Here is a 72089-nt window from a genome sequence, read left to right on the forward strand (position 1 = left end):
ACTACTAATCAACTAGAACGAAACAACACAAAGGACAAGATCTTCATCGAGCTCCTCCTGAGCTTGGTTGCGTCACCTGCATGGACTCATCGGCACCTGCAAGCTGGTTTTGGAAGTATCTTTGAGCCACAGGGACTCAGCAATCTCGCACCCTCGCGATCAAGACTATTTAAGCTTATGGGTAAGGTAAAGGTATGAGGTGGAGCTGCAGCAAGCGACTAGCATATATGGTGGCTAATATACGCAAAAGAGAGCGAAGAAGGCAAAGCACGGTCGAGAATCTATGATCAAGAAGTGATCCTAGAACAACCTACGTCAAGCATAACTCCAACACTGTGTTCACTTCCCGGACTCCGCCGGAAAGAGACCATCACGGTAACACACGTTGTTGATTCATTTTAATTAAGTTAAGGTTCAAGTTATCTACAACCGAACATTAACAAATTCCCATCTGCCCATAACTGCGGGAACGGCTTTCGAAAGTTCAAATCCCTGCAGGGGATCCCCAACTTAGCCCATCACAAGCTCTCACGGTCAACGAAGGAATAGACCTCCTCCCGAGACATTCCGGTCAGACTCGGTATCTCGGTACAACAAGACATCCTCGACAATGGTAAAACAAGTCCAGCAAGACCACCCGATGCGCCGACATCCCGATAGGAGCTGCACATATCTCGTTCTCAGGGCAACACCGGATAAGCAATCCGTACAACTAAAACCAGCCCTCGAGTTTCCCTGAGGTGGCGCTGCAAGGGGCTCTAGTTTGGACCAATGCTTAGACAAGCACTGGCCCGGGGGGGTTAAAATAAGATGACCCTCGGGATGCGCGACTCCCAAGGGAAAAGAAAGGCTAGGTGGCGAATGGTAAAACCAAGGTTGGGCCTTGCTGGAGGAGTTTTATTCAAAGCGAACTATCAAGGGGTTCCCATTATAACCCAACCGCGTGAGGAACGCAAAATCCGGGAACATAACACCGATATGACGGAAACTAGGGCGGCAAGAGTGGAACAAAACACCCGGCATAAGGCCGAGCCTTCCACCCTTTACCAAGTATATAGATGCATTAATTAAATAAGATATATTGTGATATCCCAACAAGTAAACATGTTCCAACAAGGAACAACATCTCCATGTTCCAACAAGGAGCAAACTTCAATCTTCACCTGCAACTAACAACGCTATAAGAGGGGCTGAGCAAAGCGGTAACATAGCCAAACAACGGTTTGCTAGGACAAGGTGGGTTAGAGGCTTGGTTTAACAATATGGGGGGCATGATAAGCAAGTGGTAGGTATCGCAGCATAGGCATAGCAAAAGAGCGAGCAACTAGCAAGCAAAGATAGAAGTGATTTCGAGGGTATGGTCATCTTGCCTGAGATCCCGCAAGGAAGAAGAACGAGTCCATGAAGAAGACAAACGGACGCAGTCGAACGGGTCCTCACAAACACGACGTTATCGGAACCAACCCGAAGAAGCAACACCGGAAAGAAGCAAACAACATAGTAAACAACCACCACCTAAGCATGGCATGATGCACAATCAAGTATGATGCATGTCCGGTTTAATGAAGCATGGCATGGCAAAATGCACAAGCAAATTCTACAAATTAAGTGGAGCTCAATATGCAACGAGTTTCATATTGACGGAACACCACATTAATTATTTAGTTCTCTCCCGGTTAGGTACCCAACAATATTAAATGTTGGTTAATATGGCAAGAGGTGAAGTATAACAAAACTATACCATCTAACAATTTAAATGAGGCCGGATATAACCAACAACAAATCCGGTAAATCCCCATATGCATTTATCAATTTGGTGCAACAACAATTTTAAACATAAAGTTGTTAACATGATGCGGATGGCATGTTCAAGTTTATGCAATTTTATTAAAAGTTGACAAGAGCATTAAGAAGCATTTGTCATCGTGGCGGAAACAAAAGGGGTGCCACAGCAACGATAACGAAACGGTGCCACGGCAACGTTCCGGTTCCCGGTAACTCGATTGAGATACCGATGCAAAGGAGAAGTGTGCGGATGCGGGTCATGCGATAAACGGTGGGGTGCTCCCGGTTACCGGATTCCCACAGGTTAGCGGCAAACGAAGAGGACCGAGCAAGTGACAACTCGGACACGGTGCAGACAACGGGTGCATCTCAAACATCGCAAGCATTCGTTCACGGATGTCGTCTCGGGGTTATACCTTCGGAGCGTGCAAAGGGGACGGCTCTCATTCGTAGAGGGAAGTAGGCGTTCTCACGACGGCGGTAGTGGAAGTAGTCATTCTCGCTTCGTAGATGTTCACACTTCGTAGGTGTTCGGGGTCAACAAGGAACTTGACGTCCAAGGGATCTTCGAGGGTCGACGGTAGTGGTACACGTTTGGCGTTTCGTAGTCGTTCGAGTCATCGGTAGAGAAACTTGGTGGTCCATGTAGTCGAACTTGGCGCATCCGAGGGGTACTTGGTGAAATCACGCAGTCATACACGGGTCGTAGAGGTACTTGGCGTCCCTGAGTCGAGGGTAGTGGTTCCATTGATGTTGTAGTCATGCATGGTGATGAGCGTCGGGGTACTTGATGGTCTCGAACTCCAAAGTGATACAAGGAGAGATGCACGGTCGTGGTCATCTTCGGACCTGGGACTCCATGGAGGCGCCGTGGTGGTCTTGCAGCAACAGTAGCAGCAAGGCGTCCGGGAGGAGATGGTCGCGGCAGAGGACGAAGCAGAGGAGCAGCAGTGCGAGGTCGGGCTTGCGGGAGGTGGAGCGACGGGAACAGCGGCATGGTGACGTTGGCGCTCCTGCAGCAGTTCACGTGAAGGCAGAACGACGGGGAGGCATGGGCGAGGAGGTGGACGAGGACCGCATGGTGATGGGGCGACAGCCGGCAGCGGCACCTGTGGCCGGCGGACTTGGAGCAGAGGAAGGGGTCCGGTGAGTCCCGAGGGCGCAGGCGGGACTTGGTGGCGAGGCTTCGGCATCAGGGAGGCGCAGGTGCTAGTCGTGGTCGCCGTCAGCGACCGGACATGGCGGCGGGGCTTGCCATGGCGCACTGGTGGCCGGGGCCAGTCGGCAAGAGGCGGAGCGTCGACGTGGTGCTGGAGCTTGACGGCGGAGGGAGGTGGGTGGCGCCCTGGCTTTGGTCGCCGCCGAGTGGTGAGGTCGAGGGATGGGGATCGGGCTGCGGGTCTCCTCCTCTGGTGCGATGCGAGGAGAGCGAGAGGAGGGACAGATGGAAGATGGGGATCGAGGAGATGGGTCTGGCGGCGGAGGGAGAGGGATTCGTGAGAGATCGGGCCAGGGGATCGAGTGGGAGGCCTCACCTGGCATTAGGGTTAGGATTAGATGGGCCTGGAGGTCGGCCCAGTGGGGAGGGCGCCGGCTGGGCCTTAGAAGGCTGTGGGCCTGCTAGTTTACTCTCCCTCTCTCTCTTTCTCTAAAATCTCTTTTTCCATTTAAAAACAAAACAGAAAAAGAGAAAGAAAAGAAAGAGAAGTTAGGGATGGAATCTGGGCATGGGATAATTTTCCTGGACTCATAAAAATAAGCATGACCACAGAAAAATAGAAGTGGCAAGATTGCAGGAATTAAATTCAAATTCATTTGAATATAATTCAAATGGTTTTGAATTGGGACTAGGTTTGGTGTGGCCAAAAATGTTCAGGTTTTTGGTGGAGCTTGGGAAAAGAACAAAAGAATTATCGACAAAGTTTGAGAGTCGGAAATTGGAAGAAGGAAAGGTCAAAGATTTAACATGCAAGTGGGTTGCGGATAATTCCAAACTAATGGAATATTTATAGTAGGTCCCTAAATACTGGGATGATATGTTATAAAGAGAACTCACCATGTGAATTCCCTCGGTTTAAATGGATCGAAGATCCAGACGGTTTATTTAGTTGAGTTGCAAAAGATTTATGAAATGATGGCATGATGACATGATGCAATGCAAATGATGCAACGAACCAAACAAAACACACGACGAAACCCGGAAACCCTGGAAGGTAACTGAAGCTCCGGTCTTGGGGCGTTACAAAACTACTGTCACTGTAGCAACCCATCATCTACTTATTACTTCCAAATGCCTTCGCCTAGGCCCAAATCATGGTGAAGTGTCATGTAGTCGATGTTCACATAACACCACCTAGAGGAAAGACAACATACATTTCATCAAAATATCGAACGAATACCAAATTCACATGACTACTTATAACAAGACTTCTCCCATGTCCTTGGGAACAAATGTAACTAATCACAAAGAAATGTTCATGTTCAAGATCAGAGGGGTAATAAATATCATTAAGGATCTGAACATATGATCTTCCACCAAATAAACCAACTAGCATCAACTACAAGGAGTAATCAACACTACTAGCAACTCACAGGTACCAATCTGAGGTTTTGAGGCAAAGAATGAATACAAGAGATGAACTTGGGTTTGAGAGGAGATGGTGCTGGTGAAGATGTTGATGAAGATTGACTCTCCCATGATGAGAGGGTCGTTGGTGATGACGATGACTTTGATTTCCCCCTCCTGAAGAGAAGTTTCCCTGGCAGAATAGCTCAGCCGGAGCCCTAGATTGCTTCTGCCCAGGTTCCGCCTCGAGACGGTGGCGCTTCATCCCGAAAGCATCCTTATGATTTTTTTTCTAGGTCAAAACCCTTCATATAGCATAAGATGGACATCAGGGGCTGGCTAGGGGGGCCACAAGCTCGGGAGGCGCGCCATGGGGGGTAGGGTGCGCCCCCTAGGCTTGTAGCCACATGGTGGGTCCCTTTTGTTGTTTCTTCACCCAATATTTTTTTGTATATTCCAAAACAATTCTCAGTAAAGTTTCAGAACATTTGGAGTTGTGTAGAATAGGTATATCAGATTTGCTCCTTTCTGGTCCAGAATTCCAGCTGCCAACATTCTCCCTCTTCATGCAAATCTTGTAAAATAAGTGAGAAAAGACATAAGTATTATACCATAAAGTGAAATAACGGTGCATAATGCAATAAATATCAACATAAAAACATGATGTAAAATGGACGTATCATGCATTTGGGTAGCATTGGAGTTGCCATATGTTGAGATAATAGAACGGCAACTGGTAGCAAAATCTAGTCCGAGGTGAAACCCATAAGATCTTGCAACCAACTCATGGCTCTGGTACATGGATAGCAAGCTTCCACGCACCCCTGTCCATAGCTAGCTCTTTGGTGATACTCCAATCCTGCAGGTCTCTCTTAACGGACTCCTCTCATGTCAAATTCGGTCTACCCCGCTCTCTCTTGACATTCTCCGCACGCTTTAGCCGTCCGCTATGCACTGGAGCTTCTGGAGGCCTGCGCTGAATAGGCCCAAACCATCTCAGACGATGTTGGACAAGCTTCTCTTCAATTGGAACAACACAGAGGCAACTAATTATGATTAGAGCACACACATTTGCCATCAACCTAAGCACAAAACCGCATGTGAATCTAACCATCAGAAACGGAATCTAGGGTTCATGATATGCTCTTGAACTTCTCTGAAATCACATCAAAACGCTCGAAACTAGGGAGGCAATCCCTGCTTCACAACATTTGTAGCACAAAACAACCTCGATCGACCAAGTGCACCATCCACTAGAATTCACAATTCGAAGAAAAACTAACTCGACGCTAGAAAGGGGAGCAAGAATACCGCAGGCGACTGGAGGACCGATCCAACGGCCACTATGCGGAAAACAAAAACCATCTACAGCCCACCGGCGACTCCCCGAAGAGTTCCCACCGACAGGGAACGAAGAACCCCAACACTACGCCGTGGATTCTCCATCGGTTCGAGGCACAAAATTATAGATGGAGAGAAGGGGGGCGAAGATTTCGATGACATTACCTCAGGTGGTGCACTCTCCGACAACGTTGCAACGGCTACTGGAGCACGGTCACCTGCAACAAGACACCAAGAGCGCCACCGCCGTCTCGCCGTGGAATCGCTGATGCGTTGCCGTGATACGTCCATTTTGCATCATGATTTTATATCAATATTTATTTCATTATGGGCTGTTATTACACATTATGTCACAATACTTATGCCTATTCTCTCTTATTTTACAAGGTTTACATGAAGAGGGGGAATGCCGGCAGCTGGAATTCTGGGCTAGAAAAGGAGCAAATATTAGAGACCTATTCTGCACATCTCCAAACGTCCTGAAACTCCATGGGAATTATTTTCAGAATATATAAAAATATTGGACGAAGAAAGTACCAGAGGGGGGCCACCCACCGTCCACGAGGGTGGGGGTGCACCCTACCCCCTGGGCGCGCCCCCTGCCTCGTGGGCCCCCTGGTGGCCCTCTGATGCCCATCTTTGGCTATATGGAGTCCTTCGTCGAGGAAAAAATCATAAGCAAGCTCACGGGAAGAAACTCCGCCGCCATGAGGCGGAACCTTGGCGGAACCAATCTAGGGCTCCGGCGTAGCTGTTCTGCCAAGGAAACTTCCCTCCGGGAGGGGGAAATCATCACCATCGTCATCACCAACGATCCTCTCATCGGGAGGGGGTCAATCTCCATCAACATCTTCACTAGCACCATCTCATCTCAAACCCTAGTTCATCTCTTGTATCCAATCTCTGTATCCAAACCTCAGATTGGTACCTGTGGGTTGCTAGTAGTGTTGATTACTCCTTGTAGTTGATGCTAGTTGGTTTACTTGGTGGAAGATCATATGTTCAGATCCATTATGCATATTAATACCCCTCTGATTATCAACATGAATATGATTTTCCAGTAGTTATGTTTGTTCCTGAGGACATGGGAGAAGTCTTGCTATAAGTAGTCATGTGAATTTGGTATTCGTTTGATATTTTGATGAGATGTATGTTGTCATCCCTCTAGTGGTGTCATGTGAATGTCGACTACATGACACTTCACCATTGTTTGGGAATAGAGGGAGGCATTGGGAAGTCATAAGTAGATGATGGGTTGCTAGAGTGACAGAAGCTTAAACCCTAGTTTATGCGTTGCTTCGTAAGGGGCTGATTTGGATCCATATGTTTCATGCTATGGTTAGGTTTACCTTAATACTTCTGTTGTAGTTGCGGATGCTTGCAATAGGGGCTAATCATAAGTGGGATGCTTGTCCAAGTAAGGGAAGTACCCAAGCACCAGTCCACCCACATATCAAATTATCAAAGTACTGAACGCGAATCATATGAACGTGATGAAAACTAGCTTGACAATAATTCCCATGTGTCCTCGGGAGCACTTTCCTTTATATAAGAGTTTGTCCAGGCTTGTCCTTTGCTACAAAAAGGATTGGTCCATATTTCTGCACCTTATTTACTTTTATTACTTCTTACCCGTTACAAATTACCTTATCACAAAACTATCTGTTACCGATAATTTCAGTGCTTGCAGAGAATACCTTGCTGAAAACCGCTTATCATTTCCTTCTGCTCCTCATTGGGTTCGACACTCTTACTTATCGAAAAGGCTATGATAGATCCCCTACACTTGTGGGTCATCAAGACTCTTTTCTGGTGCCGTTGCCGGGGAGTGAAGCGCCTTTGGTAGGTGGAATTTGGTAAGGAAAAATTTATATAGTGTGCTGAATTTACTGTCACTTGTTACTATGGAACATAATCCTTTGAGGGGCTTGTTCGGGGTATCTTCACCCCAACTAGTAGAGCAAAGAGTTGCTCCTCAACCTACTGAACCTACTGAAAATATTTACTTTGAAATTCCTTCGGGTATGATAGAGAAACTTCTAGCTAATCCTTTCACAGGTGATGGAACATTACATCCCGATTTGCACCTAATCTATGTGGATGAAGTTTGTGGATTATTTAAGCTTGCAGTTTGCCCGAGGATGTTATCAAGAATAAGGTCTTCCCTTTATCTTTGAAGGGAGATGCATTGACATGGTTTAGGCTATGTGATGATATTGGATCATGGAACTACCAACGATTGAAATTGGAATTTCATCAGAAGTTTTATCCTATGCATCTGATTCATCGTGATCGTAATTATATATATAATTTTTGGCCTCGCGAAGGAGAGAGCATCGCTCAAGCTTGGGGGAGGCTTAAGTCAATGTTATATTCATTTCCCAATCATGAGCTCTGAAAAGAAATGATTATTCAAAAAATTTATGCTCGGCTTTCTCTCAGTAATCGCTCCATGCTCGATACTTATTGTACTGGATCTTTTATGATGAAGACTATTGAATTCAAATGGGATTTATTGGAAAGAATTAAATGCAACTCTGAAGATTGGGACTTGGACGAAGGTAAGGAGTCAGGTATAACACCTAAGTTTGATTGTGTTAAATCTTTTATGGATACCGATGCTTTCCGTGAATTTAGCACTAAATATGGACTTGACTCTGAGATAGTAGCTTCTTTCTGTGAATCCTTCGCTACTCATGTTGATCTCCCTAAGGGGAAGTGGTTTAAATATAATCCTCCCATTGAAGTAAAAGTAGTTGCGCCTATTAAAGTTGAAGAAAAGACTATCACTTATAATGATCCTGTTGTTCCTACTGCTTATATTGAGAAACCACCTTTCCCTGTTAGAATAAAGGATCATGCTAAAGCTTCAACTATGGTTAACAAAAGTAATATTAAGACACCTAAACCCCCCTAAGAAAATTAAAGTTGAACCTAGTGTTTCTATGGTTAAAGATCTCTTGGTCGATAACATTGATGGGCATGTTATTTACTTCTGCAATGAATCTGCTAGAATTGCTAGACCTGATACTAAAAATAAACATAGACCTGTTGTAGGCATGCCTGTTATTTCTGTTAAAACAGGGGATCATTGCTATCATGGCTCATGTGATATGGGTGCTAGTGCAAGTGCAATACCTCATTCCTTATACAAAGAAATTATGCATGATATTGCACCTGCTGAGATAGAAGAGATAGATGTTACTATTAAGCTTGCCAATAGAGATACTATTTCACCAGTTGGGATTGTTAGAGATGTTGAAGTCTTGTGTGGGAAAGTTAAATATCCTGCAGATTTTCTTGTTCTTGGTTCCCCACAAGATAACTTTTGTCCCGTTATATTTGGTAGACCCTTCTTGAATACTGTTAATGCTAAGATAGATTGCAATAAGGATATTGTTTCTGTTGGTTTAGCGGATATGTCTCATGAGTTTAATTTTGCTAAGTTTAGTAGGCAACCCCATGATAAAGAATTGCCTAGTAAAGATGAAATTATTGGTCTTGCTTCTATTGTCGTGCCTCCTAGTGATCCTTTAGAACAATATTTGCTAGGTCATGAAAATGATATGTTTATGAATGAAAGAAGGGAAATATATGAAGTATTCTTTAAACAGGGACCTATTTTTAAACACATCTTGCCTGTTGAAATCCTAGGGGATCCCCCTCCACCTAAGGGTGATCCCGTGTTTGAGCTTAAACCTTTACCTGATACTCTCAAATATGGTTATCTTGATGAGAAAGAGATATATCATGTTATTATTAGTGCTAACCTTTCAGAGCATGAGGAAAAGAAATTATTGAAAACTTTGAAGAAGCACCGTGCTGCTATTGGATATACTCTTGATGATCTTAAGGGCATTAGTCCCACTTTATGCCAGCACAAAATAAAGCTGGAGAAAGACGCTAAACCAGTTGTTGATCACCAAAGACGGTTAAATCCTAAGATGAAAGAAGTGGTAAGAAAATAAAAACTAAAGCTTTTGGAGGCAAGTATAATTTATCCCATTGCTGATAGTCAGTGGGTAAGTCATGTCCATTGTGTCCCTAAGAAGGGAGGTATTAATGTTGTTCATAATGATAAAGATGAATTGATCCCACAAAGAATTGTTACAGGTTATAGAATGGTAATTGATTTCCGCAAATTAAATAAAGCTACTAAAAAGGATCATTACCCTTTACCTTTTATTGATAAAATGCTAGAAAGATTATCCAGACATACACACTTTTGCTTTCTAGATGGTTATTCTGGTTTCTCTCAAATACCTATGTCAAAAGAGGATCAAGAAAAGACAAATTTTACTTTCCCTTTCGGTACCTTTGCTTATAGACGTATGCCTTTTGGTTTATGTAATGCACCTGCTACCTTTCAAAGATGTATGACTACTATATTCTCTGACTTTTGTGAAAAGATTGTTGAGGTTTTCATGGATGATTTCTCCGTTTACTGGACTTCTTTTGATGATTGCTTAAGCAACCTTGATCGAGTTTTGCAGAGATGTGAAGAAACTAATCTTGTCTTGAATTGGGAGAAGTGCCACTTTATGGTTAATGAAGGTATTGTCTTGGGGCATAAAATTTCTGAAAGAGGTATTGAAGTTGATAAAGCTAAAGTTGATGCTATTGAAAAGATGTCGTGTCCTAAGGACATTAAAGGTATAAGAAGCTTCCTTGGTCATGCTGGTTTTTATAGGAGGTTCATTAAGGACTTCTCTAAAATCTCTTGGCCTCTCACTAATCTCTTACAAAAGATGTTCCTTTTGTCTTTGATGATGATTGTGTGGAAGCATTTGAAATACTTAAGAAAGCTTTGATTTCTGCACCTATTGTTCAGCCTCCTGATTGGAATTTACCATTTGAAATTATGTGTGATGCTAGTGATTATGCTGTAAGGGCTGTTCTAGGACAAAGAGTTGATAAGAAATTAAATGTTATTCAATATGCTAGTAAAACTCTAGACAGTGCCCAAAGAAATTATGCTACTACTGAAAAAGAGTTTTTAGCAGTTGTATTTGCTTGTGATAAGTTCAAACCTTATATTGTTGGTTCTAAAGTAACTGTTCACACTGGTCATGCTGCTATTAAATATCTTATGGAAAAGAAAGATGCTAAACCTATACTTATTAGATGGGTTCTCTTGCTACAAGAATTTGATTTGCATATTATTGATAGAAAGGGAGCTGAGAACCCCTTTGCAGACAACTTGTCTAGGTTAGAGAATGTTCTTGATGACCCACTACCTATTGATGATAGCTTTCTTGATGAACAATTCGCTGTGATAAATGCTTCTTGTACTGCTCCATGGTAAGCCGATTATGCTAATTACATTGTTGCTAAATTTATACCACCTAGTTTCACATACCAACAAAATAAAAAGTTCTTTTATGATTAAGACATTACTTCTGGGATGACCCACATCTTTATAAAGAAGGAGTAGATGGTGTTATTAGACGTTGTGTACCTAAGCATGAATAGGAACAGATCCTATGCAAGTGCCACTGCGAGGCTTATGGAGGACACCATGCTGGGGACAGAACTGCACATAAGGTATTGTAATCCGGTTTTTATTGGCCTACTCTCTTCAAGGATGCCCGTAAGTTTGTTTTGTCTTGTGATGAATGCCAGAGAATTGGTAATATTAGTAGACGTCAAGAAATGCCTATGAATTATTCACTTGTTATTGAACCATTTGATGTTTGGGGCTTTGATTATATGGGACCTTTTCCTTCCTCTAATGGGTACACACATATTTTAGTTGCTGTTCATTACGTTACTAAGTGGGTAGAAGCTATTCCAACCAGTAGTGCTGATCATAACACCTCTATTAAGATGCTTACAGAAGTTATTTTTCCAAGGTTTGGAGTCCCTAGATATTTAATGACTGATGGTGGTTCACATTGTATTCATGGTGCTTTTCGTAAAATGCTTTCTTAGTATGATGTTAATCATAGAATTGCATCTCCATATCATCCATACTCTAGTGGTCGAGTAGAACTGAGCAATAGAGAGCTTAAATTAATTTTGCAAAAGACTATTAATAGATCTAGAAAGAATTTGGTTCAAGAAACTTGATGATGCATTATGGGCCTATAGAACTGCATACAAAAATCCTATGGGTATGTCTCCATATAAAATGGTTTATGGTAAAGCTTGTCAGTTACCTCTCGAATTAGAACATAAGGCATATTGGGCTATTAAAGAGCTCAACTATGACTTCAAACTTGCCGGTGAGAAGAGGCTTTTTGACATTAGCTCACTTGATGAATGGAGAACCCAGGCCTACGAGAATGCCAAACTGTTTAAAGAAAATGTTAAAAGATGGCATGATAAAAGGATACAAAAATATGAGTTTAAGGTAGGTGATTATGTATTGTTATACAACTCTTGTTTAAGATTTTTTGTAGGAAAACTCCTCTCTAAATGGGAAGGTCCTTATATCATCAAGGAGGTCTATCGTTCCGGTGCCATAAAAATCAACAACTTCGAAGGCACAAATCTGAGGGTGGTGAACGGTCAAAGGATCAAACATTATATCTCAGGTAATCCCATAAATGTTGAAACTAATGTTATTGAAACCATAACCCCGGAGGAATACATAAGGGACACTTTCCGGAACGTTTTAGACTCCGAAAAGGAATAGGTACGTGGTACGGTAAGTAAACCGACTCCAAAACAGTTCTAATGGCATTTTTTCTCCATTTTGAAATATTTAAGAAAATAGGAAAATAAGAAGTAGTCCGGAAAGGACACGAGGCTTCCACGAGGGTGGAGGGCGCGCCCTACCCCCTGGGCGCGCCCCCCTGCCTCGTGGGCACCTCGTGTGCCCTCCGGACTCCGTTTTCTTGCACGATACTTCTTTTGGTCGGTAAAAACTCACTATATAATCTCCCGAAGGTTTTGACCACCGTATCACGCAAATATCCTCTGTTTTTGTTTCGAGTTGTTTCTGCTGCAGATTAGAGCAATATGTCATCCCAAGATTCGGAGGGAGAAAGCTATGTGGTTGATTACCTTGAAGATCATAAGGTCTACGGGGATTTGGAGCATGGTGGTTGGACCACGGAGGAAGAAGAAGACTATGAGCCTAGGGGAAAGGAGGAGATGAGCTCAGATGAAGATGAAGTCCCATTACCTCAACCTAGGGACATACATGTGGAGTTCAAAAAGTCAAGCCTCCCCAATAGAGCAAAGAAACCTAAGATCGAGTTCATCCCTTTTCGTCTCTTGCAGGAGAACAAACAAGAACTATGCAAAAAGGTACTAAGCCTTGAGCGGGAGATCGAGAACCTAAAGGAGCAAAATTCTATCCTCAAGCGCAAATTAAGGAAGAAGAACACGCCATCAACATCTCCATCATCACCATCCCCGAAGAAAGAGACATAAACACATGGGTATGGGCACTCCCCTTGGCAACTACCAAGCTTGGGGGAGTTCCCCGGTATCGTATCACCATCACTTTTATCTTTACCGTTTTTCTTAGTTTTATCCTTTTGGTAATTTCTTGATCTAGTAGAATAAAGTTTTAGTATGATCTAGTTGTGAGTTTTGCTTTATGATCCTTTTATGTAATCAATTCCATGAGCTATATATAATAAAGATTAGTGTTGAGTCAAGGGCTTGATTATTTTGCTATGATCTTGAGGTAATAAAATAAAAGAGAAGAAATAAAAAGAAATAAAGAGATCATATGGATCTTATGGAGAGTAATGACTTCACATATTTTATGGATCATTGCTGAGAGTTGACAAACATGGTTTTGGTCATCGTTGCAATTAATAGGAAGTAATAAAGAAAGATAGGTTTTCACATATAAATATACTATCTTGGACATCTTTTATGATTGTGAACACTCATTAAAGTATGACATGCTAAAGAGTTGATGTTGGACAAGGAAGACAACGTAATGGGTTATGTTTTCTCACATCTAAGATAAATTATATTTTCATGGATCATCCAACATGTTGAGCTTGCCTTTCCCTCTCATGCTAGCCAAATTCTTTGCACCAAGTAGAGATACTACTTGTGCTTCCAAATACCCTTAAACCCAGTTTTGCCATGAGAGTCCACCATATCTACCTATGGATTGAGTAAGATCCTTCAAGTAAGTTGTCATCATTCCAAGAAATAAAAAATTGCTCTCTAAATATGTATGATTTATTAGTGTGGAGAAAATAAGCTTTATACGATCTTGTGATGTGGAAGAAATAAAAGCGACGGACTGCATAATAAAGGTCCATATCACAAGTGGCAATATAAAGTGACGTTCTTTCGCATTAAAATTTTGTGCATCCAACCATAAAAGCACATGGCAACCTCTGCTTCCCTTCGTGAAGGTCCTATCTTTTATTCATGTCTTATACTTTATGCAAAGAGTCATGGTGATCTTCACCCTTCCTTTTTACATTTATCCTTTGGCAAGCACAACGTGTTGGAAAGATCCTGATATATATGGCTAATTGGATGTGAGTTTTCATGAACTATTATTGTTGACATTACCCTTGAGGTAAAAGGTTGGGAGGCAAAACTATAAGCCCCTATCTTTCTCTGTGTCCGATTAAAACTTCATAACCACAAATATTACGTGAGTGTTAGCAATTGTGAAAGACTAAATTTTGGTTGAGTATGTGGACTTGCTGAGAAGCTCTTATATTGACTCTTTCCTATGTTAGATAAATTGCAATTGCTTCAATGACTGAGATTGTAGTTTGTTAGTTTTCAACGAAGTTTCTGATTCATACTTGAGTATGTGAATGAATTGTTACTTTAGCATAAGAGATCATATGACAATATATGTATATGTCGTTGTTCTAAGAATGATCATGATGCCCTCATGTCCATATTTTATTTTATCGACACCTCTATCTCTAAACATGTGGACATATTTTTCGATTTCGGCTTTCGCTTGAGGACAAGCTGTAACACCCTCGATGCGACTATAACTCCCACATGTCGAGGCACGACTTAGAGACATAATCGCATTGAAGGCATATGTCGCAAGTTAGGCAATCTTCACAACATCCCATGTAATATGAATAGTAAAGGGGAGAACATAGTTGGCTTGCACTCGCCACGTCAATCAAGAACATAAATAATATTACATCATCCAAAACACTCATGGCCCGACTACGGTGCCAAAATAGAAGAGAACCCAACATGCGACACGGTCCCAATCACCCCCAACTGGGTACCACTACTGATCATCGGGAAAGGAAACGTAGTAACGCTGAGAGTCTTCGTCGAACTCCCGCTTGAGCTCGTACTCGTCACCTGGAGCGGAATCACCTGGACCTGCATCTGGAGTTATAGTATCTGTGAGCCACAGGGACTCAGCAATCTCGCACCCTCGCGATCAAGACTATTTAAGCTTATAGGAAGGGTAAGACAAATATATGTGGAGCTGCAGCAAGCGACTAGCATATATGGTGGCTATCTTATTCGCAAAAGAGAGCGAGAAGAGGAGGCAAAGCACGAGCGAGAAACTAGAGAGCAACCTGCGCAAACATTACTCCAACACCGTGTCCACTTCCCGAACTCCGCCGGAAAGGGGCCATCACGGTAACACACACGGTTGATTCATTTTAATTAATAAAGGTTCAAATTAGCTACAACCGGACATTAACAAATTCCCATCTGCCCATAACCGTGGGCACTGCTTTCGAAAGTTCAATCCCTGCAGGGGAGTCCCAACTTAGCCCATGACAAGCTCTCACGGTCAACGAAGGAATAGACCTCCTCCCAAGACGTTCCGATCAGACTCGGTATCTCGGTAACTCAAGACACTTCGACAGGTTAAAACAAGACCAGCAACACCGCCCGAATGTGCCGACAAATCCCGATAGGAGCTGCACATATCTCTTTCTCAGGGCACACTCAGATTGTCTAAACTTCCGGTAGTCCAGCCCAGAGTTGCCCCTGGTAGCCACCGGCGGCTGACGGTTTGGACCAACACTCAGAGGAGCACTGGCCCGGGGGGTTAAAATAAGATGACCCTTGAGTCTGCAGAACCCAAGGGAAAGAAAGGCTAGGTGGCAAATGGTAAAACCAAGGTTGGGCATTGCTGGAAAAGCTTTAATCAAGGCGAAATATCAAGGGGTTCCCATTATAACCCAACCGCGTAAGGAACGCAAAATCCGGGAACATAACACCGATATGACGGAAACTAGGGCGGCAAGAGTGGAACAAAACACTAGGCAAGAGGCCGAGCCTTCCACCCTTTACCAAATATATAGATGCATTAAGATAACATAGCAATATAATGATATCCCAACAAGTAAATAAAAGATGTTCCCACAAGGAACGGCCTCCAATCTTCACCTGCAACTAGCAACGCTATAAGAGGGGCTGAGCAAAGCGGTAACATAGCCAATCAACGGTTTGCTAGGACAAGGTGGGTTAGAGGTTTGACATGGCAATTGGGAGGCTGACAAGCAAATGGTAGGCATCGTAGCATTGGCATAGCAAAGAGCGAGCAAACTAGCATAGCAAAGATAGTAGTGATTTCGAGGGTATGATCATCTTGCCTGCACAGTTGTCAGAGTTGACTGGATCCTCAAAAGCAAACTCAACGGGCTCCTCGTTAGCGAACTCGTCTCCCGGCTCTACCCAAACAAGACAAACAAGCAACAAGGATACAATCAACCACGTGCAAGACCAAGCAATATGATGAAATGATGATATGCTATGCGGGATGCAAATGCGGGATGCAAAATGCAAGATATGACAGGAAATGCATGAACCTGGCCTCAACTTGGAATTCCAAGGGTGCCACTGGAAATATGAGATGAAATCGATTGGAAACGATATAAAGAACGCCGATATCGGAGTTACGGTTTGGAAATGGCAAGCATTTCAAAAATGACACCGGTCTGCGATTTACAGCAAGTAGGCCTCTAAATGCAATGAAATGAACATGCTACAGCACCCAAACATGACAACAAAATACATGGCAGGGATGCCCACAAGATTCTTAACAAAAGACTAGCACTGAGACATGGCCAATTCATCCATTAAGAGGTTCAAACAAGCATGTCAAAAACGCAAATGCAAAACAGATTTCAGACTTAGTGAAATTAACACTTGTCTGAAATTTCAGATCACGAAGCCCTCTTCAGAGCAGCAAAACAACATGATACATGACCTGATTATGACAAAGAAGAAAATGGCATGGAGCTACTCAACAAGCTTAACAAAAGTCCCTAAGTGACCTGGGGCAAAAAGGGATCACAAAATATATAAACGAGCACACGAACATAGCTAAAACACCATCAGTTTTCAGACTTAGTGAAAACTGAGACATGCTGAAATATAACTCACGAAGGCATGTAAACGAGCTCGATGCACTCACTACGGTGCAAGTCATGGCAAGCCAAGCATACATCCATTAAGAAGATACAAAATGCTAGCTATACATGGCAAGAACAATGGCATAGCATGCACGGATCAACTACAATAACATCGGCAAAATCGCAAACAAGTTGACGATCTGCCCAGATTCACCACAAAGCAAAAGTAGAGCTCGATTGACTCAAGCTAGGGTGCTCCATAATTGCAAACAAAGGCATGGATGGATAGATCACTACAAGATTAACAAAACTCCTTTACTGATCATTCTCAAAAGAGGCACGGATCACTAGGAAACAACAAGAACATATGGCATCATGAACTAAATAATCCCAGACTTAGTGAAAACTACTAAGTCCCTGAAAACAGATTTACCGGGTGCCTTAATTTGCAAGCTTGCACAAGTCACCACACACATCCTAAAAATGCATGGGTTGCACCTCTGGAAATATGACAAGATGCTTAACAAAACATATGAAGGACTCACAGGCATAGCATGCACACAATAATCATGGCAAAAATGACATAAGTCTAAGATGAACTAGCAGATCTGACAATTAACTCACGAAGCCCTCTTCTAACAGCATTTCAGGCATCAATATGAGCTCAAATGAAAATGATGCAATGGAATGAAATGATGTACTCATCGAGACGAACATTTTTATATACTATATGTCCAAAACGGAGCTACGGATGCCACGTTACAGCAGGTCAAAGATCGCATAAAAAATTAGGGTTCGGGGAAGAGAAGTCAACCGGATCTAGATCTGGAATCACTGTTCATGCACTGTTCATCCGACACTGTTCATCGGGCTCGCGCGACGAGGATGGCCGGGAGGAGTTCGCCGGAGCTCGGATCCGAGGCGGGTCGCCGGTGGCGCGGGCCGGCTCGGGCGGCGTGGTGGCGGCGGACGTCGAACGGGGCGGCGGCGGCTGGCGCTCGGCGTTGGGGACGAAGGCGCGGGGGCGCGCGGCGGAGAGACGGGCTCGCGGGGGCCCCTCTTGGGCCTCCCGGGCCGGCGGCGGCGGCGGAGTGGGCGAGGGGGCGCGGCGGACGTGTCCGGCTAAGCTCCGGACATGTCCGGCGGCTGGAGATCTTTTTTTTTGGCTAGGGTTTCGGAGAGGGAGAGATCCGAAAATGGAGGGGTGTATTTATAGGCATAAGTGGAGCTAGGAGAGTCCAAATGAGGTGCGGTTTTCGGCCACGCGATCGTGATCGAACGCTCTAGGACATGGAGCAGAGTTTGGTGGGTTTTGGGCCAAATTGGAGGGGTGTTGGGCTGCAACACACACGAGGCCTTTCGGTCCCTCGGTTAACCGTTGGAGTATCAAACGAAGTCCAAATGACACGAAACTTGACAGGCGGTCTACGGTAGTAAACCAAGGCCGCTTGGCAAGTCTCGGTCCAATCCGAAAATGTTTAATCCCCACACACGAAAGAAAGCTAGAAATGACCACCGGAGGAGAACGAAGCGCCGGAATGCAAAACGGACAACGGGGAAAATGCTCGAATGCATGAGATGAACACGTATGCAAATGCAATGCCCATGATGACATGATATGAGATGCATGACAACGAAACAACACACGGAGACAAAGACCCGAACCCGAGAAATAAATATAGCTTAACGCCGGAAACGGCAAGAGTTGGAGTACAAATTGGGAAAGTTACATCCGGGGTGTTACACAAGCGAGGTCTAAGCTTGGGGGAGTCGATACGTCCATTTTGCATCATGCTTTTATATCGATATTTATTGCATTATGGCTGTTATTACACATTATGTCACAATACTTATGCCTATTCTCTCTTATTTTACAAGGTTTACATGAAGAGGGGGAATGCCGGCAGCTGGAATTCTGGGCTGGAAAAGGAGCAAATATTAAAGACCTATTCTGCACATCTCCAAAAGTCCTAAAACTCCACGGGAATTATTTTCATAATATATAAAAAATATTGGGCGAAGAAAGTACCAGAGGGGGGCTACCCACCATCCACGAGGGTGGCCTCGTGGGCCCCCTGGTGGCCCTTTGATGTCCATCTTTGGCTATATGGAGTCTTTCGTCGAGGAAAAAATCATAAGCAAGCTCACGGGACGAAACTCCGCCGCCACGAGGCGGAACCTTGGCGGAACCAATCTAGGGCTCCGACGGAGCTGTTCTGCCGGGGAAACTTCCCTCCGAGAGGGGGAAATCATCACCATCATCATCACCAACGATCCTCTCATCGGGAGGGGGTCAATCTCCATCAACATCTTCACCAGCACCATCTCATCTTAAACCCTAGTTCATCTCTTGTATTCAATCTTTGTATCCAAACCTCAGATTAGTACCTGTGGGTTGCTAGTAGTGTTGATTACTCCTTATAGTTGATGCTAGTTGGTTTACTTGGTGGAAGATCATATGTTCAGATCCATTATGCATATTAATACCCCTCTGATTATGAACATGAATATGATTTGTGAGTAGTTACGTTTGTTCCTGAGGACATGGGAGAAGTCTTGCTATAAGTAGTCGTGTGAATTTGGTATTCGTTCGATATTTTGATGAGATGTATGTTGCCATCCTCTAGTGGTGTCATGTGAACGTCGACTACATGACACTTCACCATTGTTTGGGCCTAGAGAGAGGCATTGGAAAGTAATAAGTAGATGATGGGTTGCTAGAGTGACAGAAGCTTAAACCCTAGTTTATGCGTTGCTTCGTAAGGGGCTGATTTGGATCCATATGTTTCGTGCTATGGTTAGGTTTACCTTAATACTTCTGTTGTAGTTGCGGATGCTTGCAATAGGGGTTAATCATAAGTGAGATGCTTGTCCAAGTAATGGCAGTACCCAAGCACCGGTCCATCTACATATCAAATTATCAAAGTACCGAACGTGAATCATACGAACGTGATAAAAACTAGCTTGACGATAATTCCCATGTGTCCTCGAAAGCGCTTTTCTTTATATAAGAGTTTGTCCAGACTTGTCCTTTGCTACAAAAAGGCTTGAGCCATATTGCTGCACCTTATTTACTTTTATTACTTGTTACCCGTTACAAATTACCTTATCACAAAATTACCTGTTACCGATAATTTCAGTGCTTGCAGAGAATACCTTGCTGAAAACCGTTTATCATTTCCTTCTGCTCTTCGTTGAGTTCGACATTCTTACTTATCGAAAAGGCTACAATAGATCCCCTACACTTATGGGTTATCACGCTGTGACATCATCAGTGTGGGAGACAGAGAGGATGAGAGGGGGTGAGAAATGGAATGAGAGAAGACTGTGAGTGAATACGCGAGACGGAGTGAAATGGGGGGCGAAGGTGGCGTTCGTGGGTTGTTCGGGCGATGTGGCAACCTCCCGCACAACGAGGGTGCCAATCGCGCTAATCCAGCCGCGGTTGCAGGCGTTCGGGCAAGTTCTCTAACGCCCGCACACCCCCATGGGATGATGTGGCACACGAACCCCCCTCTCTCTGCTGTGAGATTCGTGCAACAGCATCCAACCGCAGCGGATGCGTTTGGACCAAGTTGCAAACGCCCACACTTATGGGTGTTATCATTTGAGGAAAAAAAACTGTGTACTTGTTATTGTTGGGAAAACTGTGTACTTGCTGCCCTACAAAGGTCAAGTGGGAAACAAGATAATCTCTCCTACTAAACTTTGTACGTCGCCCGCCAACAAAAACCATATGACGGCCGATGATGGACTCGAGCTGGAAAAGGGATGATCATAGAGGAGCAGCCACCTGCTGCCGCAACGGCGTGAGAAGCCTTGCAAGAGGTAGAGGCACGTGTGCTTTTATCAACGTGCCATTTTCCATGTACTCCTGCAGGTAAGATTGATTGCGCCAGGTCATAAAAATCTCAAAGTTTGCGTCCTCCTTTTTTGTAGTTTATGAAATTTACATGCTGGGTTTGGATTGACTTCATAGCGGGGTACTCCGTATTTAAAAAAATGAGTTGATGTTTTGCTTTCAATGAGCAAACAGGACACTCACCGTTTTCTCAACCATTCCAACCTTATGTATGTCATTTAACATATCTCCTTTGTCATACGGAACAAAAGCTTCTATGGGCACCAGTGAGTCCTGCACAAGACACATACATAGGCGTGATTCACCTCAGATAAATTAAAGATGCACCACATGCCTCAAAAGTCCAGAACCGAAACAGCTCATACTTTCAACTTTGCTTGGATTGCATTGCAGAACTCTTCCAAACCATCACCATTCATGGCGGATATGCAGATTATCCCTTGTTTCTCGGCTTCCTCCTTCACTCTCAATGGGTTATCGGTATTGTCAATCTGCATGCCATACAACTTACTTCGGTCAATTCAGAAACATATTAATTAACAGCAATTCAAAATACTATTTATCCAGATCTTAGGTATTTACTAATTTAATTATCAATGTCTTGGTGCACCAAAATAACATTTTATAGGGAAACGAGTGGGAGGATGACTAGCAGCAGCTGCCATTGACTGCAGGGTGTGACAACATCAGAGATATGGCGTGCTCGAGTAGCAACACGACTGGCGACGAACAGGATATGCGATGGCGGGTTTCCTTCGCCGCCGATCTCATCACACGCACAGTCTCCTTCTCCGACGGCGTGCTCACGCTACGGCGAGACGCTCTCCGCCTTGTTCTCTCGGACAGGCGCGGAGTTACGGTGGACGCACGGTTTTCTCCGTTCGGGGGAAATCGTCGACATCGGCGAGATTGTTTCCTTCCCGTGTCATTTCGCGAAGATTCGAGATCGACTACCGGTGGCGAGCGCTACGCCGACGAAGGAGGCGCGGGGCGAGGGACGTGGCAATGCGGTACACGGGAAGGGCACGGGGCTGCGTGTGCGTGGGCCAAGTCCAGGCGAAACGGACCCAAGCCCCACTCACCGCCCGCCAATGGCGGATGCAAGCCACGTGGGAGCTGATCCGGCCATCCATCCCCATCGGCAGGTGGGAAACACTGGTATAAAGCCCCCGCCTCGCCCGATCCTTGACCTAGAGGATTCACTCTCCCACTTCTGGGGGGCGGAGAAAAACCCTAGATCGAGAAATTCGGAGTCGTTCGAGTGGTGGAAGGGCAAGGTCGGAGGGGATCCCAGATCCTTTGCGGAGGTCGCGACCGCTAAGGTACCACCTCCCATGGCGACCGAGGTGGGGCGTGGGAACCGTGGAGGGGGCGGAGCGGGACATGCGAACCGCGGAGGAGGGCGGCAACCTGGCCGTGGCAACGGTCGCGGAGGCGACCGCAGCAAGTTCTCATGGAAGCGGGACGAGGGAAGCGGCCACACCAACTCTACATCCTCCACAATCGCGCCGGCCTCGGAGGGCGCCTCGCGGTGGGACGAGGCGGCGGCGCCCAAGCATCGCGACCAAGACGGCGGGATCTGGGTGCAGAAGGCCAAGGAATAGTCCGAATCTGGCGGCATCTCCACCGGGCATCAATCTGCTTCACCTCGGCGCCACATACAGGGAATACAAAACCCTGCTCAGGTGCCTCCGTCCAAAAAATCCATTGCCTACCCCATTTGCAAGTCTTATGAACATCCTCCTATTCGATGCCCTCAAGCATATTGTGAAAGATGCGGCAAATTAGGACACCTTGCTTATGTTTGTACTGAATTTCTGCCATGGGAATGTGTGGCACCGATGTGTGCGTTCCAGGGCAAAGGGCAAGGGTTTTACTATATTCATGACGCTTGCTCCGCCAACCAGCTTAAAGAGAGGGCTAATAACATTGTGGTCACGATTGTAGAGGGAGAAACATCTACTAGACAAATGGAACTTGATTTATCTGCTTACTTAGCTACTGATTGGCGCTGTTCAGCTCATGCAATAGGACCAGGAACCTTTGTAGTGCGCTTTCCTAATCCTCGAGCAGTGGCCCAAATTTGCTATGTGGGGAAAATCACTCTTAAAACTAGCGGGGCTGTTATTCATGTTACTAAATGGTCATCTGCTGTTGGGGCTAAAGGGGTTATGGAAATAGCTTGGGTCAAAATTAGCAATATCCCTCTGGACAAAAGGAGTAATAGGAATCTGGCTTATGTTGCCTCGCTGGTGGGTGTTCCTTTGGAAGTAGATGCTGCTACCTTGCACCGTCCGGCATCTGTCAGGGTCCGGATTGGTTGTAGAAATGTGGAGGAGATTCCTGCAGTCGCAGAGGCTGTGCTTGGTGATCATTTTTATGATTTCTTTTATGAAGTGGATCAGATTCTGGTGAGGGATCCTAATAGAGAGAAAAAAGTTGTTCAAGCTTCCTCTAATCCTGGTGAAAAAAATATGGAGATGAAAAATTCCTTGCTGTCGACTCCTGGAGCTAACCTGGGTAGTTTTTCCACTGGGCTTGGAGGGAAATCTCCCTGCATTCCCCAGGGGGAAAAACAGGACCCTATTCGGGAGTCGCAGGAGAGTGTGGAATCTGATGAGTCACAACACACGACCTTGTTTTTAGATTCCTTCAATCAAGAGACAATGGATGAAAAAGTAAGAGAACAAAATGAAAATTCTGCTGTTATAAGTATGCAAAAAAACAAAAAATCTTACTCTGATATTGTGAAAAAAAATCAGCAGGTTGAGAAGGTGGTTGGGGAGGCCAAGACGGCCAAAAATAATGAATACAGAGTGGAGTTTCCTGATATGGAGGGGGATATTGAAATGATCCCTGCTCCTCCCCCGGTCACTGAAGAAAATCTTCGGTTCAGTCTGAGGAATGCACAGAACAAGATGGAGAGGGTTGACGAAAAGGCCAGGGCAGCTGCAAAAAAGAGAGACATCGAAGGTATTCCTCGAGTCCCCAACTCTTTTGATACGCTATCTAATCCTGAACTTATTCTCAGAGCTGTGAAAATGGGAGTAAACATCCCAGATGCTGATTTTACTAATGTTGATATCATTAGAGAATTAGAAAAATGTAGAAATGTGGAAACTGTTAAGGACAAACAGACTCAACCTGATGTGGGTGGGGGACATTTGGTATTAACTAATGCAAAAGGGGACCAGACTCCTCTTAATATGAACTGGGAGGATAATAGTGATGTGGATAATGATAACTTTGTTGTGGTCCGATCTAGGAAGAAAAGAGAGAGAAAGATTAATGTGGTGATAGCTAGACCTTGCACTAGAAGTCAAAAAGGGGGGGCTTCCTTGCAAAATGTTGCCGGTGGATCTACTCTGCTTCCTAGTAGAAACACCAGGCAGGGGGGTGTCAAAAAGAAAAAATGAACGGTATATTTTGGAACTGCAGGGGAGCAGGTAAGAAAGGGATGACTACCTGCTTCGCTGATATAATAAAAGATCATTCCCTGGACTTCCTTGGTATCCAGGAAACTAAGAAGAAGAATTTCACCCCTAAACTCCTTAGAAAAATTGACCCTCTTGATAAGTTCAATTGGAACTGGATCCCTTCGATTGGTAAGTCTGGAGGCATATTGTGTGGGACTAGGAGAGAAACCTTGGAGATTATTTCCTGGTCGGGGGGTGAATTCCTTATGCAGACTACTGTCTTTGATGTGAACCTCAAATGTGTGTGGACCCTAGTGGTGGTATATGGGGCAGCCCAAAAAGAGAGAAAAAATGATTTCCTTGCAGAATTGGCCACGACATGTGCCACGATTAGTAATCCTTATGTGGTTGGTGGTGATTTTAATATCTTACGTGAAAGTGGTGACAAGAATAAAAAATTAACCTACTCCCAATATACAGATAGCTTCAACGCTATCATTCAATCCCTGAACCTTAGAGAGATTCATATGGGAGGGGGAAAATACACCTGGTCCAATAAGCAAAAACACCCTACGCTGGAGAAACTGGACAGAATCCTTATGAACCCTACTTGGGAAGATCTATTCCCTATGGTTACAGTTCGTAAGTTGGTACGAGATGTCTCAGACCACAACCCGTTGTTGCTGTCGACGAACCCTATTAGAAAAAATCCCACCCGGCAGCGCAAATTCAGATTCGAGTTGAGCTGGCTTAAGAATGAGGATTTCTTTAGGACGGCTAAAAAGATTTGGGAAAGACCTGTGCATTCTGATGACCCTATCGATATCCTTAATATCAAGTTGAAACGCCTCAAGAAATATTATAAAGGGTGGGGGGCACATTCCTTTGGGCATGCTAGAAAGAGGAAAAAATGGATTAAGGAGGAGTTGGAAAAAATAGAAAAACAGGAAGAAGAAGGCCCCCTCGACCCGGAATCATATGAGAGGACAACCCTAAATATAGAGCTTAATGAAATCCTTGCATATGAGGAACTTTTTTGGCTGCAACACTCTAATGAGCGTTGGTTACTTAAAGGGGATCAAAACACAGCCTATTTTCATCGAATAGCCAATGGCAGAAAGAGAAAAAACACGATACACTCCTTTACTGATGGAGAAGTTGTTATTGAAGGGACTCAAAATCTCCTTGACCATGCCACTGCCTACTATAAAAATCTTTTTGGACCTGCTAGTGGAAACTTATTTCACCTTGCCCCTGATACTTGGATGGATGAAGAAAAACTTACGGAATAAGATAACCTGATCCTTACAAGTGAATTTACAGAAGATGAAGTTAAAAAAGCCTTGTTTAGTATGGAAAGTAACAGAGCGCCCGGCCCTGACAATATCCCTGTGGAATTCTATAAACACTGTTGGGGATTTGTTAAAAACGATATTATGCACCTATTCAAAGCGTTCCACAACAATACCTTGGATGTGGCACGCCTGAACTATGGTGTCATAACACTGATCCCTAAGATGAATGGAGCAAAGAAAATACAACAGTACCGCCCAATATGCCTCCTACGATGCCCATACAAACTGATCACGAAAGTTCTGGACAATAGGGTTGCGGTATTTGCTGATAAGCTGATTAGCAAGCACCAGAATGCTTTTATCAAGCATAGAAATATAATGGATGGAATCCTCACGCTACATGAGGTGTTGCATCACACTCATCAAAAGAAAAAATGTGGGATTGTATTAAAATTGGACTTTGAAAAAGCATACGATAAGATAAACTAGGACTTCCTGCTAGAATGTCATCGTAATCGTGGCTTTGGGGCAACCTGGTGTGGATGGATCGAACGAATCCTACATAATGGCACGGTGAGCATTAAACTGAACAATGAAACAGGTGCGTATTTCCAAAGTCACAAGGGGGTCCGGCAAGGCGATCCCCATTCTCCTTTCCTTTTTAACCTGGCTGTAGAGACACTCTCGAAAATGGTTCTTAATGCACAAAAAGAGAAAATGCTGACGGGCTTATCACCTGACTTGATTGAGGGGGGTGTGGCTATCCTGCAATATGCAGATGACACTGTAATATGTTTTGAACATGATAAGGAAGCGGCTGTGAATCTGAAGCTTCTATTGTACCTGTTTGAACTTATGTCAGGACTGAAGATCAATTTTATGAAAAGCGAAATCCTCTGTGTCGGTGGAGATGATAGTACCCTTTCCTTTTATGCTGATCTCTTTAATTGTAGTATTGGACATTTTCCAATGAAATACTTGGGAGTCCTAGTCAGCTTCTCTTCTTTGCGTAGCATAGACTGGGATTTTATGGATGAGAGGTTCCTTAAATGCTGTGAATCCTGGATTGGTAATGCAGCATCTTCGGGTGGGAGGCTCATCCTTCTCAATTCCTCATTAACTAGCATTGTCTTTTACTACATGTCTATGTTCCTTCTTCCTAAAGGGGTGATTGAGAAACTGGATAAACACCGTAAGCGGTTCTTTTGGCAAGAACATGAGGGGCGTAAACGATACCATCTAGTGAGATGGAATAGAATTTGTAGATCCAAAGAGAAAGGGGGACTGGGAGTCAAGGATCTTCATAAACAGAATTTAAGCCTCCTCACCAAGTGGTGGTGGAAGCTGGAAACTAAACAAGGGCTATGGCAGGATGTGATCTGGGCCAAGTACTTTAAGCAAGACACGTTGACCTCTGTCAAAACTAAATTCAATGACTCGCCAATCTGGAAAGCAATCATGAAAACTAAAGATTACTACCTGGCTGGCAGAAAAGTGAATTTACAATCTGGAGATCTTGCTAGACTGTGGGTTGATCCAGTTGGCAATGAACCTCCCCTCCAGTTGCAGTTTCCTATGATTTATGATATTTGCAATGATCAGGATATCACGGTTGCTAAGTTCAGGGAAGGGGTGGAGGAAAAAAACTTTTTTAGAAGGCAACTCCACCCTCCCATGCTTGAGCAATGGAATAATATCAAATCTATAGTGGGGACTTGGCCGATGACTGGCGAAGCCGACCAAGTGGTCTGGACCTTGGGGAAGAAAAGTAGGTTTACTATGAAATCTGTTTATGAATATTTGGAAAGAAATGTGGCGGGGGCAAACTACAAGTGGATATGGAAAGCAAAAATTCCCCTTAAAATTCAAATTTTCCTTTGGCAACTGTTTCAGGACGCTATCCTAACTAGAGATGTGATGAGTAGACGAAAGTGGCTGGGAAATCCTACCTGCTCCTTCTGTGCGGAGAGAGAAACATCCCAGCATCTCTTCTTCACTTGCCCTGTGGCCAGAGTCCTCTGGAGGACTGTAGGCTGTGTACTGGGCACGGATCTGTGTCCAAGTAACATTTGGCAGTACTATTCATGGGCTTACATGTTTTTACCTGATGGGGAGAAATTTTATACCTTTGGTCTAGCAGGTTTATGTTGGGCGATGTGGATTAATCGTAACAGTGTTACCTTTGAGTCTAAACAGATGAGGTCGCCTTTTGATGTGGTTTACTCTACATGTGGTTTTCTTACCTACTGGGCAGGTTTGATGATGGAGCGCGGAGCCAAGATGCTGAGGACCAATGCATCGAACATGATGCGGATCTGTGCAGCGCCGAGGGGAACCTCAAACTGAGAGCTGAAGCGTTTGCTGCTGATAGATAGTTCGTTTGCTCCTGCGTGAGTTAGTGCTTAACTATATCTGGAAAAATAGTCCTTTCGCCCCTGCGTGGGCTCATGGTTTATGTCTGGAGTAACCCTCCTAAAACTTGTTGGAATTCTCCTGGTTAGAGTTAGTCGGCTGGTTTTAGGGTGTCGTTGGGTTTTCGCCCCATGGTGAGCTGCTCGATGACGAGTGCTCATTGTGGGTTTCCCAGCGGTGCTTTGAGCTCGCTTCCCCTTTCTAGGTCTCCTTTTGAACTCTTAAAACTATTTGTATTTCCGTTATGCTAAGTAATGGAAAGGGGTTATGCCTGGCTCGAAAAAAAAATTAGAGCAAACACAAGCTGGAAGCTTAAAATTTGACATGTACTAACACTTGAAATTAGCTTAAAGCGATTAGATTGTCGTCAGTATAGGTCACTCCTAACAACGAACCTTATTCCACACAACCAACTTCGGAACCGAGTCTATATCCAGCTCTTTCAGTACTTTGTCAACAGCACCTATCTGTTGTTGAGCTAATGGATGGCTGGAACACACATGACACAAACACTATGATACCTAAATAGATGCATTGAATTGAATCATAATGATGAGAATATCTTTTGTACTCCCTCCGTCCCAAAATATAAGAACGTTTTTAACACTAGCATAGTGTCAAAAACGTTTTTATATTCCGGGACAGAGGGAGTATTTTAGTTGCACACCTGATATCTGCAAGATGAACAATAATTGATGATTCTGATATCTCCTCCAGTGTTGCTCTAAATGCTGCCACCTGGACAAGCACCAATAGTTAATGCTCAGAAGATCATAAAGGGGAGGAGGGCCACAATAAAGCTTGTTCACGAAGATGATGTCTAGAAAGCATACCAGCATAGTGGGTAGCTTCTGAATGAACCCGACAGTATCTGTTAGGAGGAACTCAGTGCCGCTCTTCATCTGCAAAGTGGTCCATGCACTGATTAGACGTCGTACCTTGCACGGACACTTAAAAGTGTCATATATCTAAGTTTCCTTGAGATGTCAGTTTCTTAGCAACATACCAACACCCTCCGTGTTGTTGGGTCTAGTGTGGCAAATAATTTATCCTCAGCGAGCACATCAGCTCCAGTTAAGCGGTTCAAGAGTGTACTTTTTCCAGCATTTGTATATCCCACCTGATTTTTTTGGAAACTTTATCTATTAATAACTAATAATTAAAAGGACCTTCCTATTAGACTCAACAAAAATTCCATGGTTATACCAGAGAAACAACAGGAATAGGCACCGACCGTCGACGGTTGCGATAAAGCTTTCGATGTTTTCGGACAGACTCCAATTCCTTCCTCAAAGTGCTTATCTACAGAAGATACTTAGGTTCGAAAATCATCAATTCCAGAAAAAGAACAGGAAGTGCAACTAGAGTAAGTATTTCCTCCGTCCGAAAAAGCTTGTCCCTCAAATGGATGTATCTAGCATCATGTTAGTGCTAGATACATCCATTTAAGGGACAAGCTTGGGACAAGCTTTTTCGGACGGAGGAAGTAACAAAATTATATACAAGTTTCTCAGACATTAACACGAGGAACTTGTGCATAACTAGTAAATGGCTACAAATCATCATTTCTTCTACACAACAATGGTGAAAGTGACATGTAATTAACAAATGGGCAATAGGTGGTTACAAAATGATGAAGTCACACATATTACATTGCTCGAACTACTTAATAAACAAGAAATGGAGCATCTCTGGCTATGTTCTGGTTACATATATTGAACTGTATACACACCCTGATACAATTTACATGATAGAGAAGATCTTAACTAGTAAAAGATGAGATCAGATTCCATGGCACAAAAAAAAGGTACAGAATAAGAACATTATTCCTCTATTGAACAATTAAATGTCCTTAAAGCATTGGAGTATTTTGAACCTTGGTGGTTTCGTATTTGGCAGTTCACATATAAATTATCTAACTGTAAGAACAAGAATATTACTTGTGTTCTCAAGATGCGCTTGTCAACTTCAATTTGTTTCTCACCCATACCCTTGACTTGGCCTCCCGACTGCCGCTCAAGGTGAGTCCACAGTTTTGTCAACCTAGGAAGTTGATATTCCATTTGTGCCAGGGTGACCTAAAAAGGAAACATCGGACTTGTGCATCAATTCCAAAGCAAATGAAGTTACTTTCCACTGTAAAGATATCTCAATTAAGTCCGCACATTAAATGTTTATGTAGAAATTTAGTCTGATGATGATACAGAGTTATGCACATAACTTCAGATGTTCACAAATAGCAATATAGTTCCAAATATCATGTCATCAAAACGGTGATGAGCTGGTACAACTTCGTCTTCAAGATAGTATGCCAGAGAAATGTTTTACCTTATGGCAACCTAACAGCCCAGCATACCCCCTCAGCATTCATAAATGTAAAGGGGGCAAGGGACATACACTACTACACCAGTAGTGTATTGAAAAGATCATTTTCCATGTTATCCGAATATTGGTGAGAAGTCATAACCTCAGAAAATATCTTATAGGATCACTTAGTGCAGCAGTCACAGAATACCTTAAAGGACCGCTTAACACCTATTTGTTATGTTTACCTGCAGAGCAGCTTCATGTGTCGCTGCCCTTTGATTAAAAATGTCCAGAATAAGAGCAGTCCGGTCACAGACTCGAACACCTCCACCAAAGGACTTCTCCAAGTTACGCAGCTGTCTGTTTAAAATTGAGCAAATAATCAAGGAATAAACTCTCAGGACAAGATTGTTGAAGTGTATATGTGGATTTCCTAGCCCTTTCCATCAGTTCGGACTTTTGATTACGTTGGCTAGTGCATGAAGCTTAACATGGTATCAGAGCCTAAGGTCTTGAGTTCAAGTCTTAGATTTCGTAATATGTCCAAAAATTGTTGTTGTCCCCTCTCTCTCCATGTATAGGCCTCTTGAGTCGTACCACTTGGTCTATTCACGAGTTGACTTCCCGCGTCACACGTGAGAGGGGTGTTGAAGTGCGTGGATTGGCTAGTGCATGAAGCTTAACAAAGATAACTGGACTTCTCTTTTTTTTTTCTTTGTGTTTAACCTCGGGGCGCAGAAGTGAAGATAAACAGAGGCACTCTAAGGGTATGTTTGGTTCATGCCATAACAATGCCCTACCAAAATTGGCCAACAATTTGCTAATTCCTTGACCATTTATTGGCCCAAAAGTTGGCAAGATTTATGAAAAGAGTGTGAGAAAAGTTGGCGAGATTCCATAGGCAACCAAGATCTTGGCGACCAACCAAGCAAGAGTCGAAGTAACATATCCTACCATAATTTTGGTGGGATAAAATTGGGCAGCAACCAAACATACCGTAAATTGCAAACCGAACAAAAGATAGAGTGGTATTCCCTTCGTTTGGAAATGCAGGGCAGAGTTTGACCGTGCAAAGTTTGAAATCTAACCTTATAATTCTTGTACAGCATTTTTGAATCGTTACAACGTTCAGTCATAAAAGGTACTTTTGAACACAAGTCCAATGATATCAATTGTGTGTAACAAACCCACATATTACTGGATCATAATTGTTAGCCAAAGTTTGATATTCAATAGTCAAAGTACATATCACATTTCCAAACGGAGAGAGTAATATTTTTCTCATTTCAACACAAAAACAGTTCTTTGATTGCAATAGCTTCAGTAGATAAAATAAACACGTTGAGTCTGATGTGAGCTCACCCAGCAGACAACTCATCATCGAAAATTATAGTCTCAATATCAAGGGCCTGAACTGCACTCCTAATTTCAGCAACCTTCCCTGAACCAATATAAGTCCTTGGATTTGGACTTGAAAGCCTGATGAAAAGTAGAAAACATGAGACCTAACTGAGAAAAAAAGATATGTACAACGTGACAAACATCTCTAGCAATAGTCCCTACAGGCTAGATGGGGGCAAAATCTTTTATCCCGATTGGATTTAATTAACCTGACACAAGGACTGGATGCTTGGGAAGGGGGGGGGGCTATTTCGGTGTTTGGATAGTTATTTTTTTCCTCCGGCCTCAAAAACTGATTTGGGGGCCTGACTAGGGGCATTGCTGGAGATACTCTGAGGATTAATGCACCCAAAAAGTAGATCTAGATTGTTCATTTGGCAAATGAGCTTACTGGATTTGACAGCAGACTAAAGTTTGTTGTATGTGGTATGTTTTCATTTCCTAAGCTCAAACAATAAGATATAAATATTCGTATTAGATTGTGTAGAAGTACATGCTCTAGCCAATGCAACCAAAAGACCGATCTGATGGAAGAGACTAGGCAGCACATTATACGTCAACACTCCCCCTCACGTGTGGCTCCCTCAGGCCTGAAGGTGGACCGAAAGTGGGCTGCAATTTAATTGCGCCAGCCGGGTCTTGAACTCAAGACCTCTTGACTCTGATACCATGTAGAAGTACATGCTCTAGCCAATGCAACCAAAAGACCGATCTGATGGAAGAGACTAGGCAGCATATTATACGTCAACAGATTGGGGCTGGATTGAACCAATCCAGGCAAACTGTGGTCATATGACAACCAATAATTCAAGATTGCATTTCCTTTTTCTGCAGGCTATTGGTTCTATATGTTGGAGATATTTCGTACCACGTGACATGACAGCCTTGAGCTTGTCTCTCACGTATAGAATCAGGCAGTTGTGGAATCAGAAGTAGTTAGAGATATATTTCATTTATTTTTCTATCTCTCTATCCCTCCATGTATTCCTCCTCACGGTTCAACAACCGTAGCCCTCAATAATACTACGAGACCCAAAGTCTCGATCTATCAATAAATACTACGCGGGCACCCATGTATGGGTGTTGAGACGCTTCCACCAAATCCAACATGGTATCAGAGCTTCCTCTCCCATCACATCGCCGACAAGGGCCCTCCAAGGGTTACCGTGGTGGCGGTGGCCGCCCCAAGTCCAGCGGCAGGGGCTCCAGCAGCGGAGGTAGCAACAACGGCGGTGGCAACAGCGGCTACAACAACAACGGCGGCAGCAGCTACAACAATAGCGGCGCCGGTGGCCACTACAACAACAACCATGGCGGCAGTGGTGGAGGCTGTTGAGTATAATCTACTACTACCATAAAAGAAAGAGAGGGGCAGATCCAAACAATCACATCCATTCATCATCCAAATCTAATGGCTCTTAATCCTTCTGTGTTTAACGCTACCAACCACGCCCTTAATCGATCGCTAACCCACCCTTAATCGATCGCTAACCAGCCACGCCCTTTAAAAAACCTGTACGCACGATCTCTCGCCCCCTCCGCACAACCTCTCGCCCCCTCTTGCTCCTCCCCGCGCCGTCCGCCGCTCGTCGCTCCTTCGCTGCGGGAGCCGCCCACCGTCGCGCCTTTCGCCGCGGGACAGCCGGAGCCGCCGCCGCGGGCGCCACCCTCCTTCCTGCGGGAGTCGCTGCTGACCGTCGCGCCCTTCGCCCTGGGACAGTTGGAGGCCGCCACCCGTCGCGCACCAGGGGAGCCGCCACAGCCCGTCGCCGCGGGACAGCCGGAGCCGCCGCGACCGTCTGCAGCCGCCCGCCATCCTCTCCCGCCTCCCGCTCATCCTCGCCCACCTTCCGCCGCCCGTCGGTCCTCTACCGCCTCCGCCGCCCTCCTCCCGCCCATCCTCTTCTCCTCCGCCGCGAGCATGAGCAGTCGCCCGCCGGTCCTCCTCTGCTGCCCCAACAAGGTGGGAGAGCGCGAGCATCCCGCCGGCCTTCCTCTGCTGCCACTCGGAAAAACGCGAGCGCGGCCGGGTGGCGGTGTCCTCCTCTGCTGCCGACAACGACCTCATCCAGCCAGTAAGTTTTCTTTACATTGAATTGTGAATTGTTTGAACAGCATGCTTGTGGTTATGTTCCTTCCACACAAGACAATCTGATGCATACATGATCCTTCTGGTTATGATTATTTTAGTGCATAGATGATCCTTCCACACAGCGAACAAAATTAACCACCATTATTCTGGGACAATTGCCGCAGGTGAATTATCATGATCCAACGCCAATGCCACACCCAGCACTAAAAGGGTTAGAGTCTGGTTTATGAGTATTTAAGCTCAATCTGATTTATGAGTATTTAAGCTCTTTGTATGGTTCACAAATTGTTTGCTGTCACTCCAATTACCTTTTCAATGCTCTCAAAATTCTGCACATTCCTTGGGTGGCACGAAAATTACCACCCAGAAGATTCTGAGCTTTCTGATCTAAGATATTTAGGCAATCTCACTCACAATATTTTATATCTACTATTTTTGCCTCCTCCCTAAGAACACCTACTTTATTTATACAGGTTCAGACCATTCCCACTCATCACCATTCCCTGCATCTAAGGTCCATTTTGTCACAGTTTCAGATTTACTAAAACACTTAACAGTTTGATTTACTCAAACATTTATGAATTGAGCTTCTCAATATTACATGACAACTCCGCATGCCTACTCTTAAGATCCCTGTGTAGCATCGTTTTGTCATTGGACTGATTTAGGATTTAAGAATTAAGCTTCTCAATATTACATCACAGCTCCGCATACCTACTCTTAAGATCCCTATGTACCATTGTTTTGTCATTCTACTAATTTAGGATGTTCCCCAATACATGTCACAGATGAGAAATCATCGTCCGTCTGCGTTAGGATCAGCCGAGCGTTCCCCATTTAAAGATCTGAAGAATACGCCTACTCATGATACTTACATATGCTCTAGGAATATATACACAGTATGCATCACACTCTTATAGTGTTGATGTCCTCAATGGTGTCCAAAAATTTCTTTGTAGAATCAAATAAGCAATGAAATATATGAATAAGTTTACAATTTAGCTGTGTACCACAAAGAATTATGGAAACCCGATTTCAGGTGTTTTGGATATGTGTGTTCAGTTCCGTAGGCAATGGTTTACAACTGTGTGTTTTCAGATTTTTCAAATGAATTTAACCCTATGGCTAGAGCATCTTCAATGAAATGCAAACCTGTTCATTTGTCTTTACCATTAATAGTTGAATACTCCTGCTGGAATATTCAGGTCTGCTATTTACGCTTTGTGTGCTATGTTTTGCTCTCACTGTACTTCAATAAGAATATATTATTCAAATTGTTCACCGCGATGTCCTATATTTCTATGCCTGCAGGTGTGCCACCGGGAGAACAATTTCTAGATGCTAAATTGAAATGTATTGTAATATCCAGTGTCTTGCAATGTCACTCTTTCATTATTGAAGGTATGTGTTTCACAACGGAATAGAAAATCCTAAATTTTGTATGTGTGATTGTTCAACAACCACAACCTCTGCACCTCACTGTCAACCACATGCAAGCTTCCTCCTTGCTTTAGGTGAGAGCATTGATTTCATCGCCTTTTTAGCTTGCTCAGGTTGCAAGTTTGATAGGTTTCCCCAACCCAGGTTTGGAACCCCTTTGATTTTGGTTCCTTACTACAACTCTGTACACAATTTTGTTTCTTTGTCACAGTTTGATCGATCCATTCTTAGCTACAAATGCTTATCTACTACCCCTATAAAAGGAAGAGAGGAGGCAGATCCAAATAACCAGAACCGTTTATCTAGCTGATCCAAGGGTCTAAAACATCTCTGTGTTTAAGGCAACAAGCCACTGATCAACCGATCTAATCCCCGTACCGCTCGTCATCATCAAACTAACCGCACGCCACGCCTCAACAAAAATAGAAACTGCCTGCACGCCTTCTGCCCCCGCCGCCCGCCGCTCGCTGCTCCTCCTCTGCCAACGCTCCTTTTCTGCCAGACGAACGGCTGCGCACGGCCAACGTCCCGCCCACCGCTGCTTCCTCACAGATGCGAGCGGATCGCCGCCGCCGCCGGCTGCTCTCCTCTTCTGCCTCACGGATGTGAGCATGGATCACCCCGCCGCTCCTTCGAATCTGCCACACGGACATGAGCGCGGGTCGGCTGCTGCCCCACAGATGCAAGAGCGGGCCGCCACCACCGCCACATTGGGGCCCTCGCCACCACGCGGGCGAACTTTGATCAGGTTTATTTTATCTGAACACCTAACATCAAGCCACCAGTTCGGTGTATCCTCATACTCTATATTTTTTGCAAGAACATGCAAGACGAGGAGCAGCGAAGGAAATCTGGTTCCATGAAACACCATGGATGGGCCTGCTTCATGTTCAGTTTCCAGTGCGGTGTACCTCATACTCATGTGATTTTCCTTTTCGTAAACCATTGCAAAGAGCTTCATATTCAGTTTTCTGTTTGCTGCTTGACTGCTTCAAGTGTGTACAGATTGCACATACCAAGTTTCCTCAACTGTTCACGGACTACGGGGTGTAGGTTTCAAGTGTGTACAGATTGCATGAATCAATTTTGACTTCCGAGAATTCTGAAGCCCGCTACTCAATTTGTAGTTGGCATTTTTTAATGGGTTGTTTGGTTTCTTGAAACAACTACTCTGAACTGAAGCATGCATTTCTAAAGATTGTTTCTGTAATTATTTTCTCGCTACAAATGTACTATCTCCTAGCTTTGCCACTTTGGAGACATTTCATTAAACCGGGCCTTAACCACCTACTATAATCGGAGAGATTTTCAGAAGACTTGCTGATGCATGATTACACTGCTAATTGCTACAGTAGTCACGCAGACGCAGCTTGGTGCATTCTTCTCTTCTTTCCCTTTATATTTTCTTCATCCTTGTGCTTGTAAATTTGTAACTCAAGAGGTCACAAACTTTTGCAATCTGGAGGTATCACTTTCAGACTGGTACATATGCATGTAGCTGTTCATGAAGCATCATTTTACTAAAGTGTCCAATGTATGTTCTCTTATAATCCAGGTGCTTGATCAAGGCTGCGTATGAGCTTATTAACATCGATGGTGTGCTAAATGTGATCATAAGGAACCTGGAAAAGGAGTATGTCTCTTAATGGACATCTTTCTATTTTGCATTGAACTTTGATTAATTATTTTACTGTACATTTTCCAAAATTCAAGGATTGGCTTCTTACTCATTACAAATGGTTCCGGTCTTTATTCTTAGTTTTTACAGTTACATAAAGAACAATGTTCAAATTCACTGACCTGTGCATTGTGACAGTACTTCACTGTATGTTCATTATATATGCATGTAGCAATACTTCCTTTCAATCTATTCATTAGTTCGTAAGCTAGATCGTGTGCCAAGTTGCATTTACTGGACACTTGCTACTCTTTTCCTTGTGCAATTATTCAGTCCTGGTTATATTTTGTGGTATTTCTGAGTTGCATAAATGACTCGAAACATCGGGAGCTACTAAATCTTACCTGTACTGAATTTGTGCTTTTTTGTAATATCAAAATACGGTTCTCCTTCAAAGTATTATTTTTCCTTCTACTGAATATGCTTCTGGAAAAGGATCTCAACAGATCAACCAGAAGGAGAAGAGAGCAGCCAAAGAGAAGTTAAGAACAAGACACATGCTTCAGATTAACTCCTATTCCTGGACCTATATGCTTTTGATGATTGAATTAGATAAAACAAGTATATATTTCTAAAGATTAATGGATTCTAATCGTATGATTTTGACATGCAGCTAAGTTTTCCATATGTCTGACTATTGTGTTGCCGTGCAAATATGCAGAAGGATGGTCTACCTTTTTGGGACTTGGTTTTGTGAATCGATGTGTTATCTTGAGCAAATATCTTACTATTTGTACAGTGTTATAATATGAACTTTTACTATTGATATATCATACTGTATGTCGAATGTGTCAATACATATATACTTGCGGCAACTACTAACTGAAATTTATTTTTCACCTACAAAAATATATAGAATCTTCGTCCATGTTTTCATGTCGATACCTGATTTACATGTCCATACAGTTGGGCTGTTCGAGCTAACACTGCAAGGCCTTACAGTGCATCAGGAGCATCTAATAAAGTTTTTAAGTTTGTGCCTAGAACTATTATATCCAGACAAGATGCTTGCAGAACCATCAGAGCTGGACCTTCAAGGTAATTTTACATAATCAGCGGCTGGGCGCCCACAATCATCCATGATTTGCGTCGAAGCGAGATAAGGTTTACTCATGTTCTTATAGTTTGTTTCTCTTTTCTGTTTTGCTTGGTTGATTTTCAGTTATAGAGAAGAGTTAGAGTTGGATGGAGTATCAAACAATGGAATCAAATCATGCATGGAATTGTAAGTCAACCATATAAGCATAGACATGTTTTCAGTTTTCCAATGTATAGTGGAAGTCCTTTAAGTCGTTTGAAATATTAATAGAGAGTTTTTTCTATTGATGTTTGCTGTGAACGATGTGAATATATTCCCTTAAAAAAATCGTGTGAATATATTTGGATGGTTTCATCTTCAAATAAGATCTCTATCGTAGCAACAATTTGGAATAAAAGATACTCCCTCTATAAACAAATATAAGACGTTTTAGATCACTAAAATTATATGCTCACACCTATACCAGTCTGAAAACTGAATAAGGATCAATTTTATTTTAGATAAACGTGCATTTGCACGTGTACGATTACTAGTGTATATTAGGAAGTATAGGATAGACTAGGATTTGTTCCTGCCTTGTCTTGTACTCCAAGTTGGTCATTGTACTCCTATATATATATATATATATATATATATATTATATAGGTAAATTGTTTGGGGCTCCTAGGTGCCCAGGCACCTAAGCACCATGCAATTAATGCCCCATGTGATTGATCTCTTTCCAAATATTGGTGCATGACATACCTGTCATAAAATGCACGTCATTATAATAGCATACCATTTATTTCCATATATGATATGACATCCTAGTTTCTTTTAAATCTTTATTTATAATATATGCACTATAATACCTTGCGTACAATTTCTTGCTTTTGCCTTGTATTCTTTATCGGAATACAATACTCATAAACATATGATGCACCCATCTTTTTTTGCTATTAAAAATAAAAAATACTTTTATGTATGTAGTAAGAATTTGTCCTATGTACCCATATACCTAACACAAAGAATTTATACACATATAATAATACATCTATGACAGAAACCTAGAAATGATATACCCATGCACGATAAGCGAATTGATATACCTAAGAAATATACGTCCCAAACATAACATACCCCAAGATGATAATTAATGTATGATGATAACCAATATATTTTTTAGTGCGTACTCAAGCCCTCACAAAAAAATGTATATACAAAAATATGCATACTCCGACATGAAATCTTTTTTACATATCATGTACATACCCCGATGTGAAATTTATATGTACGTACCCTGACTTGCCCCGCAAAAAAAATACCCTGACTTGAAATTTATATGTACATACCCATAACTGTACATACCTTGTCTTAAAATTTACGTGTACATATTCGTAAATATATATATCCAACGTGAAATTTATGTGTAGATACTCATAAATATACTTATCCCTGTGTGAAATTTATATGCACATACACACAAATGTACATAACCTAAAATAAAATTTATGCAATTGCAAAAAAACATAAAATTTATGCGTATATACCTTGACATTATTTTTTTCTCTACATACCCATAAAAATGTACATACCCCAACGTTAAATTAATGTATACATGCACCGGCATATACTTATGTGTACATACTCTGATGAGAAATATATGTGTATATACCTGAACGTAAAATTTGGAAGATTTAATCCATTTATGACTATCTATTAATTTAAACATAAATGGTTGTCATGCATGCATGCACGCTTACCATACTTATTAATTATTGCCATATATAATCACATTAATTATTTACCATATCAACACAAACGTCATACATCAACTCACCATCTAACGGCTACGAGGTAAGGTGCCCAGACACCTAGGTGTCCCAAACTACCATCCTATATATATATATATATATATATATATATATATATGCCCACAAGGCTTAAGCATGACATCCATCATATTCCGTAACAATCTCTCTCTCCCTTCTAACATGGTATCAGCCTAATCAATCCTAAACCCTAGCCGCCGCCGCTTCCACACCCGCACGCCGCCCCCGGGGCGGTCGACCTCCATGACCGCCGTGTCGAGGGCCGCGCCGCCCGTACCTAGGGTTCGTCCGCCGGTTGTGTTGACCGGCTGCCCAAGAGAGTTGTTTTCCCGAGCCCTTGCTTCGGGGTTTTTCTCTCTCTCCAGTCGCTTTGATCGGCGTTTACTTTTTGGTTTTCCGATCTTAGATCAGTTTGCGTCGCCCGCCGCCGTCGTCGACCCCCGCACCTCTACTCCAACCTTGTGGCGCTAACACCGGCAGCCTTCAGCTGGAACGAGATGCGGCGTCTCAGGGACGCTTGAGGTCCGCGCGTTCGTCCGCATGATGTTCTCCGCCAGCCATCGTCATCCATCGATATCTTCATCATCCATCAAGAATACTGCATCACAACATCCGAGGCCGGCTGGGCTGCACCCCAGCTGTGGCGGCCGCTCGCGGCGTGGCTGTTCTTTTGCTAGCCCGTCGTTGCATTAGCTCCTCACGGCGTGCATGAGTTGGTTGCTTGCACGTCCCGTGCATGTATGCTTGCATACCTAACACTCTTGTACAGTCGCGTGATGCATGTCCCCGATACCTCGTCGAGTTCGTTCACGTCTTCTTGATCTGGCTAGCCATGTCCGGTCTGATCAACCGCATGCGTGCAATTCCATTAGATCCGTGAAGATCATCGCCGAGTTCAGCGCGCCTCTTCACCAATCGAGCAACAGATTGCCGCTGCATCCTTCTGTCGGACTGCAGCGCCGCCGCCCCGTGGTTCTCCTCGCGGCTGCATCGACTCGCGCGTCGCCGTTGCGTCGCCTCTTCGGGGCGTAGTGCCGCGATACGCGGTCCCCGCCGCCGCCCCGAGGCCGTCCCCCGCGGTTGCACCGACCCGCACTCCGCCGCTGCACCGCCCCTTCCGGCTATAGCGCCGTGGCCCGCGGCCCCGTGACCGCCCCGAGGTCTTTCGCCGTCGCCCGGACCTGCCCGCCGCTGTTGCGTCGCCCCTTCGGGCCGTAGCACCGCGGCCCATGGTCCACCGCCGTCCCCGCACGTCGACCTCCCGTGGTATGCGCCGCGCCGCCTCCCTTGGCGCGGGAACGCCGCCGTCCGCACCGGTCTTCGTCATGCTGTCAAGTTCCTCGCCTACTTCGAGCACCGCCGCCGCGCTACTAACCTAGCCGCCGCTGCTCTTCTTCGGCAGCCGCCGCTACCCCCTTAACCGCCGCCGCCCGTCCACCTCCTTCGTCTTCGTCCAAGCACCAGCCCGTCGCCAGCGTCGCCGTCATCTACCCCACCACTTCGTCTACTCCAACCACCGTTGGTGACATCGGCCCCCATGCCGATTGGCGCCAGAACCGTCGTCGAGTCTTCTTCTCTGCTGGCCCTCCGACTCCTCGACATGGCGTATGGCTCGTGCAGGTCCCTTGTCTACGCATGCCCGGTGCTGGCAACACCGATATGTGCATTCGTCCACGACGTGTCCCCGGGCCTGGCAAGCCTGGCATGACGCTTCGTCAACTTCGTCTTCGTCCGTCTATGCATGCCCGGTGCTGGCAACACCGACGCGTGCCTTCGTCTATGACGTGTCCCCGGGTTTGGCAAACCCTGCGCGACGCCTCATCAACAACATCTTCTTCCCGGCGCACCACTACTCCGACACCACTGCGCCCATGACTAACTCACTCGGCGCCTCCTTGCGCCCGCGGCTCCACGGCGGGGGGAGGGGGGCGGTATAGCCATGCCGTAAGGCACGAAGAACCCCAAGTATGGGTTGTGCTGCAGTGGGAACTGGTTGCCGCAGCTGCCCTGGTCACCACGCCCCCGTACGCGCCCACGGCCACGGTCACCACCGTCGCCTTGGCGGCTGTTGTAGCCGCGCCCGTGCTGCTGGCCTTGGTTGTGATCAGAGCCGCGGTCGCCGGAGCGGTCGCCACGGTCGTCGGGGCGCGGCGTGAGACCTCCAGCCGAAGATGAGCCACCGTGACCCGAGGAGCCGCTGGAGGGGCCATCGGTGTCGTGGACGGCGAGCACAGTGGCACTCTCCTTAGAGGCGCGCTGGGCCAGATACTCCTCCGCGAATTTGACTCACGAGAAGACTGTCTCGAACGGCGTGAGAGGCACGGTGTCACAGAGAACGACGCGGATGGTGTTGAGGCGCTTGTCGAGGCCGTGGAGAAACTGTGTGGTGAGGTCCACCTTCGTGACGACGTGATCGATGTCGGCAAGGCCGGCGATGAGCAGCTTCATGCGTCACGCGTACTCATCAACCGAGAGGTCCCCTTGCTAGAGGTTGCGGTACTGGTGATTGAGGGTCATGTATTGAGTGGCGCGATTTGCGAGAAAATAGTCTCGGATCCAGTGCCAGAGATCATAGGTTGTGGTGGCACCGGTCACATGGTCAACGATGGCATCGGCAAGGGTGGCTTACATGGATAGGGCAACATGGGCATCGAGCTCACGGTATTGGGAGTCCGCGTTGGGTGGAGGGGGGTGCTCAATGAGGTAGGTGACGCCGTAGCGAACGGGAACCATGAGAAAGAAAGATTTCCATTTATGATAGTTGTGATCGGCAGGGTTCAAGAGAAACTTGAAGTGGGCGGTGATGTCGGCGTTGAAGATGAGGTGACGAGTAGTAGGGGCAGGAGGCGGTGGGGACGGCGCCGGCAAGGAGAATAGCGGCGCAAACTAAGAGGTGGTGGCGGCGGCAGTGGTACTAGGGTTGGAGGATTGGGTGCCGAAGATGAATGGGGGGGAAGAGCTGCCGGTGGTATTAGGGTTGGTGTCGGCGGGGGTGCTTGCGGTGGCGGAGAGAGAGCCAAGCGAGGTGGCGGAGCTAGTGGCCGAGGAAGAAGAGGAGTCTGTAGCCATGGCGAGAGGAGCGTGGAGTCTGATACCAAGTTGAATAACTGAATTGCACACCCTATTCGATTACAGAGGGTTGCCCCGAATAGATACATGAAGAGCGCCCGAGATTAGTGGCACGCAGGCCTGGGCGACGGGTGCGTGATACGTCTCCAACGTATCTAAAATTTTTTTTGTTGTTCCATGCTACTATATTATCTATTTTGGATGTTTTATATGCATTAATATGCTATTTTATATTATTTTTGAGACTAACCTATTAACCTAGAGCCCAATGCGAGTTTCTGTTTTTTCCTTGTTTTTAGCTTCGCGGAGAAGGAATACCAAACGGAGTCCAAACGGAATAAAACCTTCGCAATGATTTTTCTTGGACCAGAAGACACCCAAAAGACTTGGAGATCAAGTCAGAAGAGCCACGAGGCGGCCACAAGGGTGGAGGGCGTGCCTAGGGGGGTAGGGCGCGCCCCCCTACCTTGTGGGCCCCTCAGTGACCCCCTGACCTAGTTCTGCCTCCTATATATTCACATATATTCCCAAACCACCAGAAGCATCCACAAAAACACTTTTCCACCGCCGCGACCTTCTGTTCCCGTGAGATCCCATCTTGGGGCCTTTTCAGGCATCCTGCCGGAGGGAGATACGATCACGTTCTACATCAACTCTATTGCCCTTCTGATGAAGCGTGAGTAGTTTACCTCAGATCTACGGGTCCATAGCTAGTAGCTAGATGACTTCTTTTCTCTCTTTGATTCTCAATACCATGTTTTCCTCGATGTTCTTGGAGATCTATCCGATGTAATCTTCTTTTGCGGTGTGTTTGTAGAGATCCGATGAAATTGTGGATTTATGATCAGCTTATCTATGAATATTATTTGAATCTTTTTTGAATTCTTTTTATGCATGATTTGATATCTTTGTAATTCTCTTCGAACTATCAGTTTAGTTTGGCCAACTAGATTGGTTTTTCTTGCAATGGGAGAAGTGCTTAGCTTTGGGTTCAATCTTGCGGTGTCCTCTCCCAGTGACAGTAGGGGCAGCGAGTCACGTATTGATGTGGAGCATCCTACGGTCATCCCCATGGACCTACCATCGTCTCACGAAGTGCCAAGAGGACCTATGACTCGAGCTAGAGCTAGAGCTCTCGAGACCGAGGTGACTTCTCTCCTTAGTGATATTGCATATGATCCCCTAGAGACATGGCTACTACCTAAATCCGAGATGTTGTGCATGATCAGGTACCAAGAGGACCCTCCCGAAGATGCACGTGAAGATGGACAAGCCGCCAAGTCCAAGGATGAAGAGGAACGCCGAAAGGAGAAGAAGGCAGCTCCACGACCCGAACATCCGGCCCCGAGCCCGGACATCCGGCCGCTGGAGACATCAACTACAGCAGCATTCCAGCCGCCAAGCATCTACAGGCCCCGGACATCCGGCCCGGCCCGGAAATCCGGCCCCAACGCCCGGATATCCGGACAAGCTGCATACACAAGACAGATGAAAAGCCCGTCAGCCCGGACATTCGGCTTCTCCCGAAAGCCCGGACATCCGGCCCGACGCCCGGACGTCCGGCCCCGTCTGTCTATGCACAGTAAAGGGCCGAGGCCCATGTACTCTTTCGCCCCTCCCCCCTAGACTATATATACTCTCCTCCTACCTATGTTTTAGGGTTAGCGTTGTGATAGCTCATATTAGAGATAGAGCCTCGCTCATCCACATCGGATCTACTCCACGAGAGAGACCGCGGCCCCTCTACGGAGAAGATCCCCTTGGATTCAAGACCCCCTTTTGGGTGGCCCTCATCAAGACCTCCTTTGGAGAAGAACCGGTTACCGTGTATCGTCCCTTGTTGATCGTGGATCTTGTATCTCCTTTTGTGTTCATGGATCTAGCACATGTGTGATCGTTCTTGTTGATTTGAGTGATTCTCTCGTGTTTCACCTCGTGTTCTTCGTGTTCTTCGCGGGATCCGCTCCTTTCGTGAAAGATCGGCCATCTAGGGTTCCACCCTATATCATCTTGGTATCTAGAGCCACGTTGATCATGATTTCGGAGCCTCCCCGTTGTGTTTTCTAGCCTTGTTTTGTTGATTTTCTTCCTAATTCGAAAATTCCCCACAAAAATAGCCCCAATTTTTTTTTTGTGATTTGTTGGTGTGATGAAGTTTTGTTGGATTTGATCCGCGGATTTCATGTGTTGTAGGTAGATCTAGCTTTTCGTCATCTTTTCCCCAATTTCCATCCACAAATTCCCCCGAATTTTGCCTGGATTTGACCTCTCCATGCGAAGTTCACCAAGTTCGTCCACGGATCCAGAGCCCGGACATCCTGTCCGACAACCCGGACATCCGACCACCCACGGACATCCGACCATCAAGCCGGGACATCCGGCCCCTGGCAGCATCACTTCCATCCACCGCCCGTTTCCGTCCAATTTCGCCAAATTTTGTTCCGGTGCCCACATACACTTCCGGATACCACCACCTCTTCCGCATAGCACCGCCATATACTACATACACCACCATCGCTTACCACTACCAACTCCAACAATTTTGTCACGTTTGCTTTGAGAATTTGAGTTGCGGTTCCATGTCCTATTGTGTTTCGGCTATTTAGGTACGGTTCGACATCAACATCACCGCCGCTCATCTTCGCCACGGACGCGTCATCGATAACGACCACTCGACCATTTTGACACCATACCGTAAGCAAGAAGCGGTAAACTCATCTTGGTATAGTGATACATCATTCTTGCCATTACATTGCTAGCCATCATAGCCTTACTCTTTCGCGTCGCTTACCCATCGAGACTAGCCTTTGAGTATTGCCGGCAACGTGACTTGTGCACATTAGTGATCATACTTCCCATAGCATACATATATCATTGGTGCATATCTTGGTATCATCTCTTGTGTCACAAGGTTGTCATGGGAAATACTTATCTCTACTTTGCTGCATCACCCTTTCCTCTTCAAGGAAAAAACCAACGCAAACTCAATAAGTAGCAGTTCGATCCTACAATCTAGGACTGTACGTGACACACTAAAAGTACATGCAATGTTACATATTAATTTTTCTATCTCTCTGTCCCTCCATGTATTCTTCCTCACGGTTCAACAACCGTAGCCATCTGTAATCCTACGAGACCCAAAGTCTCGATCTATCAATAAATACTGCGCGGGCACCCATGTATGGGTGTTGAGACGCTTCCACCAAATCCAACACTATAAAGTTGTGCAAGTTAGATATCTGAGCATGCTTGGCGCTTGCTGAAAGAATCCATTGCTACAGTTGTGTCTGATAATATGATTGTGCGACCTGCTTACCAGGTTTGGAACTCCTTTTAGTATTACTATAAGTCTTGTTATGTCTCAGTCGACTGAGGCTTCGTTAAGTCTCAGTCGATGCTATATCCATAAGATCTTACATTGAAATCCGTGCAAAAAAATAATTCAGTTTTTTCTTTTTCTCTCTTGCATGTTATTGTCATTTGACCGAGACTTGGTTAAATCTCAGTCGACTGAGACCTAGCCACATCCTATAATAACTATACTAATCATTCATCAATTTTATTTTTGCACATGAATCGTCAACAATGGACTCGGACTTGTCACGCCAAATATTCTCCGCATGTCCTCAAACACGATGTAGACAAGACAAAGCATGGTTCCTGGTTCCTACATTTGGGTGGCAAACGGAAGGATTTTTAGAAAGAAGAAAAAAAAAAGGCCGTTTGGGGAGTTTTTTTTTTTTGAATGCCTTTATGGCAGGCCGTTTGGGGAGTAAATATAGCTACGTTGTGAATCAGTTACTCCGATATAGCAGGGTCCACCTCAACAACTCAATGAGAATCAGTTAGGAAAAGAGGGGGTCAGGAGCTTACTTTTGATAGGTCGATCCGAGAACCATGAGCCCAGCAGTATCAGCTAACTGCTCAAGCTCCTTGAGCGATTCCTCTATGCTGAAGTTATCTCTTGCGGCCCTCTTGCACTCGACTCCAACTAGGTAGGTCTTCTCTTGAAATATCTGCAGCAAGCTTCCAGTTTCAGTCCTTGGACCACACCATAGATTCAAATAACAAATAGAGTTACTTTCTGGAATGTAAGAAAACAGGGCCATCTCCGGTGAATTCGGTAGCTGCATCTAATTGTCTCATCCTCAATTTCTCACAAGCATCAGCGATTCTTATTTGTGCGGGGGCAATTCATGATCCTAGAGCAGCTAAGCAATACGAAGTCGTCTACCTCTTTGCCGTTGATGAGCTTGAACCGGGCGCGCTCCGCCGTGGCATCCTCTTCCTCCTGCTGCTGTCGTCGCCTGCTCTTCGGCTGCTCCTGGGCCTCCGACGGGCCCACAATATCAGCCTGCCCATCTCTTCCCTCCCGTTCACCGCCGTCTTCTATCTCACCGACACCACTCTCATCCTCGACCTCGGTCTCCGCTGGTGCGGGGGTTGGTGTCTCTAGCAGCCGCTCGTGGAGGGCCCGGACCACCCCGCCGCGGCTATGGCGTGGCTGGGACCAGCGGTAGGAGGCGTGACTCTGACAGCGTGGGCTCGAGGCAGCGGTGGAGGTGGAAGGGAGGGGGGGAGAGGCAGCGGTGAAGGACAAGCAGAAGCAAGCGGCTCTCATGGCGTGACGAGAGGACGCTTCTCTCTAGCTCGTTCTAACGGCCCAGTGGATTGGGTGAGGAAGTTGCGTCCGGTGATAACGTGGACAATTCTCGGCCATTGGATTGGATGCCGCGGGGGACGGTGTACCGTCAAGTTTGACCAAGTCTTGGAAATGTGGCAAAAATCATCATTCACTACAGCTAAGTTGTGTTCCTCTGGTTTTCTTGGCCACGGGTTATACCAAAGTTTTAGGCAAAATTGTTTGCCATGCTTGGTTTTCAGACGGGGGCCAAGCGGATGATGCTTGGTTTTCGGATCGGGGCTGAGCGGATGACCGTCGAGGGGTGATTTTGGATTCTCTCCGATGAGTTTGAGGACAAAGTCGACCCCAACAGTAAAGGTGGTTTGGTTCCTGGTTTGTATTCTCCCTTTCTTTGGGCCTACGACTACCACGTCGCGGGATACTTGGCCGAGGAGGTTGGGGCGATCCTACAGATCTCGGCTTTCAATCCGGCGCGAGAGGGGCAACGACGAGATGGCATGCAAGGATTTTAAGAGGCCATGGTGGGTGACTTGGTGTGCGGGGTTGTCGCTCGACGCTCTTCAAAGCCCCGGTGTGGACCTCTCTCGGTGGTCGGCCATCCGATCATCACACTCACCAATTTTCTAGATAGTTTATGGACCAAGGTAATGCCTTGGAAAAGGAAGGGTAGGTTGCACCATGTGGCAGTGCATGTTAATCTTCAAAGTGTTCGTAATTTGAGGAGGGATGCCTCCTTACTTCCCCGATCTGCGGCATCACCATTGTCGGAGTCGGATGCAACCTTGGTGGATGGACATCGGCTGTTAAGTTCAAATTTGCTCGCATGTCGGACCCGGCTAGATGATGATGGGACAAATGTGGCCCATCAGGATCTGCATGCCCCCCATGACTCTGTGACAGGAATCATGCGTGGGACGATATTGATCATTTCCTTCCCTACTGCACCATGTGATTGACGTTCAGCCTTTGCGGCTTGTATGGATAAACTTGGGTTTAGGTCTCTGGGACGTGGAAAATATACACGGGTGTGGCAAACTTCGGATTCACACCTTTTTGTCAAAGCCGTCATGGCAGGGCGAGGCATGGAGCTGGGCGGTGATGATCGTGATCTTGGGAGTGCTCCTCCTCCCATGGCAGCACATCTCGTGCTGGTCCTGGTGACCGGCGTGCGCCACTGCCCAACGTGGTGGTTCCCATGGTGATGGCGGACGAGGTTATCGCAACGGTGGCCACATCAACTCTTATGGAGCCCGTGGTAATCAAGGTATGTAACAAGTTCGGGGCTCCTATGGTCAATCTTATGACGATTGCTATCCCTACCGTGATGAGCGACAATAGCAAGTTTTCGAGGAGGCGTCCAAGACAATGTCTTTGGTAACTCTACCTACAAGGTAGTATCCTCAAGCTCATTTTCTGGACATGGTGCTTGTTGGAAATATGCCCTAGGGGCAATAATAAAAATATTACTTTTTTCTTAGTTTATGATTAATGTTTATATTCTATGTATGACTACTATGGTTCTCGAGTCAGCGAAAACCAAGAGGCTCAGAGGAAAACACATGTGCACATGTAGAATTATAAGCGGTCAAATAGATTCCTAGTATTGCCTCTAGGACTAGCTTAAGTGTTGCATGATGGTTCTGTTTTCCTGATCAAAGGAATAATTAAGTGTAATGATGATGCCAACAACATTGAGGGAACGATGTTAGAAGGACAGTTGTGCTGAATTGACCAAAGTTGTATATTATACTAGGAGATTATTTCATCACAAGTCAATAGTCCATAACATGAGAAACTTGACGAATGCATAATTCCTTAGACCATGAGAGTATCGAGTCACCTCATACTGGACGATGCACTTTAGGGTTCTTCTAACATCACCCGTGATAGGGTGATCATAACGGTAGCTTATAGGTTCATCGAAAATGAATGACAAGGGACGATACTCGAGACTGAGATTTGCTCCTCTGGTGATGAAGAGATATTATTGGGGCCCTATCGGTGTGACAATATCTACCATGTTCTGTCCATACAAAGCGTGACTTGCTCACATGGATATCAAAACACAAGAATGAGAAAAAAGAACAAAACCGGTAACGAGGAGACTAGCATCAATTTTTGTAAAGTATTATGAACTGACAAGAATAGTGTGAAAGGACGTGGATGTCGCCTAGAGGGGGTGAATAGGCGGTTTAGAAACAATTGCGGTTTAGGCTCAAAAATTCAGAATAAAATTAGCGTTTAATTTGTCAAGAACAAAACCTAAATATACGAGGCTTAACTATGTGCACTAAAAACTTATGCTAATCAAGATAAATAACTATGTGATAGCAAGATATATAACATGAAGCACTATGGCTATCACAAAATCAGTGCATAAGTGTCGGTGTCAAAACCGACAGACCTCGGGTAGGGTGGCCCGAGCTGTGAGATCGGCTCGATGGGTAACAAGAGACAGAGGACACGATGCTTTTACCCAGGTTCAAGCCCTCTCCAAGGAGGTAAAACCCTGCGTCATGCTCTTGCTTATATTATGGGAGTATCAAAGTACAAAGTTGATCTACCTTGAGATCGTAAGTTGTGGTCTAAACCCTAGGGGTAACGGTGATGATGATGAATGAATGGCCCTCTACGGACTAAACCCTTCTGGTTATATAGGCACCAGGGGTAACCAGGATCATACATGGTTGGTTACCATCTAGGGATTACATGCCGAATCTAACAAATGTACTTGAAGTACACCCAAGTCTTCGGTCGAAACAGACTAGAGGCCTCCGAAGTCTCTTCTCCTCTATGGGCTGGCACTCCGGTCCATGGACTAGACCGGCTAGGCCGGGACCCCCTAGTCCTAGACACCTTTAGTAGCCCCCAAACTTGTCTTCAAAGTCGAGGATGATAATCCTCTTCGGATAATGTCTTTGGCTGGATAGTCTTCGGCTTAGCAAGCAAGTTCAACGTGTTGGGAAACGTGGCATGTAATTTCAAAAAAAATCCAACGCTCACGCAAGATCTATCTAGGAGATGCATAGCAACAAGAAGGGGAGAGTGTGTCCACGTACCCTCATAGACCGAAAGCGGAAGCATTTGACAAAACGGTTGATGTAGTCGAACTTCTTCTCGTTCCGACCGATCAAGCACCGAACGTATGACACCTCCGAGTTCTGCACACGTTCAGCTCGATGACGTCCCGCGAACTCTTGATCCAGCAAAGTGTCGAGGGAGAGTTCAATCAGTACGACGGCGTGGTGACGGTGATGGTGAAGTGATCCGAGTAGGGCTTCGCCTAAGCACTACGACAAAAATGACCGGAGGAGTAAACTGTGGAGGGGGGCACACGACTAACATTTGTTTCTGTGTCTTCTAGGTGCCCCCCTCCCCACATATATATAGGTTGGAGGGGGGAAGAGGCAGCCAGGGGGCGCCCAAGTAGGCCGAATCCTACTTGGGCTCCCACCCCAATTCGCCCCCTTTCCTTGTTCTCTGGAGGGAGAAGGAAAGAGGAGGGGGAAAGAAGGAAGGGGGAGGTCGAATCCCTCCCCTTCCTTTCTCTCTCCCCCCTTTCCTTCCTCTTACTATTCGGCCTACATGGGAGGCGCAGCAGCCCATGTTGGCTGCTGTGTTTCCCCTCTTGGCCCAATAGGCCCAAATCTTGGCCGGGGGTTGCCCGGAACCCCTTCCGGTGACCCGATATGTACCCAGTACCCCCGGAACACTTCCGGTGTCCGAATATCATTGTCCTATATATATAATATATATATATAATATGAATCTTTACCTCTCAGCCATTTCGAGACTCCTCGTCATGTCCGTGATCTCGTCCGGGACTCCGAACAATATTCGGTCACCAAATCACATAACTCATATAATACAAAATCGTCATCAAACGTTAAGCGTGCGGACCCTACGGGTTCGAGAACTATGTAGACATGACCGAGACACCTCTCCGGTCAATAACCAACAACGGAACCTGGATGCTCATATTGGTTCCCACATATTCTACTAAGATCTTTATCGGTCGTACCGTAATGACAACATGCGTTATTCCCTTTGTCATCGGTATGTTACTTGCCCGAGATTCGATCGTCGATATCTTCATACATAGTTCAATCTCGTTACCGGCAAGTCTCTTTACTCATTCCGTAATGCATCATCCTGCAACTAACTCATTACTCACATTGCTTCCAAGGATTATCATGATGTGCATTACCGAGAGGGCCTAGAGATACCTCTCCAATACTCAGAGTGACAAATCCTAATCTTGATCTATGCCAACCCAACAAACACCTTCGGATATACCTGTAGAGCATCTTTATAATCACCCAGTTATATTGTGACGTTTGATAGCACACAAGGTATTCCTCCAGTATTCGGGAGTTGCATAATCTCATAGTCGAAGGAATATGTATTTGACATGAAGAAAGAAATAACAATAAAACTTAACGATCATTATGCTAAGCTAACGGATGGGTCTGGTCCATCACATCATTCTCCTAATAATGTGACCTCGTTCATTAAATGACAACACATGTTTATGGTTAGGAAACTTAACCATCTTTGATCAACGAGCTAGTCCAGTAGAAGCTTACTAGGGACACTGTGTTTTGTCTATGTATCCACACATGTATCAAGTTTCCGGTTAATACAATTCTAGCATGAATAATAAACATTTATAATGATATAAGGAAATATAATAACAATTTTATTGCCTCTAGGGCATATTTCCTTCAGTCTCCCACTTGCACTAGAGTGTTTGAAAAGTTGCAGAGGTTTGAAAATCAGGGGCTAATCTGCGATAAAAATAATCGCGAATAGGTCCCTGGCCGAAAAATAAAATGAAAAGAAAAAGTACGGAACGAACGTTCGTTATCAGGGACAAACGAACGAATACGTTCGCTAACAGAAATGTTCGGACGAATGTTCGCTAATTAGCGAACTCGAAAAAAACCGATCTAACCGATCTAAATCGAAAATCGAAAAAAACATAAACCTAAAAAAACCGAATGGTTTATACCGTTTAGCCGGTGTTGACCGACGGTGTAACACCCCGGATATGACTTTCCCAATTTGTACTCCAACTCTTGCCGTTTCCGGCTTTAAGTTATTTTATTTTCTCGGGTTCGGGTCTTTGTATCCGTGTGTTGTTATCGTTGTCATGCATCTCATATCATGTCATCATGTGCATTGCATTTGCATACATGTTCATCTCTTGCATTCGAGCATTTTCCCCGTTGTCCGTTTTGCATTCCGGCGCTTCGTTCTCCTCCGGTGGTCATTTCTACTTTTCTTTCGTGTGTGGGGATTTAACATTTCCGGATTGGACCGAGACTTGCCAAGCAGCCTTGGTTTACTACCGGTAGACCGCCTATCAAGTTTTGTACCATTTGAACTTCGTTTGATGCTCCAACGGTTAGCCGAGGGACCGAAAAGGCCTCGTGTGTGTTGCAGCCCAACACCCCTCCAAGTTGGCCCAAAACCCACCAAAACCCTCTCCATCATCTAGATCGTTCGATCACGATCGCGTGGCCGAAAACCGCACCTCATTTGGACTCTCCTAGCTCCCTCTATGTCTATTTAAAGAACCCCCATTCCAAATCCCGGGTCTCCTCCCCAGAAACCCTAAAAATCTCAGATTCGTCGCCGCCGGACACGTCCGGACGGCGCCGGACACGTTCGATCCGCCCGCCGCTGCCACATGGCGCCTCCCTATTCGCCCGGTCGCCGCGCCCACTTTGCCGCGCCTCCACCCGCGCGCCGGCCCGCTCGGCCCGCGTAGGGCCCCCGCGGCCCGAGCTCTCCCGCAACGGCGCCCGCGCCCCGCCGCCCTTCTTCTACCTCGCGCCGCCGCCTTCACCTCGCCGCTCCGCCGCGCTTCGTCCAGCCGGCCGCCCTGACCTCGTCGGCCGGAGTAGGGAGCGCGCGCCCCTCGCTGCCCGGCCTCGCACCGCTCGCCGCGGGTCGCCCTCGCCCCCACGGCGCCGCCCCGCGCCGGATCCATCTCCGAAGACCCCTTCCCCGCCGGCCTCGGTCTTCTCTGGCGAAAACTTCCATCTCCGGCGAGTTCGTGCTACAGTACCTGGCCAGCTACAGTAACCCGCCAGATCTAGATCCGGAGACGGTTGACTTTTTGCCCGAAACCCTAGCTCATATGTTGTTGTTCATCGCATTGTAACTTTGCATCCGTAACTCCGTTTTTGGCATATAGCATATCAAAATGTTCGTCTCAGAGAGTACATCATTTCATTCCATTGCATCATTTTCATTTGAGTTCATCTTGATGCCCGAAATGCTGTTAGAAGAGTGCTACTTGAGATAATTGTCAGATCTGCTACTCCATTTAGATATTTGTCATTTTTGCCATGATTATTGTGTGCATGATATGCCCATGAGCTCTACATATGTTTTGTTAAGGATTTTGCCGTCTTTCTAGAGGTGCAACCCATGTATTTTTATGATGTGTGTGGTGACTAGCACGAGCTTGCAAAGTGAGGCACTTGGTAATTCTGTTTTCAGGGACTTAGCATTTTCACTAAGTCCTTGACCTGTTTATCTCATGATGCCATATGTTCATGTTGTTTCCTAGTGATCTGTGCCTCTTTTGAGGATGATCAGTAAGGATGTTTTGTTAATCTTGTAGTTCTCTATCCATCCATGTCTTTGTTTGAATTTATGGAGCACCCTAGCTTGAGTCAATCGAGATCTACTTTTGCTACTTCGTGAATCTGGGCAGATTGTCTACTTGTTAGCGATTTTGCCGAGGATGTTGTAGTTGATCCATGCATGCTATGCTATTGTTCTTGCCATGTCTAGCTTATATTTTGTGTATTCTTGACGGGTGTATTCTTAGATTGTCATGACTTGCTCCGTAGTGAGTGCATCGAGCTCGTAAACATGCCTACTTGATGTCTGTTTTCAGCATGCTCCAGTTTTCACAAAGTCTGAGAACTGATTATGTTTTTGCCATGTTCACATGCTTGCAATTGTATTTTCTGATCCCTTTTGGCTCAAGGTCACTAAGGGACTTTTGTTAAGCTCTTTGAGTAGCTCCATGCCATGCTTTACTTTGCCATGTTCAGGTCCTGTAGCATATAGTTTTGTTGCTCCGAAGAGTGCTACCTGATCTGAAATTCCAGACAAGTGTTAATTTCACTAAGTCTGAAATCTGTTTGCCATATGCATTTTTGCCATGCTTGTTTGAACCTGTTAATGGATGATTTGGCCGTAGCTCAGTGCTAGACTTTTGCTAAGCATCAGGAATGCATCCCTTCCATGTATTTTGTTGCCATGTTTGGGTGCTGTAGCATGTTCATCTTGTTGCATTTAGATGGCTACTTGCTGTAAATCGCAGAACGTGGTCATATTTGATTTGCTTGCCATTTCCAAACCGTAACTCCGATTCCGGCGTTCTTTATATCGTTTTCAAGCGATTTCATCTCATATTTCCAGTGGCACACTTGGATTCACAAGTTGAGGCCAGGTTCATGCATCCCTTGTCAAATCTTGCATATGCATCCCGCATCGCATCCCGCATAGCATACCATCCTTTGCATCATATTGTTTGAGCTTTGCACGTGGTTGATTGTGTTCCTTTTGCTTGTTTGTCTTGTTTGGGTAGAGACGGGAGACGAGTTCGCTAATGAGGAGCCCGTTGAGTTTGCTTTCGAGGATCCAGTCAACTCTGACAACTTTGCAGGCAAGATGATCATACCCTCGAAATCACTACTATCTTTGCTTTGCTAGATGCTCGCTCTTTTGCTATGCCAATGCTACGATGCCTACCACTTGCTTTCAAGCCTCCCAAATAGCCATGTCAAACCTCTAACCCACCATGTCCTAGCAAACCGTTGATTGGCTATGTTACCGCTTTGCTCAGCCCCTCTTATAGCGTTGCTAGTTGCAGGTGAAGATTGGAGACCGTTCCTTGTTGGAACATTACTTACTTGTTGGGATATCATTATATTGCCATGTTATCTTAATGCATCTATATACTTGGTAAAGGGTGGAAGGCTCGGCCTCTCGCCTAGTGTTTTGTTCCACTCTTGCCGCCCTAGTTTCCGTCATATCGGTGTTATGTTCCCGGATTTTGCGTTCCTTACGCGGTTGGGTTATAATGGGAACCCCTTGATAGTTCGCCTTGATTAAAGCTTTTCCAGCAATGCCCAACCTTGGTTTTACCATTTTCCACCTAGCCTATTTTTCCCTTGGGTTTCCGGAGCCCGAGGGTCATCTTATTTTAGCCCCCCCGGGCCAGTGCTCCTCTGAGTGTTGGTCTGAACTAGAGTCCTATGCAGCGTCCCCTCGGGGAAACTCGAGGTTTGGTTTTAGTTGTATGGAGCGCTCATCTGAGTGTGCCCTGAGAACGAGATATGTGTAGCTCCTATCGGGATTTGTCGGCACATTCGGGCGGTGTTGCTGGTCTTGTTTTAACCTGTCGAAGTGTCTTGAAGAACCGAGATACCGAGTCTGATTGGAACGTCTCGGGAGGAGGTCTATTCCTTCGTTGACCGTGAGAGCTTGTCATGGGCTAAGTTGGGACTCCCCTGCAGGGATTTGAACTTTCAAAAGCCGTGCCCACGGTTATGGGCAGGTGGGAATTTGTTAATGTCCGGTTGTAGATAACTTGAACCTTAACTTAACTAAAATGAATCAACCGTGTGAGTTACCGTGATGGCCTCTTCTCGGCGGAGTCCGGGAAGTGGACACGGTGTTGGAGTAAGGTTTGCGCAGGTTGCTCTCTAGTTTCTCGCTCGCGTTTTGCCTCCTCTTCTCGCTCTCTTTTGCGAACAAGATAGCCACCATATTTGCTAGTCGCTTGCTGCAGCTCCACATATATTTTTACCTTGCCTTACCTATAAGCTTAAATAGTCTTGATCGCAAGGGTGCGAGATTGCTGAGTCCCTGTGGCTCACAGATTACTATTACACCAGATGCAGGGCCTGATGATTCCGCTCCAGGTGACGCGCTCGAGCTCAAGTGGGAGTTCGACGAGGACTCTCAACGATACTATGTTTCCTTTCCTGATGATCAGTAGTGGAGCCCAGTTGGGGGTGATCGGGACCGTGTCGCATGTTGGGTTATCTTTTATTTTGGCGTCGTAGTCGGGCCATGAGTGTTTGGATGATGTAATGTTATTTATGTACTTGATTGACGTGGCGAGTGTAAGCCAACTATGTTATCTCCCCTTTTATTATCTATATATTACATGGGATGTTGTGAAGATTGTCTAACTTGCGACATATGCCTTCAATGCAATTATGTCTCTAAGTCGTGCCTCGACACGTGGGAGCTATAGTCGCATCGAGGGTGTTACAGACGGCGAGATCCGGCGGGCGGCGGCAGGACTCTCGTGAGGCGGGGCGGCGTGCGGTGGCGGCACACATGCGGCAGGCCGCGCGGGCGCGAGCTGGTGCGGCGGCACGCGGCAACGGCGGCGAGTGGCAGTGGCGGTAGTGTGGCTCGGCTGTGGTGGAGGCGGGCTGTGGCGGCGGGGTGGAGAGGTGGCTGCGGGGCGGGGCGGCATGTAAAGGGGGTCGGGGGGCTCCGACATGGGCAGGGGGCGACGCGGGTGGCGTGGCGGCGCGGGACTCCGGCGAGTCCGCCTCAACCACGACTCGAAGGCAGCGGCGTGCGTGGGCCGGCTGGGCCGCTCGGATGGGCCTTCGACCCAGTCGGGCAAAGTTTTTTTTAAATAAAATCTCGCCCGAAGAAAATCCTAATAAAATCTAAAAATGCTAAAATACAATTTTCACCGTCTAAATCTAATATTTAGAACAAAGTGAACATTTTTCTGGCCTAAAAATGCAATTTTCAAAAATGCATATTTTTCTAATTCAAATAAAATACAAATAAAATATAATTTGATTTTAATATTTTTCCTCCAATATTCCTCTCCTTTTTGAAGAAGTCATATTATCTTCTCTCTTTTAATTTAAATATTGGAAATAATTGGAGAGAAAATTATTAAAATCAAAAAATCCTCTTTTCAAATTTGAGAAAAATTCAAATATGAAAATTTATGAAATCCCCAACTCTCTCCTTGGGTCCTTGAGTTGCTTAGGATTTCTAGGATCACAACCAACAATGCAAGTAAAATATGAGATGCATATGATGACCTATGTATAATATCCAAATTGAAAATTTGGGATGTTACAAACCTACCCCCCCTTAAGATGAATCTTGCCCTCGAGATTCGGTTGGCTAGAAAATAGGTGTGGGTGGTCTTTTAGTAGGTCTTCCTCTCGCTCCCAGGTGGCTTCATCCTTGGTATGGTGGCTCCACTGAACTTTGAAAAACTTGATAACCTTACTGCGTGTAACTCGGCTGGCAAACTCGAGAATCTTGACAGGCTTCTCCTCGTAGGTTAGGTCCTATCCAACTGAATTGCTTCTAGGGGCACTGTATCTCTCAGAGGAATATCAGCCATCTCTGCATGGCACTTCTTCAACTGGGAAACGTGAAACACATCATGAACTCCTGACAATCCTTCGGGTAACTCCAACTTGTAGGCAACTTCTCCATACGTTCCAGAACTCGGTATGGTCCTACAAATCTCGGGGCTAATTTTCCCTTAACTCCAAAGCGTTTAACTCCCCACAGAGGTGACACTCGAAGATATGCTCTTTCTCCGATTTCATAGACTACCTCCTTGCGTTTGGTGTCGGCATAACTCTTCTGCCTAGACTGAGCTACCTTTAGTCTATCTTGAATCAACTTAACCTTCTCTTTAGACTCCTTGATTAAATCTGGTCCAAACAACTGACAGTCTCCGACTTCATCCCACATTAACGGTGTCCTGTACCTTCTTCCATACAGAGCTTCGAAGGGTGCCATCTTCAAACTAGCCTGATAACTGTTGTTGTATGAGAACTCTGCGTAAGGCAAATTGTCATCCCAACTAGATCCATAATCTAGCGCACAAGCTCTCAACATGTCCTCCAGAATCTGATTGAGTCTCTCGGTCTGTCCATCTGTCTGCGGGTGAAAGGTTGTACTGAAACTCTAGCCTGGTACCCAAAGTCTGGTGCAGCTGATTATCAAAACTTTGAAGTAAACTGTGTCCCTCTATCCGATACGATGGTCCTCGGGACTCCATCCAGACATACGATCCTGGTCATATATATCCTGGCCAACTTCGCGCTCGTATAAGTAGTTTTCACTGGGATAAAGTGAGCTACCTTGGTCAAGCGATCAACTACTACCTAGATTGAATCATATCCCGATCAGGTCCTGGGTAATCCGGTGATGAAATTCATGCCAAGTTTGTCCCACTTCCATTCTGGTATCGGCATAGGCTGTAATAATCCTGCTGGCTTCTGATGTCCTGCCTTCACTCTCTAACATACATCATATACTGCTACATACTCGGTAATATCCTTCTTCATACCTGTCCACCAAAAATGTTCCTTCAAATCCAAATACATCTCGGTGTTTCCTGGGTGAATTGAGTATGGCGAGTCATGAGCTTCCTGAAGTATTAACTTCCTGATCTCCGCATTATTGGGCACATATATACGATCCTCAAACCATAAATTCTCGTGCTCATCCTCATGAAAACCCTTGGATTTTCCTTTGCTCATCTTCTCCTTTATCTCAGCAATTTCCTTATCATCCTTCCAATAATATAGACTGTACCTCCATTGCTGCAACAAAACCTCTTGGAACTATCTCCAAACAAAGTTCCTTTAGATCGTCAGCTAATTCCTGCGGTAATCCTCCGCTTACGAGGGTATTTACATAACTCTTGCGGATCAAAGCGTCTGCTACGACATTGGCCTTTCCTGGGTGATAGTGTAGCTTCATATCATTATCCTTTATGAGCTCCAACCATCTCCTCTGCTTGAGATTCAGCTCCTTCTGCATGAAAATGTACTTCAAACTCTTGTGGTCCATGTACACATCACAACGGTTTCCAATAAGAAAATGTCTCCAGGTCTTGAGCTCATGCACTACGGTTGCTAACTCTGAATCATGGGTGGCATAATTGAACTCATGAGGTTGAAGCTGTCGTAAGGCATATGAAACAACTCTTCCATCTTGCATAAGTACACCTCCAAGTACTAAGCGAGAAGCGTCGCAATACACTTGGAAATCCTTGCATATATCCGGAAGAATCAGTACTGGGTCTGTAACCAAACGTTTCTTCAACTCCTGAAAACTGGCCTCACAATCCTTGGTCCATTTGAACTTGGTGTCCTTCTTCAACAACTCCATCATGGGTTTCGCAATCTTGGAAAAATTCTCAATGAACCTCCTGTAATATCCTGCGAGTCCCAGAAAACTGCGGATCTCTCCAACTAAGGTGGGTGCCAACCACTCAGTGACAGACTGAACCTTGGTAGGATCTACTGTTATACCTTCTCCCGATATAACATGTCCAAGAAATCCAACTTCCTTTAACCAAAACTCACATTTGCTGAACTTGGCGTATAGCTGATGTTCCCTGAGCTTCTCGAGAACTAAGCGCAAATGCTCCTTGTGTTCCTCTTCATTCTTCGAGTACACCAAAATATCATCAATGAACACCACAACAAACTTATCCAAAAACTCCATGAACACCTTGTTCATCATGCTCATAAAATAGGCAGGGGCATTAGTCAATCCAAAAGACATGACCGTGTACTCATATAGCCCGTACCTTGTGGTAAAAGCTGTCTTAGGTATATCATGTTCCCGAATCTTCAACTGGTGGTAACCTGATCGAAGATCAATCTTGGAGAATACTTTAGCTCCTTGCAACTGGTCAAACAGATCATTGATCATCGGTAGTGGGTACTTATTCTTGATCGTTACTTCATTCAACGCCCGATAGTCAACAACCATTCTCAAAGATCCATCCTTCTTCTCAACTAAGAGCACTGGGGCTCCCCACGGTGATGAACTTAGTCGGATGTAACCTTTCTCCAATAACTCCTTAATATGCTTCTTAATTTTCTCCAGATCATTTGCGGGCATCCGATACGGTCTCTTCGATATTGGTCCGGTGCCTGGCAACAGCTCAATCAAAAACTCTATGTCTCGATCTGGCGGCATGCCTGGTAGTTCCTCTGGAAATACATCCGGGTAATCCTTCACACCAGGCACTTCTTCCTGAACAACTCCCGAGAGGGAATTTACTTGGGTCCTCCTTGGCGCATGCCTAGACACATACTTGATCCTTTTTCCTCCGGGGTGGTGAGTAGAATTGACTTACTAGCACAATTGATATTTCCTCCATACATGGATAGCCAATCCATGCCTAATATCACATCCAATCCTTATGACTCCAAAATTATCAGGTCTGAGGGGAAAACATGACTACCTATGGTCAATGGCATCTGAAAACATCCATTGCTTGCCATATTAGTCCGCTCCAGGTGAGGTTACTAACATTGGTGTCTTAAGAACTTTGGTGGGCAACTTATATTTATCCACAAATCCCCTTGATATGTATGAATGTGATGCACCAGTATCACAAAGAACTATTGCAGCAAATGACTTAATCAAAAACTTACCTATAACTGCATCTGGTTGTTCTTCAACCTCCGCCACGTTAACGTGGTTCACTTGTCCTCTGGTGAAAGGGTTGGGCTTCTTCCCAGAGTTTCCATTTCTGTTGCCATTCTTCAATTCTGAGCAATCATTGGCGTACTGTCCTGTCTTCCCGCACTTGTAACAGGTAACATGGCTCAGGTCCTTCTTGGTGGGCGTTGTTGGAGTGGAACGGTTCTGGCTGATGCTTCCCCCATTCCCATTTCCATTCTTAGGCCCACTGTGTTTATGTGAGCTTCCTCCATTGTGAGTATGGCCTCCATGGTTATGGGTGTAACCTCCAGAGTTAGGGGTAAAGCGAGGCTTCTGCTGAGCTCCAAAATTGTACTTCCCCTGTCCATACTTTCGTTTGCGGCTCTCTATCTGCTGTTGTTTGCTTTCAATCATAAGGGCCCTGTCTACCAACTCCTGGTAGTTAGTAAATGTTGCCACCATCAACTGCATACTCATCTCATCATTCAGCCCTTCCATAAACTTCTCCCTCTTTGCGGCATCTATGGCCACATGATCTGGGGCATAGCGATCTAACTTGCTAAACTCATCCACGTACTGCCCCACAGTACGATTTCCCTGGCGTAAGTTGCGAAACTCACGCTTCTTCATATTCATTGCTCCTATAGAGACATGGGCTGTGTGGAAAGCTTGCTGAAATTGATCCCATGTGACATTGGCTATGGGAAAAGTGGCTGTGTAATTCTCCCACCATTAGGCTGCGGGTCCATCCAATTGATGTGCGGCAAAATGCACCTTCTCAGCATCTGTGCAACCTGCGGTGGTCAACTCCCTTCCAATCCCACGGAGCCAGTCATCAGCAGCAATCGGCTCGGTGGTACTGGAAAACACCGGCGGATTCAACCTCAGAAAACGGGCTATGTTGTCAACTGGAGGTGGTGGCGGTGGGTTGTTGTTGTTGTTGTTGCCTTTGTTCTGGACTAGCAACTGCATCAAGGCATTCTGCTGCTGGATCAACTGAGTAAGCTTCGGTGGGAAGACAAATCCGGGGTCACATCTCGGAGGCATCTGATAGGTTTACAGGGGAGAGATTAGAATAGAGTGGGGTCTAAGGAGAAAATCACTACCCATATGCACATGAGACAAACACACAATCCTAATCACAACACTCAATTCAAACAAGGGCATACAAGCAATCTAGCTACCGTTACAAAATACTCGGACTATTCTATATACATGGAGGAATACTACTGATAATATGGTGGTTGACTAGAAATTTTGACCGAAAGAAGACTCCATGATATCTGCTCCAGCTTCGTCTTCATAATCATCATCACTATCGGGGTCGGAGTCGGTGTCGTCGGTGATGATGTAGTCTTCGGGATGGTTGTCCTCTCCTGGCGCACGGTCTCCCATGAATACTCCTAGATTCTTCTTCAGGTCTTCATTCTTCTCTAGTAGTACCGCAATTTCCTCTTCATATCCATCGCGTGTAGACTTGAGCTCTTCTTCTAGCTCCATGTTCCTGGTCATCACCTTCTTCAGGTCTATCATGCTGGCGCACATCTGGTTCTCCTGACGATGAATGTGTTGGTCTAACTCCTGGATGTAGGCTGCAATGGACTTGTCCCTCCTGGTGCAAATCATCTCCCATTGCTCATCTCGACGTCCTTAAGATCCTTGTGGTATACTTCGCCGATGCATCCCATGGCGATGTGAGCTGCCATGCTCTTTCCCAGACTCCAGGTCAGTGCATCAAAGGAAAACTCTATGGGCTCCGTAACTGACGTGAAAGTCCTTCATGGAACATGTACTCGAACTGTCCAGCGCTCTTCTTCCGGTAGAGTGGCAGTGTAGGTCCCGGTGAAGCTCGGTATTCCGATGTTCAGGTACCTAGTGGCCTCCTTCAAGTGTCGTCCAAAAGGTGTATCTTCATCCGGTTGAGTAAACTTGTTCCTTGGGTCTGCCATCTATAGAGTAGAAAGTGGAGAAGAGTCAGAAATGAGTAGAGAAGAGGGTACTATGGCTTATCTTAGTGGTCGCGTCCTACAGTCAGCATGTGCTCTGATACCATCTTGTAGCGATCCGACCTCAGACGGTCAAATATCTGTGCATAAGTGTCATCCCTGGATCGGTAATGCTGATAAACACAATACTCGAGGATTTATAACAGAGTTAAATCACACACTTATTACATCGAATGTCTCAAAAGAGAACTTATTACAATAATATGGCTGAAGGCCATCTAATGAAGATAACAACGGAAGGCTTCGGAGGTAAATGAGTCCATCAACTCCAACGGCATAGTTGAGTGCACGACAACGACCTAGTGCACCTTACTCTTCATCTGAAAAGTCTGCAACTTAATACGTTGAAGCCCGAAACGGGTCAGCACATGGAATATGCTGGCAAAATAACACCGTAGAGCAATTAATATGTAATACCTATAACTATATGCATATTTGGCTGGTGGAGGCTCTATGATTATATTTTTGCAGAAAGCTAGTTTTTCCCTACAACAAAGGAATATATTTTTATTTAACTACAAAGTTTGTTGAAAACATTGAGAATGGTAATCCCATCTCAATCCCAAATTAATAATCATTAACCCAAAAGTTAATTAAGTAAAGTGATGAGATCAACATAATAATTCAAGCACCAAATACTTAAGATGTCCATAACCGGGGACACGGCTAATCATAATTAGTTTGTACACTCTGCAGAGGTTTGCGCACTTTTCCCCACAAGACTCGATCTCCTCCATTGTATTTCTTGCACTGCATGATGTTTGAGAAACGGATGACCGAGATACAGTCTTTCCGAAGAGGTCCCCATAACCGATAGATACGCCGGTACACCTACAATCCCCTACATCTGCTAGCCCATCATGGAAAGGATTCCCACAACTTACTCAACTATGTCAGAGCCCATAATGGCATGTGGCTGCACATGGAAGTTTCCAGCATGAATAACATAATGATCCCTTTGAGCCTGGGTGGAGAACCATAGGAAAAATCACACAGATACCCCGGGATTCTCCTTTGGACAGCACTGGATTACCCCAGGTGCCCACAAACCAATCCACCCAGATGTGTGTTAAAGTAGCCACCTTAAGTAAACCCTTAGTTCATAATAATACTCACAACTGTCATGAATCACTCAAACCAAACCACGTCTACGAGCATAGCATAGCAAAGTATAATAAGCGTAACGTAGAAGTAACTCCCAGGGTTTGAATGAAAAGGGCAATAGGTACTACCTCAACAACTACTTCCCAATACCCACATGTTTAAGAAGATCCTATTGATGCAATGTTTGAGGATTGAGATTAATGCATAAAAACTGGGTGATAAGGGATATGATCAAAGTGTTACTTGCCTTGCTGACGATCTGAAAACCCTAGTGACTCGTAGTAGCACGCTTCGCACTCCGGAAACTCTATCGTAAACAAACAATAACATACATAAGCACTCAAGCAATAGATGCAAGGGTAAAACTCAAATGAAAAGATCCAAACTGAAAGTACAAGTGAAGAGCTTCGATTTGCAAAAAGAATCAAACGAATCGAAGCTACGAAACACAAACTACGATAAAAAGAAGTTCAAAATCAAATCTGCTTGCAACCAAATTTTAAATTGTCAAAACCATGTTCAAGTTGGTTAACTAGAAAGAGGGGTTCGAGACGAATAATTTCGCGTTGGTTTCACTGGATTTGGACGAGCGAGCAAAAAGTTGCGGAGGTTTGAAAATTAGGGGCTAATCTATGATAAAAATAATCGCGAATAGGTCCCTGGCCGAAAAATAAAATAAAAAGAAAAACTACGTAATGAACGTTCGTTATCAGGGACAAACGAACGAATATGTTTACTAACATAAACGTTCGGACAAACGTTCGCTAATTAGCGAACTCGAAAAAACCGATCTAACCGATCTAAATCGAAAACCGAAAAAAACTGTAAACCTAAAAAAACCGAACAATTTATACCATTTAGTCGGGGTTGACGACAGCGAGATCCGGCGGGCGGTGGCGGGACTCCGGTGAAGCGGGGCGGCGTGCGGTGGCGTGCGGCGGCGGCGTGCAAGCGGCAGGCGTCGCAGGCGCGATCTGCGGCGGCGGCGCGCGACAATGGTGGCGAGCGGCAGCGGCGGCGGTGCGGCTCGACTGCGGTGGAGGCGGGCTGCCGCGACGCGGTGGACAGGTGGCGCCGGGGCGGGGCGTCATATAAAGGGGGTCGGGGGGCTCCGACTTGGGCAGGGGGCGACGCAGGTGGCGTGGCGGCGCCGGACTCCGGCGAGTCCGCCTCGGCCAGGGCTCGGGGAGGCGGCGGTGCGCGTGGGCCGGCTGGGCCTTCGGCCCAGTCAGGCGAAGTTTTTTTAAAAAATAAAATCTCGCCCGAAGAAAATCCTAATAAAATATAATAAAAATTGTAAAAATGCCAAAAACAATTTTCACAGTCTAAATCTAATATATAGAACAAAGTGAACATTTTTCTGGCCTAAAAATGCATATTTTTCTAATTCAAATAAAATAGCAAATAAAATATAATTTGATTTTAATATTTTTCCTCCAATATTCCTCTCCTTTTTTAAGAAGTCATATTATCTTCTCTCTTTTAATTTAAATATTGGAAATAATTGGAGAGGAAATTATTAAAATAAAAAAGATCCTCTTTTCAAATTCGAGAAAAATTCGAATATGAAAATTTATGAAATCGCCAACTCTCTCCTTGGGTCCTTGAGTTGCTTAAGATTTCTAGGATCACAACGAACAATGCAAGTAAAATATGAGATGCATATGATGACCTATGTATAACATCCAAATTGAAAAATTGGGATATTACAATATCTCTCAACTCGGGCATTTGCTTGAAATATTAACTTCAACTCCTGGAACATCTCATATGCTCCATGACATTCAAAATGTCTTTGAAGTCCTGGTTCTAAGCCGTAAAGCATGGCACACTGAAGTATCGGGTAGTCATCAGCTTTAGTTTGCCAGACATTCATAACGTTTGGAGTTGCTCCTGCAGCGGGCCTTGCATCTAGCGGTGTTTCTAGGACGTAATTCTTCTGTGCAATAATGAGGATAATCCTCAAGTTACGGGCCCAGTCCGTGTAGTTGCTACCATAATCTTTCAACTTAGCTTTCTCTAGGAACGCATTAAAATTCAAGGGAACGGTAGCGCGGTCCATTGATCTACAACAACATAGATATGCAAAAACAATCAAGACTAAGTTCATGATAAATTTAAATTCAATTAATCATATTACTTAAGAACTCCCACTTAGATAGACATCCCTCTAGTCATCTAAATGATCACGTGATCCATATCAACTGAACCATGTCCGATCATGACGTGAGATGGAGTAGTTTTCAATGGTGAACAACTCTATGTTGATCATCTCTACTATATGATTCACGTTCGACCTTTCGGTCACAGTGTTCCGAGGCCATGTCTGTACATGCTAGGCTCGTCAAGTTTAACCTGAGTATTCTGCATGTGCAAAACTGTCTTACACCCGTTGTATGTGAACGTAGAGCTATCACACCCGATAATCACGTGGTGTCTCGGCACAACGAACTATAGCGACGGTGCATACTCAGGGAGAACACTTATACCTTGAAATTTTAGTGAGGGGTCATCTTATAATGCTACCGGCGTATTAAGCAAAATAAGATGCATAAAATATAAACATCACATGCAATCAAAATATGTGACATGATATGGCCATCATCATCTTGTGCCTTTGATCTCCATCTCCAAAGCACCGTCATGATGTCCATCGTCACCGGCTTGACACCTTGATCTCCATCGTAGCATCGTTGTCGCCTCGCCAAGTATTGCTTCTACGACTATCACTAACACATTGTGATAAAGTAAAGCAATTACATGGAGATTGCATTTCATACAATAAAGCGACAACCATAAGGCCCCTGACAGTTGCCGATAACTTTTACAAAACATGGTCATCTCAAACAATAACTTATATCACATCATGTCTTGACCATATCCCATCACAACAAGCCCTGCAAAAACAAGTTAGACGTCCTCTACTTTGTTGTTGCAAGTTTTACGTGGCTTCTAGCAAGAACCGTTCTTACCTACGCATCAAAACTACAACGATTTTTCGTCAAGTGTGCTGTTTTAACCTTCAACAAGGACCGGCCGTAGTCAAACCCGATTCAACTAAAGTTTGAGAAACAGACACCCGGCAACCACCTTTATGCAAAACAAGTTGCATGTCTATCGGTGGAACCGGTCTCATGAACATGGTCATGTAGGGTTGGTTCGGGCCGCTTCATCCAACAATGCCGCCGAATCAAATAGAGACGTTGGTGGTAAGCAGTATGACTATGATCGCCCATAACTCTTTGTGTTCTACTCGTGCATATCATCTACACATAGACCTGCCTCTGATACCACTATTGGGGAACTAGCATGTAATTTCAGAAATATTCATATGATCACGCAAGATCTATCTAGGAGATGCATAGCAACGAGAGGGGGAGAGTGTGTCCACGTACCCTCGTAGATCGAAAGTGAAAGCGTTAGGTTAACGCGGTTGATGTAGTCGAATGTCTTCACGATCCAACTGATCTAGTACCGAACGTACGACACCTCCGAGTTCAGCACACGTTCAGCTCGATGACGTCCCTAGAACTCTTGATCCAGTAGAGGGTCAAGGGAGAGTTTCGTCAGCATGACGGCGTGGTGACGGTGAAGGTGATGTGATCCATGTAGGGCTTCGCCTAAGCACTACGGCGCTGTGACCGGAGGAGTAAACTGTGGAGCACCGCACACGTCTAAGAGAATAATTGTTGTCTTTGGGGTGCCCCTGCCCCCGTATATAAAGGAGGGGAGGAGGAGGCCGGCCACCAAGGGGGCGCGCCAAGGGGGGGGGAGTCCTACTATGTAACATCCCAAAATTCTAAATTTTGGAATGTTATATTAAATAAATATTTATGATTGTTTGTTTGATTAATTGAGTGAAATTGAGTGGATTTTTTTTGAAAGTTGAATGAGAGGGAATGAAATGACTTTCCCAAACTTTCACCCTTGCATTTATGATCTCCGTGAATTCAAACTCAATTCAAACACAAAACCCTAGAGTTAAGATGACATGACTTCTTCCATTTGAAATGAAAAGGGGTTTTGAAAAAAATGGATTCCATTTGAAAATATTTCAAATTCAGCAACTTTATGCAACTCAATGATTTTCATGAGAGAAGATAAAATGACTTCTTCAAATCATATGAAATATGAGTTGGAATTTTGAAAAATCAAATTTAAAGTCCCTTTGAAGGTATTTTGAAAACCATTTTCAATTTGGAGTTATTTGGGTTTTATTCAAATTATTTTTCTCCAAAAATAAAATATATGGAAACAGGGTAAAATGATTCCCTACAGTAGAAAAATGGAGAAAAATAAATTTGAAATCATTTTGGTATTTAAAAAATGTTTATTGGGTTTTATTGCAAAAGAAGCACTGTTTGACTTTTATGAATTTTTGTAGATTTTATTTGACTCTGGAAAATATTTGAAGTTTTAGGATTTCTTTTTCCAAACATTTTGGTACATAATATGTCTAGTTAGAGTTTTACTTCTTTTCTTTATTTCCTTTTTTCTTTCTGTTTCTTTATTTGAAAGAAAGTTTTTTTTGCTAAAGCCCACCGGTGCCATGGCCCATCTCCCTTGCTCTCTCTTTGCGCAGCCCAGCCACGCGCGCCCTGCCGAATCCCTTTGCGATCGACTACCCGATCCCTTCCTTCTCTCTCTCTCTCTCTCTGGCTAACAGTGGACGCCGCGCGTGCTTCTTCCTCAAGCCGCGCCCAGAATCCAGCACACACACCAGAACCAGATCGAATAGATCGATTAGATCGATCTCCTCAGCCCCTTGCCCACGCAAGCCTCTCTATAAATACTGACCTCCTCCTCCTCATCCGATTTTCGCAGAAATTTGGAAGTTCCCATTCCGTTTCATCCCACTCCGATCTCGCTCGAGTTAGCCGCCGCAGGAGCCCCTCCGCTGATCGATTCCGTCGCCATCGAAGGTTACCCTAGCCGTATTTCTCCTCTGTTTCTTCATCCCTCTCTACTCCACACCTACCTGACTCCTTCTCCTTCGCAGAAGCACACAGGAACAACTCCCTGACGCCTTTCGAATCTCGCCGGAGTTGGCTCGCTCCAGCCGCTCGGCTTCATCACTATCGTAAGCACTCGACGCTGTAGACGCGATCATCCCCGTCGCCGAGATGTGCCATGCCCCATCGTGTTTCTCCCCGACCCCGAAAACCCTAAGGGACATCCCCCGCATCGAGGAGAGCCGCCACGCCGCCATCCTTTTCAACTCCGACGCCGGCCACCGGCCGTGGTAAGCTTTAGCCATCTTTGACCGTCCGATCATATAAACCTTGTGAGGCCATCTTTACCTCTCGACCATTTCGAGACTCCTCGTCATGTCCATGATCGCATCCAAGACTTAAAACAACATTCGGTCACCAAATCACATAACTAATATAATAAAAAATCGTCATTGAATGTTAAGCGTGCGGACCCTATGGGTTCGAGAACTATGTATACATGACCGAGACACCTCTCCGGTCAATAACCAACAGCGGAACCTGGATGCTCATATTGGTTCCCACATATTCTACGAAGATCTTTATCGGTTGTACCGTAATGATAACATACGTTATTCCCTTTGTCATCGATATGTTACTTGCCCGGGATTCGACCGTCGGTATATTCATACCTAGTTCAATCTCGTTACCAACAAGTCTCTTTACTCATTCCTTAATGCATCATCCCACAACTAACGCATTAGTTACATTGCTTGCAAGGCTTATCATGATGTGCATTACTGAGAGGGCCCAGAGATACCTCTTCGATACTCGGAGTGACAAATCCTAATATCGATCTATGCCAACCCAACAAACACCTTCCGAGATACCCATAGGGTATCTTTATAATCACCCAGTTACGTTGTGACGTTTGATAGCACATAAGGTATTCCTCTGGTATTCGGGAGTTGCATAATCTCATAGTCGAAGGAATTTGTATTTGACATGAAGAAAGCAATAGCAATAAAACTTAACGATCATTATGCTAAGCTAACGGATGGATCTTGTCCATCAGATCATTCTCCTAATGATGTGATCCCGTTCATCAAATGACAACACATGTCTATGGTTAGGAAACTTAACCATCTTTGATCAACGAGCTAGTCTAGTAGAGGCTTACTAGGGACACTATGTTTTGTTTATGTATCCACACATCTATCAAGTTTCCGGTTAATACAATTCTAGCATGAATAATAAACATTTATCATGATATAAGGAAGGTGTCCGCACAAAGCTTGTAGATCCCCAATCAGCTCATGCGACCCTTTCGACAAGGGATTAGGCCAACCAACCACGCGTTACCCCAACGCATCTTCACTTAGCCGAAGTGTGTGGCTTGCTTAGTCTTGAAGACAAGAGCATAGGTGTGTTCAGCAGTCAATTACCGACCAACTTTTTCCGAAGCATCACCACCCATGACATCATATGCATTAGTTATTGCTTATTCGAATCACGGGTCGAGGTAACCCTCTTGTTGGCACGTCGTATCTAAACAAAGATCGTGCCCCGCATTTTAGGGGATATCATCAATCAATTGTTTCACCCAATCTGGCCATAACGGCATGGCCAGATGAAACGTGTCAATTTTTACAGCACAACAAAGGGGACGCTTCTTCTTTTTACTGACTTATAAAGAGTGTATCTTTCTCCACGCTCTCCTTCTGCTCCAGCGCCCAAGCCTCCCAAGCCTTCACACCCCAATCCCATTCTCAAGCCTAAAGTTTTCCCCAAGCATCCGCTTCTCGCGCCAATGGTCGATGCGGATCTAAAGGGGAGCTGGGTGATAACCCACAAGTGTAGGGGATTGATGACCCACAAGTATAGGGGGTCTATCGTAGTCCTTTCGATAAGTAAGAGTGTTGAACCCAATGAGGAGTAGAAGGAAATGACAAGCGGTTTTCCGCAAGATATGTTTTGCAAGCACTGAAATTATCTGTAATGAGTAGTTTGATAGCAAGATAATTTGTAGCAAGTGACAAGTAGCAATAGTAACTAAAGTGCAGCAAGGTAGCCCAATCCTTTTTATTGTAAAGAACGGGCAGGAATGGTCTCTTATAATAAGCAAAGCATTCTTGAGGACACACGGGAATTTCATCTAGTCACTTTCACCATGTTTGTTTGATTCGCGCTCGCTACTTTGATAATTTGATATGTGGGTGGACCGGTGCTTGGGTGCTATTCTTACTTGAACAAGCCTCCCACTTATGATTAACCCCTCTCACAAGCATCCACAACTACGAAAGAAGAATTAAGATAAATCTAACCATAGCATTAAACATATGGATCCAAATCAGCCCCTTACGGAATAGCGCATAAACTAGGGTTTAAGATTCTATCACTCTAGCAACCCATCATCTAGTTACTACTCCACAATGCATTCCCTTAGGCCCAAAGATGGTGAAGTGTCATGTAGTCGACGTTCACATAACACCACTGAGGGAATCAACAAGATACATATCATCAAAATATCGAACAAATGCCACATTCACATGATTACTTATGACAAGACTTCTCCAATGTCCTCAAGAACATAAGTAGCTACTCACACATCCTGTTAATGTTTAAGATCAGAGGGGTATTGAATAGCATAATAGATCTGAACATATGACCGTCCACCAAATAAACCAACTAGCATCAATTACAAGATGTAATCAACACTACTAGCAACCAACATGTACCAATATGAGGTTTTGATACCAAGATTGAATACAAGAGATGAACTAGGGTTTGAGATGAGATGGTGTTGGTGAATATGTTGATGAAGATTGATCCTACCACGATAAGAGGGTTGTTGGTGATGACGATGGCTTCAATTTCCCCCTCACAGAGGGAAGTATCCTTGGCGGAATCGCTCTGTCGGAGAGCAAAAGTGCTCGTGCCCAAGTTCTGCCTCGAGATGGCGGCGCTCCGTCCCGAAAGTCCTCCTCTTATTGCCTTTTCTAGGGAAAATGGGCTTTTATACCAGAAGATGGGCACCAGAGGCTGGCTAGGGGCCCCACAAGCCACCAGGGCATGCCTGGGGAGGAGGGGGTGGGCGCGCCCTGCTGCCTTGT

The 72089-nt window shown here is 45.0% G+C and overlaps 1 protein-coding gene across 4 annotated transcripts; it reads right to left on the reverse strand.

Moving 5' to 3' along the window:
- Nucleotides 1–20577: 20577 nt before the first annotated feature.
- LOC125551495 (GTPase HflX) lies at nucleotides 20578–47468 on the reverse strand. 4 transcript variants are annotated; one of them, XR_007302738.1, is made up of 14 exons: nucleotides 47028–47468; nucleotides 46667–46809; nucleotides 31626–31742; nucleotides 30509–30623; nucleotides 29897–30034; nucleotides 29163–29258; nucleotides 28963–29076; nucleotides 28790–28858; nucleotides 28624–28694; nucleotides 28352–28445; nucleotides 23350–23483; nucleotides 21199–21324; nucleotides 21017–21106; nucleotides 20578–20845 (listed from the first exon to the last, which is right to left on the reverse strand). XR_007302738.1 is itself a non-coding variant. In XM_048714752.1 (13 exons), the coding sequence occupies exons 1-13, from the start codon at nucleotides 47412–47414 to the stop codon at nucleotides 20747–20749; spliced, it is 1662 nt and encodes a 553-aa protein (XP_048570709.1). In that variant the 5' UTR covers nucleotides 47415–47468; the 3' UTR covers nucleotides 20578–20746. The 4 variants fall into 4 exon arrangements, 3 of the variants coding, with proteins under 3 accessions (XP_048570709.1, XP_048570710.1, XP_048570711.1); XM_048714752.1 differs by lacking the exon at nucleotides 28352–28445 and having other exon boundaries at nucleotides 23350–23446; XM_048714753.1 differs by lacking the exon at nucleotides 23350–23483 and having other exon boundaries at nucleotides 47028–47467.
- Between the last annotated feature and the right edge of the window lie 24621 nt (nucleotides 47469–72089).

Source organism: Triticum urartu, chromosome 4 (assembly GCF_003073215.2).
Source record: "Triticum urartu cultivar G1812 chromosome 4, Tu2.1, whole genome shotgun sequence".
NCBI classification, from domain to species: domain Eukaryota; kingdom Viridiplantae; phylum Streptophyta; class Magnoliopsida; order Poales; family Poaceae; genus Triticum; species Triticum urartu.

Bases quoted from the DNA above. Each gene is read 5' to 3' on its own strand.
- LOC125551495 (XM_048714752.1), bottom strand. From the start codon at position 47,414: ATGAGAGCCGCTTGCTTCTGCTTGTCCTTCACCGCTGCCTCTCCCCCC. The intron at 30,035-30,508 runs GTAAACATAACA...TTTCCTTTTTAG, and splicing joins CACATGAAGCTGCTCTGCAG to GTCACCCTGGCACAAATGGA. The intron at 21,325-23,349 runs GTTAGCTCCAGG...TATGGCATGCAG, and splicing joins CCAGTGGAAAAACTACCCAG to ATTGACAATACCGATAACCC.